This window comes from Miscanthus floridulus, chromosome 3, assembly GCF_019320115.1.
Source record: "Miscanthus floridulus cultivar M001 chromosome 3, ASM1932011v1, whole genome shotgun sequence".
Classification (NCBI taxonomy): Eukaryota; Viridiplantae; Streptophyta; class Magnoliopsida; order Poales; family Poaceae; genus Miscanthus; species Miscanthus floridulus.
Window position 1 is genome coordinate 84,610,793 of NC_089582.1, and position 72,089 is coordinate 84,682,881.

A 72,089-nucleotide genomic window follows, 5' to 3' on the forward strand; every position below is an offset into this window, starting at 1 on the left:
ATGTGCTTCCTTCAACGAAAGGGGGGGACCGACGGACTCAGGACCGATGGACTTGGGACCGACTCTTGATGAACAACACACATCACACACAGTCAAGCTGCTATCAGGCTCTTGACTTCCTTTCGACCCTTCCATCAGAGACTTGAGACCAGTCCCTCTCTCGACCATTTGTACCCCCTACTACGAACCATTTTCGGTGCTAATAACACGAGCAGCAACAGACTGGACGTAGGGACATTCAGCCCAAACCAGTATAAATCTTATATCCATTAGCGCACCATCCGGGCCTAACGCGCATAACTATAAATTTACTTGCCGGTGCTTATTCGAAACACCGACACCTACTGTGTCAATCTGTTGCACATTGGGGTTCATGACCTAGGCAGGGGCCGAGTGGTCTCATTGACGCTGTACCAGCCCTACCTTTTGGAGGGTCTCGATTCCCTTGGCTGAGTGGTCTCATTGATGTTGTACGGACGGGGTGGCTCCGTATCCTTTGTACATTTTGTTTCTCCGAGCAGCACGATCTCTCTTGTACTTGTGGATACTTAAGGTGAGAGTTCCCCTTTCTCGATGATGATGCTTTCCTTATGGAGGCATCGATCCTCTGTGTCATGAGGGATAGACTTGCAGGTTCAGCCTAAGGTCCTTGGTGGGTTCTTCTCATATAGACGACGCGATGAGATGCTTCCTCGATCTCCACACGCATGGTCATGAGTTTTTTTGTGACCGTGAGTTGGCTCGTAGGTCTTGGACCTTTTGCTTCTTCCACATGACTGAGCCGTGATCATGTTTTGGGCTCCGCATTGCGCGTCACCCCATCCATTTGCTTCGCCGATCTCTCCCAGAGAGGTCATGGACCTCTGACGGTTTGTGAGTCTCCAAAGCTAGCCTTAGGTCTAGGACCTAGGGCACAGGGAGGAGTTGGTTGAGGCCTAGACCTGACTTTTTACAGGGTCATGGGGACCCAACTCCACTCTTTCTTGGTGCCCTTGCCAACCTCAAGAGGTCATGTTGCCTTGTTACAGGTGGGTTTGGTTTTGTCCTACGTGGGAAGAGGCATGTCCACCGTAACCACGTGATCGGAGTGGTGTGCCTTGTCGGGGTCAATGGGTAATCTGAGCGGGACCCAATATCCTCCCCAATCGATGTGGAGTTTGGCTGTGCCTCATTAAGAGATGTCCCATAAATCATTGGTCATCAATCCCGTTGGTCTCCAACTACCTCCACAGCGGCCAGATGGCAAGATGCCTCCCCCTAGAGGGGGTCAACGAGGGAGACTTCGAAGCGGATGACTCGAACATAGGGAGAGACGGTCATGTGGCTCTACACCACTGATTAGAGACACGAGGGCCCATCTCCTCCCTGCCTCTATCCCTTTTGTGGCCTCAAGCACTTCTAAGGGCTGGCCCAAGAGAAGTTTTTCCAAGCACGACATGGGGTCATGGTTACAGTGGGTCACTCTACGCACGATCCTAAGGGGTTGTTTGCCTCCCTAGTCCTATCATGGCATAGTGGCACCCACTCGCGAGCGGTGGCATGCTACGAAGCATGGGCGCGCAAATTGACGTAATATTGAAAAAAGTGGGGACATGCAAAGCTTACTTGTTTTGCGCCGCTACATGGGTAACCGCCACTCCGCCTTTCCTCTGATCACTTCACCTGCTCTGTGTGGTTTCTAAGATGGTCAGTAAATGAAGGTGAATATGCACACATTTGAGGTATCCACTGTGGCTGGTTACTACATCTATAAATCGGGAGAACTGGTGCGGTAGAGGGAATCATCTTATCTTCAGTGTTTGCCCTGTTGTTTCTTCCTTCTCGCTTTTGGGTGCTTACAGCCTCCCTTCCCCTCTGAGTCGATGGATCACGATAAGCATCCGTGGGAGGGGGCATGCGGAGGCTGGTGGTCTGCCACCGCATCTCCAAGGTTTGCTGCGCGAACAGGGGTAAGTGTTTAAGCAATGTTTTGAGTTTGATGCTGACCTAAGTTGACCATGAGCACTCTTTAGGATTGTCTCCCACACCACCTTAGGTGGCGCTATTGGCGTTGCTTCGGCTAGGGCCCCGTTGGGGGTAGGGTCGAGCTCGTCTTCATCGTCTCTGGGCGGCCATCGAGAGTTTCGTCACCTTATCCATGAGGCAAATGAAGCTCACCGGTGGTCTTTCATGGCTGTCCACGAGGCGAGGTGGCTAGAGCTCGACCTTGATGCCACTAAGGTCGCTCTCGCCACCTCGGAGGGTGAGTTTGCTGTCGCACAAGCGGCGACCTCCGTCGCCCAGGCCGCATCGTAGGTAAGGGTTTCCTTCGTCTGAACGTTCGAATGGATGTCTATAGCCTCTGATCTTCATGTTGTCTTGTTGCTAGCATTGGAGGAACAACTGGTGGTTTCTCGCCATGAGGAGGAGGCGGCTCGCCTCTGGGGGTTCATCGTAGCGAAGGATCATGAATGGGTGGTGGTGGCTGGGATACGGCAAGAGGCCGATGTCACCCTTGCTGCCATGTAGCTACAGACCGAGGTGAACCTCCGTTAGGTGGTGCTTGGGTTCCCGGAGCGCGTCCGGTCAGAAGAGCGGGCTGAGTTGGTCAATGATTTCGCCGCTGGTGCGGACGCCATTTTTACTGCCGTGGATGTGGATGAAATCCTTAACGGCGGTGGCTAAGAGCCCTGAGGTGTTCTCGAGGTCTTTACCGATATTAAGTACAAGCAAGTTCCTTTTGGCCCGTGTTCCATGATTTTCCCGTGTGTCGCCGTCTTGCTATGACCACCGTTGGTCTGGTCGTTCAAATGTCGTAGCTGTGTGGCCTTGCTCGAGGATCATCCCATGGGGATTGGCCCAGCACAACCCCATTTTTGTGACCTACATTTATGTAGAATAGGTGTGGTGGCATCGAGCCTTTCTTCACTTTTTCTTTGAGTTGAGTGGGCACGTTCCTTTCCTTACTTTCGTGCGGGGCATGAGGCCATGCTTGGATTGGGTTATGAGGATTCAACCTCGCATAGTCCTTTGTTATGTATGAGCTCATGGCATGTTGCGGTGTCATGGGCTGTGCTGCCACTCACTGAGCGGGAGTTCTTATGGGCGAGGTGTCAGTCGCCCGCGTACGCCATCGGTTCTAGGCTTCCAATGAGTGATGGTCCTTGATGTGGATGTGATGATGTTTTGTGTGTGTGGTACGTGGTTGGCGCATTCGCTTACTACCTTGCTGCCTTTTCACTTTTTTTTCATTCGAGTTGGAATGTGCTTCGTTCCTCATAGCCTTGTGCTCATGGGTGCGCGTTTTAACCTAGAAGTTGGCCCACGAGGCTAAAAGGTGCACGCTCATTGGAGCGATGAGGCATTGAGGGTAGATCGCAGATCTGGTATGATGTAAGAAGAAAGTGATCGAGCGGCAAAAGGTTCCTTTCTTTTCACTTCTTTCGCCATGTTCGAGCGGATTCCCTATTCCTTTCAGACTCGTACGAGTGGGAAATCAAGGTGCGGGTCATCGGTTCATCACGACGAGAGGCATGATTGGAAGGAGTTAGAAATGGACTAGTCGCTGGGATGATGACAAGCAGTGCTACGTTGCAGGTTGCGCATATATACCCATGTGTGTAGCCCCCGTGAGTGAGTCGTGTCCAACTACGAGCGCGAGTCGAATCGAGTCACTCGGGAGTTAAGCGCTACTATGATACAGTGCGTGGGCTTCATGCTATCTGGTTTGCTCTACGAGTCGGCCCTAAGTTTCCACAGCAGTTGGTGGGCTTATATGTGGCCTTATCGTCCGTCCTGACTTGCTTAGCTTAGCTGGCCCTCGATCGTTTGGGCTTTCACTAGCAATTCGACGTCAAAAAAGAAAAGAAAAGAATAGAACCATTCCATCTCTACAACTAGGGATGGAACGATTCCGTTCTCCCACGCTCTCCAATCAAACACACTCTAGATGGCCAAGCGAGAGTGGATTTTTTTTTCCACATTCATGTTTCCCATCTATTATGTTGTGGATTTAAGTTTGAAATTGAGATATTCATCTCAACCTATGTATTTATAAGCTACTTTTGTTATCTGTCAGTATTAGAGCAGGTGCGGGTGATATCTTGATTTGGTACAGACGGTATGTATTCTTTGGCCTTGTTTAGATTGTCTCAAAATTCCAAATTTTTTCACTCTCTCCATCACATCAATTTTTGGACGTATACATGGAGCATTAAATGTAGGTAAAAAAATAACTAATTGCAAAGTTTGGTTGTAAATCACGAGACGAATCTTTTGAGCCTAGTTAGTCCATGATCGGACAAAGTTTGTCAAATACAAACGAAACGTGCTACAGTGTCCAGATTACAAAAATTTGCAATCTAAGGCCTTTGATAGTTGACGAGCTCCGCCACTGAGAGGACGGACGGTGCACAGACGCCACGTGCGTCAGTGAGGGCACCGCGTGGGGTCGGGTGAGGTGCAGTGGCCACGTCGGTCTGGCGCGAGGGCAAAGAGTAAGCACGGGAACAGGGTGCAGACGTAGGTGTGCGCGTGTTCGTGCGGACGTTCAGGCTCTAGGTCCTACATCTGCCGCAGCCTGCAGCCTGCAGCCTGCAGCCTGCAGCATCGCGTCGCGTGCGTGACTCTCACGAACTGCGGGTCCCACCCACCCCGGCCTCGAACCGACCGGATCGGACCGGGCGCAGCAGAGGATTGAAGCGGTCGGTTCCTGGATGAACGGTTCCGATCGCCCCGTCCATCTAGGCGTGGAACGGCACGTCCGCTGCGTCGCGTGCCTCGTGGCGCGTGCCTGGTTTCTTGGACTCCAAGTAGCCTGGGACCACTTCGCCAGGCGCCAGTGAAGGCCCCACTGGCCCACTCTGCTGCTGTAGCCTGTAGCACGGTAGTAGTAGGAGTCGTCTGTCGGCTGCCCAGGCCAGGCCAGCAGAGTGGAGGATGGAGGCGTGGCCCGCAAGGAACGTGGGCTGTGCTCGGCTGCGTTTTTTTGGTAGTAGCGGTTTCGGCTGGCTGGACTTGCTGCAACCACAGCTGCCAACAGTAATCTCCACTCCATGTTGGATTTTCTTTCTCCCTAAATAGATCTCCACAGTAATATCTGAGATTAAATCAATTTCTAGAGCCTTAACCGTCTATCATCCTATTTCTTTCCCTCCAAACTCACAAGCGGGCCCCGTTCGTTTCGCTGAAAAAGCCGAAACACTGTTCCAGCTAATTTATTGTGAGAGAAAAACATTGTTCCAGATAAAAAAATAAGCTAAAAAAGACAGATTACAAGAGAAGCGAACATAACCAAAATGTGCCCCCAGAGATGCTCAGCACCTCATTCGCCCACGTCAACAGAAAAATCTCGACCGTACGTACCCAAATCAGGTCGTCGATACATTACGTTGAGCTCTACCATTCTCTAGAGGTTAAGCGAGGACACTCAGATAGTTCAAAATCCCCTCAATCATCGTTCCCTGCTTGTTTCACTTGTGTTAGAGCCGCCGCTGCGGAGAAAGAGAATCAACCAGGTTGCCGTGCCCGCGTGCTCCCGTATCGCTTGGGCTACGCGCCAGCCACACGTGCTCCCATGTCACCGAGCTCGCCCGTCGTCGCGCGCCGGACTGTTTGGTCAGACCCGAGCGTTGTCACGTAGAGATCTCTTTTCCTAACAACACACAGCTGTTGTTCGGCTGGACTTATACGATCGTGGATTATAAGTTGAAATAACCAGCAGTAAATAATTCAATGATCGTTTACGACGAAACGAACGGCTGACAGATACTTGGGAGACAAGGGATCAGGGTGTGACTGTTCATTCACACACATGCTAAGTGACGGAAAGCTACTTAAGTCCATGTTCGGTTCTCTTTCCCTAGAGACAAAACCATACTATATCAGTTTGTTCAAAAAGCGGTGAATGAGGCGACAGACTCTGTTTGTTGAGGGCTTTCACTTAAATCCCATTCAAAGGAAAGTTCACTCAGTTTAGAAAAAAATATATATAATCATCTATGAAATTAATACTCCCAAAATAAATTATCAGTCTCTTACTGATAAAACATGTGTGAACTGATTCACTTTGTATAAGGAAGAAATACATCTAAACAATCTCTGCTCTTATTATAATCCAATTCGATCAGCCCACTTAACAAATTGGTGTGACTATAAAGTTAGCCAAGAAAATAGAATACTCTTTAGAACAGTAAAGCCCCCTTGGTAAGGATTAAGGCTGGATAATGAGCTGACTCCGCTCGTTCTGGCTTGTTAAGATAACGAGCTAGCTCGGCTCGGCTCGTTATCCTAACGAGCCAGAAAGCCCGCTCGGCTCGGCTCGTTAAAAGCTCGAACTGGCTCGTTAAGCTCGCGAACCAGGTATAAAAAATACACAAAATAAAATATTTACATTTATCTAAAGTTTGAGAATAATAATAATATAAAAAAATATATCTAGATCAGTTACCAGTCAATTTATAGGGTCTAGACCAGTTACCAGTTAATTGTAAAGTGCAAGACATGAAGTAATACAAAAACTAATATAAATTTTGATATTTTTTTTTCTAGAAGCTTGGCTCGTTTAGCTCGCGAGCTGGCTCGCGTTGGCTCGTTATAGCTAACGAGCTAAAATCTTAGCTCAACTCAGCTCGTTATCGTAACGAGCCGAACCAGCTAAGGAGCTTCGAGTTTTTCGTCAGTCTCAGTAAGGATTCACCGGCTCCGGATTCATCCGTACAGTTCAAGCACCATCGAAACACTGTTTATTATTGTTCCCGATCCGCCGTCCCCATGTTGTCTCCCCTCTCCCATCATGGGCTGGTCCAACCATGCGGGAGCGCTGACGTGGGCACCCTTCCCTCTCTTACTCACCACTACAGTGTACAGTCCCTGGAGCTGCTCGTGCGCGAGACAAGCATCAAGCAGTGAGGGTTCTTACACATGGTTACAGAACCTCTCATACTACTCGCGGACTTGCTAACCACCCGGACATCCTATCTGGACACTGGCATTCAGACGCTGCCTAGCGCGTCAGGCTCGTAAAAGAGCACACCAGTAGCGGCCCCGCGTCGCTTCGAACGTCGTCCACGCCGCCTCAGATGTCGTCCGTGTCACGGGTCGTTTTCTACGCGCATCTCATATATAACATCTGATCTACTTTTTAAACATTTAGATGTAATAGTTGTAACATTAAAAAGAAGACAGGTGAAACACTTAAAACAAGCGTCCGAAACACTTGCAGAAACGCATAAGAAACATTCAAAAACCATTACAAACATATGCAACATCCAGATCACCGAAAAATACTTAAAACATATGCTTGCAACATGCATGTATATGCAACATCTAGATCTACTTTTACAATATCCAGACAAAACACTTGCAACATTAGCCTTGAACAGATGAAACATTTGAAACATACATGCATAGCTGTTACAACATGTGCAACATCCTGATCTACTTTTTTTCAACATCGATATACAACACTTGCAATATACCTCTAAAACATCTGAAATACTTGAAACATACTATTGCAACATGCACTTTCAACGTAACATCTGCTTACTGCTTAGACGAATAGAGGCTCATCGACACAGAGCTCGACGCCAGCACGAAGCTCGAAGCCACATAGGTCGCCGATGTGGAGCTTGTCGGTAGCACAAACCTCCACAGAGGCAGATGGATGGAGCACGGCCACGGCAGGAGGCGCGAGTACGGCATGGACGAGTATAGGTTCTGTCCGTCCGGACGGGAGCGTTTCCATAATACGTGTTCGCTTGCGAGAGAGCAGCGCCGCCTTGAAGACACGAACAATCCCAGGTTCAATTTCACCAAAAGTCATCGACCAAACAAAAAGGCGCAGGCAAGGCAAAGGTTCACAGACGTCTTGAACCGAACAAGTAAGATCCATGACCTCAGTTATCCAGAAGCAACCTTCTGAAGCCATTAAGATGCTACATGGTAATTAAGACAGGTACTGACCTAGATTACACAATAAATTAGAAAAACTTACAAGCTAAATTAGAAAATTCTGTACCACAACATCAAGTCATTCGAACACAAAATGTGCTGGAAAAAAAAAACTAGCCCTCTTTCATCTTGTCAACCACCTGCACTTCATCGTCATCTTCAACCACCGAGGAAGCCTCCGCATCCTTCATCACCGCATCTGAACTTGAATTGCGGGTTTCTACGGTTGATGACGGTAAGGGGGCTACAGTCTTGACTTGCGTCTCGTCTTGTTCCAAGGCGGAGACCATGGTCACCTCATCAGTGTTCACGTCCATCATCTTGTGCTGCTTCTGGGGTTTCTGCTCAGCTGGGCTATTATCATTGGATGTCGACTCCACTTTAATTTCTTTGGGTGGAGTGTGAACATCTGCATTCGTGGCTGCTGCTCTAGCAGCATGCAGAATCTGAAGCCTGTAGTCGGTTTCTGGTCGGCGGCACACCTTCCTCAGTGGAACAATTTCCTGCAAGTTTGAAGGACTTTTGAGTGCGACGCAATAAGGGCAGCACAAAAGCTAATTGCAACAGTCTCATTTCAAGTTTAATCAACTATAAGTGAGGTAATTATCCTAAGATCAACAAATGTACTATTTGCATTCATAATGTGGTAGTTAAGTACAAAAAAACAAAACAAATTGTGATAATAGGATGCAGCTTGACATTAGCATATATGGAGTAATACAATAAATTCCATGGTAGGACAGTAGGTTATGACCGAATTTAAGACTTAGTCTTTAAATTTCTGTAAGCAATCAACAGTTATTGCACAAGGTAGCTAATGCACTGGTTGAGCACGTATTGACTTGCTCTTGCACGTTCAGGAACCTAAATTTGTTGTGCCTAATTGAAATAAGGTCCAGTTTAGTTTGCAAAAAATTTTGCAAAATTTTTCACATTCCCCGTCACATCGAATCTTTGGACGCATGCATAAAGCATTAAATATAGATAAAAAATAAAACTAATTACACAGTTTAGACGAAATCCACGAGACGAATCTTTTAAGCCTAATTAGACTATGATTGGACACTATTTGTCAAATAACAACGAAAACGCTACAGTAGCTATTTTGCAAAAAATTTTGCATCTAAACAAGGCCTAACTGTACAGCTTCATGAACCTATACTGCAATTTAATCCAAAAACAATTTGTCATTCGTTAAGGGAATAATAATTTCAGGGCATCAATGCCTAAAAAGAGGGTGGGGAGCAACCATACATGCAGAGTTTATAAGAAGAAAGGAAATTTAACTTCCAGCTCAGCAACATGCTTTACTACAACACTTAACAGACAATGCATGGAAAACACCAAAATATGTGGAAATTTACCTCAGAAGAATCATGATCGTAGCGAACAAGAAATCTACAACGGCAGCCTCTAACATCATGCCTTCTCCTTTGAGCATCAAGGACACGAGCATCAAAATAGAGAGCCTGCTCTTTACCTTCCTGAAAAATATAGCACATGACCGGAGGAAATCACCAAAGAACAATGTCAGATGAAAAACAGCTGAGTCCTATGCTAAGATTTACTTACAACGTGACTCCCAAATGATTACAAATACAAAATAGTAACTCTTGTTGAAACCTTTCCGAATAGTCAAGAAGTTTCATTGGTAGGTTTCTTTTTCATTTAGCAGTGGTCTTCATGCGCATTTAACCTCTGCTTATTGTTTGTCTACAAGCAACCGGACATTTGGCGACAGTTTGTCACATGTTTTTTATGATCTTTTGTCAAGTTGATGACTTATTTCATGAAAGAACTGATAGTTTAATCAGGAAACATAAAGTAAGAAATTTCATGGTTGTGCCTATCGGCTCTATACCAAATGTTGTGGCCATTAACCATGCAATGACAGCAGCGATGCAACATGAAGAAAAGTAGGTGCAGGTGGAGGTTGCCAGAGCCTTGTTATTGACAAGTTCAAAGGTGGCCTGGCATCTACACAAAGTGGCTAGAATATTCACCTCATGCACAGAGATAGTAGACTACTAGTATATTGTAATGACAATGTGACCACCAATCAGTGAAAGGAGCGAATGGCAGATTTTCAAGGAACTAATTTTTCATAATCAATTTAACGTGCACAGTTACAAGCAAAAAAACTAGGAAGATACAACAGTTTAGGGAGATAAATCTGACCCAAAATGTTACAAGTTCAAAAAATAAGAATCCAACAAAGGAACTATTTTGAAAAAAATGGGATGTCAAATGATTATTGCTTCTACAGGTAGAAAGAAAAGCCATCCTTTGGATAGTTTATAAGAACTCAACAATTATAAATTTATAATACAAAATCTCAGTTACACAGAAATTTCAAAGTCGCAGATGCTAAGGAGAAAGAAATTTTAAGATGAGGACACCTGAAAACAAAGAATGAGGTCCCCAGGAAGCACAGCAACACATTCTGTGGCCTCGCATGGAAGAGAACGTTGTCGCACACATTTGCTAACGTTGATCCATTCATCCTCCTCTGCCCCAAATCCAGAAAAACGAACCCGCACTTCCTGAAAAATAAAAAATGATGCATAAATTAAGCAAAGTTTGTATTTTTCATGTGCAATAACACCAATGTAATGTAACAGTAAAACTTTACACAAACATATGGCATTTCAGAAAAATTGCTGACATATCACAGTTTGCATGTCAAAAACACAAAGGTTCAGAAATGCACACTTTTATATATAAGGAAGCATCAATTTTTTCACATCTCCAGTCAAATAGACAAGGTGCCACACTCAAATTTCAGAATGATCAGTACTAAGGCAGAATATTTTTTGTGAAAAGTTAAAAGAGTATGCACATGTCTCCAGCATACAGATTAATGATAGCTGGAGTTCAGCTATTGTGCCATATGGTTTTGGTTGCTACGTGATAGAGATGGTTCACTGGAGGACAAAATAGTTTCCATCAAGTGTGGAGTCATGCTTACAACAACAACAACAACAACAACAACAAAGTCTTTAAGTCCCAAACAAGTTGGGGTAGGCTAGAGTTGAAACCCAGCAGAAGCAATCAAGGTTCATGCACGTGAATAGCTGTTTTCCATGCACTCCTATCTAAGGCTAAGTCTTTGGATATATTCCATCCTTTCAAGTCTTCTTTTATTGCCTCTACCCAAGTCAACTTCGGTTTTCCTCTGCCTCTCTTCACGTTACTATCTTGGCTTAGGATTCCACTACGCACCGGTGCTTCTGGAGATCTCCATTAGACATGTCCGAACCACCTCAACCGGTGTTGGACAAGTTTTTCTTCAATTGGTGCTACCCCTAATCTATCACGTATATCATCGTTCCGAACTCGATCCCTTCTTGTATGACCGCAAATCCAACGCAACATACGCATTTCCGCGACACTTATCTGTTGAACATGTCGTCTTTTCGTAGGCCAACATTTTGCACCATACAACATAGCAGGTCTAATCGCCGTCCTATAAAACTTGCATTTTAGCTTCTGTGGTACCCTTTTGTCACATAGAACACCAGATGCTTGGCGCCACTTCATCCACCCTGCTTTGATTCTATGGCTAACATCTTCATCAATATCCCCGTCTCTCTGTAGCATTACAACAACAACAACAACAAAGCCTTTAAGTCCCAAACAAGTTGGGGTAGGCTAGAGTTGAAACCCAACAGAAGCAATCAAGGTTCAGGCACGTGAATAGCTGTCTTCCAAGCACTCCTATCTAAGGCTAAGTCTTTGGGTATATTCCATCCTTTCAAGTCTCCTTTTATTGCCTCTACCCAAGTCAACTTCGGTCTTCCTCTGCCTCTCTTCACGTTACTATCCTGACTTAGGATTCCGTGCATCTGGAGGTCTCCGTTGCACATGTCCAAACCATCTCAACCGGTATTGGACAAGCTTTTCTTCAATTGGCGCTACCCCTAATCTCTCACGTATATCATCGTTCCGAACTCGATCCCTTCTTGTATGACCGCAAATCCAACGCAACATACGCATTTCTGCGACACTTAGCTGTTGAATATGTCGTCTTTTCGTAGGCCAACATTCTGCACCACACAACATAGCAGGTCTAATCGCCGTCCTATAAAACTTGCCTTTTAGCTTCTGTGGTACCCTTTTGTCACATAGGACACCAGACGCTTGCCGCCACTTCATCCACCCTGCTTTGATTCTATGGCTAACATCTTCATCAATATCCCCGTCTCTCTGTAGCATTGATCCTAAATATCGAAAGATATCCTTCCTAAGCACTACTTGACCTTCCAAACTAATATCTTCCTCCTCCCGAGTAGTAGTGCCAAAGTCACATCTCATATACTCAGTTTTAGTTCTACTGAGTCTAAAACCTTTAGACTCCAAAGTCTCCCGCCATAACTCCAGTTTCTGATTCACTCATGTCCGGCTTTCATCAACTAGCACTACATCGTGTGGAGTCATGCTTAAAAAGGTTTAATTAATGAGGGAGGGGGGGTTTAGAAAAGGGATTTGCAATTGGAAAACATAAAAAAAAAGGTACTATCAACTCCATTTTGTAGTGATAATTGGGCTTATCCCAAAGGGAAGACTCCTATAAACTCCCAATAATCTTGTACCCAAGATTAAGCCTATGGATTGACTCCATCCTAATGCTGCCTTGCCTCAGGTTACTGGCCTGTGGCCTCCTGGTCCTACCACATCATGGAGCATCTATCCTTAACAACATCCAGACACTATCCCAAACATGAAACATTCCTAGTAAAGCTTTGGATTTCAGTTGTGCATCAATTAGGAGACCATAACATTGGCATGTTTGAACACAATACAGTAGAAGTATTGAAGCAGACCATCACTATTTCACTAGAATAACTTACTGCAGATATCCTTTAAAATCCAATCCTAATGTAAGAAGAGAGCCAACAACAGAATCATATATAACTATACTATAAGAATACTGCTTTCTAAAGTACTACTTGAAATGTCTTTATCATATAGCGACTTCAATAATATTCAATGAAATTCCGAGGTCATTACCGGTTCACCGGTTTCAAACAACCTTTGTGACAGAAAGGCAGCAACATCATACCTGCAACATATAAGGTTGCCATGCATGTAAGAATATAAATGATTTAAAAGAAAAGGAAAATAGAAACAGGAGATACAGGTGCTTAAGCCTTAGAAAACAGGGAAGGTGTGGAGGGGTGTGTGTGTGTGTTTGGGTCTATGTATGACTCCTTTTTTCTTCTACTAATACAATGATACGCAGCTCTCCTGCGTGTTTGAGAAAAAAAAATAGAAACAGGAGAGAGAATTTCAAGGGCATAGAGCAGGAAGCCAGAAAACACTTCTGTTGCCAATGAAAGTGCCTATAAACTTACAGTGAACAAATTCAAAGATACATTTATGGTTCTCTAAGTGTGCCACTAATGAGTCACATACCACATGTAACAAATAACTTTAGACAAGCATTCCTTAAAATTGTCATCCCTTCCCCTTCTTTTCTTTCAAACATTTTGCTATGGAATGACCGATTAGTATGGATATAATGTAACTTCCTCCAATGCTTTCAGAAAAAGTTTCTGCACGAGGGCCCCCTAGTTACTTTCAGATTTTCTTTAACTTGGGACATTGGGCAGACTCTTCAAGTTACAGCATGGATGATAAAGATAGTGTAGTAACTTGGGCAATAACTCAGCAAGAGTGAATACATCTTTATGAAAAGTTAAAATACGATAACACATCACTAAAGAGGGAACAATAATAGAAGTATGAGATATGATAATATTTTGGTACCATGCACCATCACGAGCTGACTTAGCCTCAAACTCAACCGAGACACCTTCCACAGGGTTCTTCCCTGATTGTCAACAAAGGTAATAACAATCAGAGGAAAAATGGACATTATAACCAATGATGATTTAATGGCAATGTTTATATCGAATGCACAAAACTAAAATCACTTGGTACAACTAAATCCCTGTTTGGCAGGCCCCAGTCCCACGATCACGTGTTCTTGGAGCTAGGGAATGCCCAGCTCAAAAAAAAAAAAGTTATTTGATATGGAGCTCTACCAAACAGGCCCTTAATAATCTAATGTCCAGAAGCAGTGAAGCAGCACATGATAAGTATGCCCTCACAATCAACATTTTAACAAGAATTGACAGTTGAGATTAGGTCGCTAGTAGCCTTGTAGGTAGGGCAGGTTGCAGCCAGCAGAAACCCCCAAGCTCATCATGAATAAATTTTTGTGACTGTCCACCAATATGGTGGATAACAAACATTTCGTGGGCTTTGCAGACGAAAAAAAAAATCCCTCATATGCTGCATGGCACGTGCACAACAGTTGGCTTGCTTGCCCAGTATCATACAATACTGATTGACTAATATAACAGGTGCAACAAATAAAAGTATGTGTGTGTGTGTGTGTTTTGGTTCTTTTTTTTTTGGGGTGGGGGGTGGGGGGGGGGGGGGGGGGGGGGGGGGGGGGGGTAACAAAAAAAAAGGCCATAACAGAACAAATGTGATTCTATCGTCAATCAAGTAAAAGGGGATCGATTAATCAAAGATAAATAAGAAGTGTTAGCTTCTTCCAAGTAGTCAACTCAACACCTCACAGGTCCTTATGAATCATGTAAAATCCCCGATAATCAATAAGGCGATATGATAACCTCGATTGTTTCAAATCATAAATCCTTTCGACACTAACAATAGTAAGTTCTCAAGAAAAACGCTACAAAGTATTTCCTCCCTCTGAACAAGTTCAAAACTAGAAGTTCTGATCAGAACAGCATGTCTGCAGTGTGAAGGAATTCAAAGCTATATGGGTCCAAGCCATTTCTAGAAGGCTTGATTGCAGAACTCATATTGCATATTCCATATCCAAAATCTATTTAGATATCCAAGGGAGAACTTTACCATATTAGAAGTGCACAATTAGCATAATTCAGATTCGAAACTATGATTGCAGAACAGGTAGATTCAGAACAACAAAGAATAGAATGAACCTGCGAGCAATTTTGTTGGATCAAAACAAGACAACAACAATTTGCTTAAATGCCTGATATATCACATCAAAATAAGACTTATACAAACACTTGGCTGAGATATCTGATTAAGATAAAAAATATCAAGAAATTCCAACCAGCTCAGTTTCCCTTTACTGTAATTTTAAAGATGAAAAAGTTCCTTCAGCAAGCATAAGCCAAATATTCGCACTCTACAGGACTCAGCAGTTCAGGAAACCATTCAGGGTTTATGGACCAACAGATTGTATGGCCAGAATAAAAAAGCCTATTACCCTCCTGGCCAATTCCAGCATCTAGAACAGAATGAGCATGTACATGGCATCGCTTTCGTCGTTTGCTATACTACGACCGCTGCAGACGCAAAAACCAGGCCCCACATTGCAGCCACGTCTCTTGCCATTTCACCAAACGGATCTAAGCATGCGAACATGAAGGAATTGCTATGCTCGAATTGGTTCCCATCGACTTCAAGAAGACAAGAATGCAGTTCCCCTAGGTCTTCCCTGATGCCTAGCGCTATGCATCCTAATGATTTTCACCGCCGCTGCCGCCGCCATATCTATATCGCTGTGGCAACATACACCAACCCCTTCACTGATGCCTCACTATCCATCCTATAGATCTCAGCCGCAGCCACTATATCTATGACTGCTGCGGCCACATACACTGGCGCCCGCATTCCACCTGCATCTCATATCATTTTTGCAGCCAATGGGCCTCTAGTCCAACTGGTTAGAGTCTCAGCGGCACTCCTCAGGTCCTGAGTTCAACTCCCCGTAGGAGCGAATTTCAGGCTGTGGTTAAAAATATCCCCTCGTCTGTCCCAGGAGCACAGGTCAAGAGCCAGCCCACTCACAGGTTACGGTTCCCTGTGTATGGATGGAGCAGGGGTTCGGGGATTTTCTCGATCTGTGTGAGAAGATCTTCTTCTTAAGTACAATACCCGGGGGGCGGTCTTGCCCCTCGCAGGCCGAGTTTTTTTTCATATCATTTTAGCACATAGATCTGAGCATGCAAAGATGAAAGAATTGCTCAGCTCAAACTGGTGCCCAGCGACTTTGAGAAGAGAAGAACATGATGCCCCCAGGTCTTCCCTGACACCTTGCGCTATCCATCCAACAAATCTTTGCTGCCGCCGCTAATATCTATGACCGCTGAGGCCGCATATACTGGACCCCACGTTGCACCCACGTTTCTTGACATTTCAGCACACCAACATTTCTTGCAATTTCAGCACATAGATTCCGAGCATGCAAAGATGAAGGAATTGTCACATGTCACCTCGAACTGGTGCCCAACGACGTCGAGAAGACGAGAACACAGTGCCCCTAGGTCTTCCCCGATGCCTCACGCGATCTCTGCAGCCATCACCAGTGGGGACCAAATGAAGAGGACGCGGAAGGCAATGCCACTAGGGCTAGAGTGTGACTTCGTATAGGTTGTTGAAGGCCTGCGTTCTCGTTGGTGGGCCTTGCAGACTGTCCAGGGCTTGCAACTGGGCCCCATCGGTCACAACACACAGTTGATTTTGCAGGGCAGGGCATGTTCATGAGGAGAAAAAAACAGAAAAGAGAAAACCTAGGCTGTGGCAATCTTTAATGCCCGACAAGGAACTACAAAGTACAGTGTGCCCTAAAGGCCGCCTAAACTAATTTGAATTGTCATCTTTGCATGAAACAGGAGGAACCCTTTCACTAGGAACATAACCTTACATGTAGCTGCGTTCTCGTAGGATTCCGTGCATTTGCAGCAACAAGTTGATCACACAGTTCGGGTTATCCCATCCCAGTAGAGCATTTCAATGCATCACGACATTTGACAGTAAGTGAATAACCTGCGGAGGAGGAGGAGGAGACGAAGAATTAATCACCTGTTGGGGAGGAGCCATGGTGAGCAGCAGCGACAGAAGAGGGCTGAGCGGCCCTGAAGGCGGAGGCGTTGGCGGCGTGCTGGTGGAGATCGGCCCCCGAGGGCGTCATCTTAGCCGGCGGCGACGGCGCGGCCCTGGTGGACTTGGCCCGGTGCGAGTAACGCCTGTTCTGAAACCAGTTCCACACCTGGGCCCAGCCGCAGCCAAATCCAAGTTTCACAGATCAGAGTCAGAAGCAACCCTAAATCAAAATCAAAATCACCCCCATAAAGGGAAGGAAAGGGCCGGTGGCCGGTGGGGGGAATTCGACTTGATTTGCATGGGAAAAAAAATGAAGGAAGCACGAAGCAGGAGGAGTAGGAGGAGGCGACGGACGGACCTGCTTGGGCTGGATGGTCACCTTGCCGGCGCGCTCGGGCGAGGTGGAGAACTTATCGGCGAGGGTCTGGAGCACGCCGCGGGTGGGGATGCCGTTGTTGAGCTGCTGCAGGCGCGCCTCCATCTCCGCCACCTCGGACGGGAGGAAGCGGAACGCCGGAGCACCGGTGGTGCTCGGCGGACGACCCATCGGACCGGCGGCGCTCTGGGACGGCGAGGCGAGGCAAGGAGGATGCTGTGAGATTAGATTGGTGGTGGATCGGCGGTCGGGGTGGCCGGGTGGGGAAAGTTTGGGGAAGAGGGCAAGTGTGAGGCAGCGTTACCAGTCGTCAGTGGACGGAGGCGTTCAGGCAGGCGGCTCCGGCTCCCTCTCGCGCGCGGCGCGCTTGCGGCGTGCCACTGCCGTGTCCGTCCGTGCGTGCGATGCCAACGCTGGTGCTGCTGAACGGTGAAGGACTCTTCGCTCCTTGGTGGGATTTGGATTGTGGATCGGTTCGATTCTCTCTCCTAGTCCCTCACGAGATGAGCCGGACAATGGCCTCACAAGATGGGCCGGACAATGGCCCACGGGAATGGGAGAAGCGAGCGCGCTGGTTTTCAGCGGAGGCTTTTTAACCAAGACACAAAGTTGTATATATCTAAACAGCGTGATGGAAGTTATTCCTACCATTTGCTAAAAAAAAAGAGTTTTCCTAAATTACACGTTCTCTTTTAGTATATAAAGCATAGCTGGATACTACACGATCTTCTAAATTACACTTTGATTATTTATTTATTTTATTTTATATTGTTTATATACCTATAATTTTTATGATAACCTGGTAGTACATTTAATTACAATTCTAACCATATCAAGTTATTACACACAAGCAATAGATAAAAATGTAATTGCACAAGTGTAAGTAGCCAACCACTGGGGCAAGAGTGAAGATAAAAGATTTATCCCTGAGATTCGGTTACTTGCCTACAACCTACGTTCTCGTTGAGGCGAGTCTTCAAGTGGTCGATTTGTGCACTAACAAGCCTCATGCTTGACCCTTGACCTGGGTGTCGGAAGAATCCAACTAACAAGAAGCACTCCAACTAGCCTCGAGCAATCGACTAGAGTAGCCCTTTGCAATCTTCATGAGGTGGGCTCAAAACCTCTCACAAGTCAACCAATTCGAGCCACCAAACAATCACCAACATGGTGCTCAAAATCCTTGCTGCTCCAAGCCGTCTAGATGATGGCAACCACCAAAAATAACAATCGATGAACTAGTGCCACTAGATACAAACTATCTAAGCAAATGCACTAGATCTTTCCCTAATATCACTGGGTGTCACAGTGGATTTATAGCTACTTCATGCTTTGTTGTTGTCACTGAGTGCCAAAATTCCACTATGCAATCAGAATCAAGCTCCTGCAGGTGGCCGTGGGAAGACAGCGACCCGGGGAGGCAGGCGACAGCGACACTGGTAGCCAAGGATGAAAACGGTACGGAAATATCCCGTACTGAACCGCGTCGTTTTCTATATTTAATCCGATCGAATTCGTATTTTCGGACAAATTCGAATTCGGTTCGAAATTCGGAACACCAAATTCGAAATCGGAACGAAAACGGTTTAGACATTTTTTCGACCGTTTTCTACATTTCTACTTTTAATTCGGAATATCCCGAATTCGAAATTCGGTTTCGAAATTCGGTTTGAACCAAATTTGGCCCACTACAAGTCCAACCTTAGAAAAATCATATCTTTTTCATACAATCTCGGATGAAGATGATTTTTATATAAAAATTGTAGCTCTCGACGAGATATACAACTTTTTAGTTCTTAGTTTTTTCATTTGATGTCTTGAAGATGTTCAAAAAAATTAAACAAAGTCAGCGATATATTAATCGCGTACAAGCGCTTGTTGCCTTAAAAAAATCATATCTTCCTTACATTGTGTCGAATGGAGATACTTTTTAAGAAAGTTGTAGGACTTGTTAATTATTATGTACTTGTTAATTGTTATGTACTTGGTCCTACAGGTCAATATTCCGTATTAATTTTTCGTATACCGACTGTGTTCGACATAATTCCGCTCGAATTAGTTCGTTTTCGAAATTTTTGATATTCCGTAAGTTCGTGTTCGTTTTCGTGTCCGGCTTTACCGCTTTCGTTTTCGTTTTCGTATTCAAATGTAGAAGTAGAAAACAGTTGAATGGTTTTCCGACCGTTTTCATCCCTGCTCGTAGCAAACTCCTATCGGTGGATTGTCTACTCGAGGATTCTATTCGTGAGTTGATTGGATAAGCCTATTAAGAGAAGTACAAAAGTTCCCTTAAGTACATGTCATTACTTTTTAAAATGGTCAACGCCTGATTTATTTGCTTGGGAAAGCACAATAATAAACCTCAATGTTTTTATAATGGTTGAAAAAGACATGAACAATCTATCGGTCGAGATCTTACAGTAGAAAAACATAAGGTACCAATGAGAAAATACTTGAAATGACAAGTGGGTATAGAAAAGATGGGAAAAGTACCAGTTTTATTTTTTTATTCTTATATAAAGACAGATTTGTATATTCAGTTTGTTAGCTATTTTTTTAAAAAAAAAATGGGATACAATACAATTGCTTTCCTCTTGGTTTCTATCATCCATAGATCCCTAGACGTCCGACCTGATTGCCTGCCGGTGTTGTGCGATTAGTGTTTTCACTGTCTCCGCAATAGGGTGCACACTACGATCCTGTTTGTTTAAGCTTTTGACCACTTTTAGACTACTATCTTTTGAACTTTTCAAAATCCAAACAGCTTTCATAAGCAAAACGTTCATCTGGCTTTTGACTTTTAGGAGTTTTTTTTTTGCCTTTTGAAAGATCCAATTGCTGAGGCCCAAAAGCTCATAAGAAATCGAACAAACAGGCCCTAAGCACGCTAGCTCACATTTTTTTGATCGGCACGCTAGCTCACATTTGATCAAAGTCGTGAGGAGGTGACCAATCCATCCAATTCACCGTTGCTCCTGTGGCAAATATCAAACGAGATAAGCATGAAAGGAATTAAAACAAAAAAAGTAAATTTGGTGTCGTCGATGCTGGCAGCAGCAGGACATTGTTAGCACAATAGCACAGCCGGATGACCGGGTATCCTTTCGTCGTGTTAGAGCATCAGCAGTGTATAGGATCGATCCTGGTTCTATCCCATGATTTGATGGCACCTGTTAAAAACGTAGCAATGTATAGAACCGACGTCAAACTTATAAATGGAGCCCACGACATTAAAAAAAGGCAGCCCAACTTGCGATGCTCGGTGACCAACAGGCCAACATCGCCGGGTGCCGGTGCCCAGTGGCCCCCACCCCTCCTTCCTTTACGAGATGATTCTGCGGCAGGAGAGAGAATGGTGGATGGGAGCGGGTTCTATCCATCGCACCTAGTTCTTCAACGAACCAGCGACGCAATGTATCGACCCAGGTCGATAAAAGATAGGACCGGCATAGAACCGCACACTGTGGACGCTCTTAGTGTTTACCATAGTCGTCACTAGATGCGGGGGTCGTCTCGTCAATACTGTTTGGGATCTGATCTTGTCTTGCCGCTCTCCCTTCCTTTCTAAGGGCTAATTCAGGTATCTAGGAATTATTTCCTCGAATGATTCCCAAGCTAGGATAATTAATCAGTAATACTGGGAAACAGGCATCTGTCCACCCGGACGCTCCATTGGTGGGCCACGCGACGCTAGCTCAAGACCCCTCCTCCTCCGTTTCTAAATATAAAAAAGCCGCTCGTCCACGTACTCGTTCCTATCCGTTCACTTGCTCCTATCCACTCGCCTGCCGCCTCCGGTGCTTGGCTGTTGGCCCAGCTAGGTGCGGCGCGCGACCGCCTCCAAGGTGCAGCGCTTGGGAGCCGATCCTGCCAGGCCACTCTAGCGCCGCCACCGCCATCCCCCGCCATGCCTCCGTCCCCCGCCACGACATGCTCGTCCTCCGCCGTGCCCAGGGTGCGCTGGCCCAGGCCGCCGAGCAGGTGCTCGCCCAGGGTGCTCACGCGCTCGCGCCGGTGCTCACCCAGACCGCCAAGCATGTGCTCGCCCAGGCCGCCGAGCAGGTCCTCGCCTAGGGTGCACTGGCGAGCTTCATGCGCTACGGCGCCGTCGAGTTCTGCGATTCGTCCAAGTAGCAAGGTGACATTGCATGCTGAAAAATCATGTTGCAAGAGTATGTTTCAAGTGTTTCAGATGTTTCATGAGGAAGTTGCAAGTGTTTCATGTGGATGTTGCAAAAGTAGATCGGGATGTTGCAATAGTTGTACACATATGTTGCAAGTGTCTATCCCCAATGTTAATCTGTTTTTTTGTATACGTATGTTGCAAGTGTTTCAGACGCATATCTCAAGTGTTTCATCTTTTTTTTATGTTGCAAGTGTTGCATCTTGATGTTTCAAAAGTAGATCGGGATGTTGTACATGTTGCAATGGTATTTCAACTGTATGTCCCAAATGTTTCATCTGTTTTAGACGTATGTTGCAAATGTTTCATCTGGATGTTGCAAAAGTAGATCCAATGTTCGAATGTTATAGTGGGACCCACCTGCCATAGCCACACCTACCTGCAGCTACTGGGCCCCGTGCATGCATGTGGGAGCGGAGGGGCGCGAGCGGCAGGCGCAGGAAACGAGACCGGGCACAGATTGAGGCATGCGTGGGAAACAGAGCACCGTGGGCCCTGACGTGAAGCACGCAGGCGTGCGAGCGAGCGCGCGGGCAGACGTAGCTAGCGTGAGTGTCCGGACGCTAGCGCTCGGATCGAACGTCTGGGCGCTAGCAGTCCGATAATTAATTGGCTAATTTGTATAACAGTTGATCAACCGGAGTACTTGTTCCTAACCTCATTGGCTCCATTCGCTGGTCTAAAACTTGGCTGAAACTGGCTGAAAAATACTGTTCCGGCTGAATTATTGTGAGAGAAAAATACTCTTCTGGCCGAAAAAAAAATCGAACAAGCTGAATATGGGGTAAGCCGAACAGGGCCCATTAACCGAAGAAGCCCTAGATTGTATTGGGGGCAGAGCCGCAGGGGTGACCAGGTGAGATGGAACGTGCGCGTCACCGAGCCATCGCCCAAGACTCACAGTGCATGGCCGGCGCTGCCTCGAGGTCAACAGGATGGGATATGAATAATGTCCAAAAGGTTAAAACAGGGGGAATTACTATAATGCCCTTAATTCGTTAAGTTGGGTTTTACTACTGATTACCTTCTTGATCAATGGCCAGCAAAATTCGCAAGCAAAAATACTCAAAAGTACCAGCTTCCTCCCGGCAACCACTATAACCAATGGTACATCACGAAACTATGTGTCAGATGAACGTAATGCCTCTTATTTAGTAATAAAAATATTTGCTATTCTTTTAGATAAACTTGATCAAATTTAAAATAGTTTAACTTAGAAAACTGTTCCTAAATAATGGAGTACTGTAGGATTATTTATGTATATATACTAGAAACATAGGCGCGGCAAGCTAGCATCGTCGGGGGGGGGGGGGGGGGCACCGCCCACGTTGGCCTACGTGTAGCTCCGCCTGTGCTCGTCAGAGAGCCCATGCTCATCGTGAATCAGGCAACACATGTTTTGTGAGTATGGATGTAAGAGATGATGTTAGATTCTTGTTTTTTTTTTCATTGCAATCCTTTGAATTCCATAGGGTTGAACTTTGAACAGGATTTAAGTGACTTTTAAAGGAGTGCATAATAATTCTATTATAAAGGAAGAAGCCTACTTTGTACAACTCACTGTGTGTTTTATAATTGTATCCAAAGTCACTGAACAAATAGAGTCAGCCATCGCATTCACACTCACTGTGCTCTGAAAAGATGATAATATGGTGTTGTCGTCGGGGAAGGAGAACTGAGCATATGGACTCTTAAGTAGCTAAATGGCATCTGTCTAAGAATGAGAAACCTGTGTGTACAAAAATTTTCATGTCCATCAGATTGCAAACTCTCTCTGATCATGGAAGACTAAAATGCCTTCCAAAATAGTGGCATTTGATGGCCTAGCAAAATGAAATGAGGTTAGGCGCTTAGTTAGGAAAAGGACTGTGAAGTTTATTAGCTTACAATACACGACTTCTTACTTTTAAACATGGCAATAAGAATCCAAATTTTGTGTGAAGTTTATTAGCTTACAGTACATGACTTCTTACTTTTAAACGTGACAATAAGAATCCAAATTTTGTAGTTATATTGATATTGAATTATTGATTGAAATAAACTAAAAACCTACAAAGTACATTGACATCTGACAACTGAATATGTGCCAGCTAACCTGTTTTTACCTTATGTTCAGAATTCTACATTGCTACATTCTAGAGCTTGAAGAACACTGTAATACTTGTTGAAATCATGTATAGGAACATTTACAGCTTGATCACGTTTTTGCTGTCCCATGCATTCCAGAAATTTTTCTGTATCAATTGCATCTGCAATCATAGAATACAGTCCATCTCACATGTCAATGAACAAACAATTCAGCTCTGATAACTGCCACAGGTACTCTAAACAGCAAATGCATTGAACAAACGGTAATTTGGGAGGGATGTTCTTCTCTAAACTAAAACTAATCAGTTGCCTGAAAAGTCTATATGAATCCTGCAAAATCGCAAGTCCAAAATCAGTTTCTATTTGTTTTTAGAATTCGCCATTAAATTAATTTGCACGATTTGTCAAACGTAATCCGTGCTTATTGAAAAATGAAATTCTGATATGCTAAGGCTAATATTGGTTTTGACTGACGAATGATAAGAAAACGGTATACTGATACTATTAATCCTTGTGGTGGTTTAACAAAGTTATAATATAGGCTAGTGCTGACTGCTTGCAGCTAGTAGATTAATAAAGAAAATTTGGTAATTTTGGGATCAAGAAGAGGAGGGGGGCAAGTAATCCTCAGCTCATTGTTCTACGTTTCTCCTTACTTATCAAGCTCGAGGATGTACCATTGAGCATGCTGATGAAATGATCATGATCGGGGGAGCTTCGCCTGGCTGAAGACGCGCCTGTGCTGGTGGCGGAGCACATCATGCGTACCAGCAGTGAGAGCACGTTGTTGAAACAAGCGGAGAGGGAACGTTCCAAGTCACAGAGCTCTGAAGGGGTATTTCATCGAACAACCTAGAGGCGTACCTCAAGCGGTTGCAGGCTTGCAGCAGGCAAGGTGCAATGCAGTTGGCGGCGTCTTTACCGACGATAGGGCAGAGCGCGACGCCGCACGCCGAGGTAGATCTGAGCTGGGCATCGCCCTGCGCATTACCTCCGCTCTCGTTGCCCCAAGCTGCACCGGGTGTCCATCAGCGCCACGCCGCTGCCGTGGCTCGGCAATAGTGGTGGTGTCGGAGATTACTACGGCCTAAGGTGGTAGCGCATCCAGGTTGAGGCGGGTTGGTTGCGAGGCTAGAACGAGATGGCAGAAGGCTATATGGTCCCAGTGGCGGCACCCGCCGAAGTGGAGGCCGCGCACTGTATTGCTGTGGCCTGTTGAAGGAGTCGCGGACTCGCGGCTCGAACCAGGGCCATGGCAGAGGGAGTCGCGGATGAAGGTAGCGGAGGGGATCGAGACCTCTAGAAACGCTAGCTGCACGGTTCGTGTAGACACAGTCAGAGATCCAACGGCTGGGAATTTGGGATGAGGATGGTCTAGATTCTCTGGTGCAGGCACGTGGCAAGATTAGAAGTTAGATTTCATGGTGCGACTTTCTGTCTTGTAAAAGATGCCTTCCACCATGTTCGCTTATGCTGAAATTTAATTTATGTTGATGCTTATGCTGCAATACTGCATGAGGGAAATAGTGTTCCATGGCTGAAAAGTAGCTCAAGCCAACCGTGTGGATCTTCACCGGACCTTAGTGTTTATATACTGCTGCTAATGTATTTTTTTTTTCCCTGAGGGGAACTGCTAATGTAACTTAGGTGCTGTTTGGCTGCTTTGTAATCTTTTACACCTGCAACTAGCTTCCACTTGTAAACTACTGTGCACAAGAATACCATTGACTTTTTTTTTCACCTGGAAACTGATGTTTGGATGGAAAGCATGCATGCAGCTACTAGCGGTGCACTGCTCTGTTTGAAGAGGCGAACACAGTTGTTGCGACAAACTGTAAAGGTCGCCGCTGCCACCAAGCACAGCTCACCGTCGATTAGCGACTGCCACTAGACTGATATCCCTGATTGACTTTCAGTACTACTAATTTTATTGCACAGATTCTCTAAATTTTGGGCTATATGAACTCGAGAACAGAGTGCACGGATCCACTGTGGAGGGCGATGGCTACGCACCTGGTGTTCTGGGAGAGGATGGCAAGCTCACAGAAGTGGAAGAATATGAGGAGCATGAAGGACCTCCATCAGCGACGGCGAGATGCTGTCCGGGCGCTGGAGTACATCAATACGGCACCACGCAGGGTCTGTCGGTGGATACAGCCGCGTGGGTAGCCCGCAGGGCGGGGACACCGCGGCGGCCGCGAACGGTGACGACGGCGGCGTGCTCGGGGACGGGGTTGTGGAAGCGTGAGGCGTGCCCGATAGATGTGGTTTTCTTTTCCAGACCTGAGGAGTTTATTATTTTACACCGGTTTTGACTAAATCCAAATGTAAAATTAATGTGCTCACTAGCCATCCAAACAACCAATTTAGATTTGGGTTGGAAAAATTACCAGACCTGTAATTTACAAGTGTTTTTGGACTAAATACCGGCCTTCCAAACAAGCCCTTAGGAAAAATGTTCCTAAGGAGTACTATAAATTTCTTTTGCTACGGAAAGTTGTGAGCGAACACGATAAACTGCTTTTTAATTTTTCCTGTCTTCAATTGTTGTTATCTGCGATCTATTGATATCTCAGTTCCAATAAGTAAGGTGACCAGAAAAACCCCAGTCACAATATTTTTTTTCCTTTGCAAAAGGACAGAGTTATATTAATTATTTAAGAAACATGTTATATTGTTTGGCAATCTGACCATTTTCACGCACTAGTATTATGCTCATGCTAACGCTACGGTAAAATACAAAACAAGATAAAATTTGTAAAAAATAAAACAAACAATCAGATTCATTAAGATTCACGTATGATATATTTAATTGGAACATGCTCATTCAGCCTTGATTTGTATGCAATGGCAAACTTTTTTTTTGATTTGTAGCAATTTACATCTAGAACACGCTCATTCAGCCTCTCTTCTGATTCCATCATTTTTTTTATTTGCACCCTGCAGCCAGCAAAGGAGACATTGCTTTGCAGAGGGAGGGCATCACTCAGACTTTCTTTAAATGGGTTCTAAGGCCAACGACACCTGAAATCAAACCATTCTACAAGGAAGAAACACTTTATGCGACATTAAGCACAGGAAAGGGCGTGAAAAAAGTACAAGATTAGTTTCGACTGAAAGACAGAACTGCAAGTTTCGACATGTAAAATTCACAACTTAGAACATGCTATGAATGTGCATTATACGTGGATGGAAAGCTTGAATGAATCTCTACAGCCTTGTCCTTCTCATCAAAATTTTCAGGACACCCATTTCTTTGAAGCTAATGCCATAATAGCACTGCACCAACTATAATTTATGCACATTAACATAGTGATGCACACATCACATATCAAGTTGACAGAAAGGCCAATTAATTAACTAACCATTGCCCTGTTTAATCAGTTCCAGCACATGTAATGCATGGCTGCATAAATCGTTGAAATAAATGGAAAAGGAAATTAAATTACATCGCGAGAGATATATATACATGATTCCTATCAAGTGTAACATTCTGCCCTCCAGTTTCTTTTAAGATAGCAAATTAACTTCTGAATTTGTCAGTGTGTGACTGTACTTAGCCAATGACTGAGACTGTTTAGCAGAAGCATATATATTTGTTTTGGAATTCTGCTATCTAAAACTCTTATCGTGCAATACTTTTTGACTTTTTTCTTAGCACATACTGAAAATGCATTCGAGAAAGACATACAAGGAGTCTAGTAGAGGATGGGCATCAACAAAACCTTTGCAGTAGGCATGCCAGACCTGCAATATCAGTTTGACTAATTAGCCTAAATGTTATATTTATATCACATGGAAATAAATGAAGTGCAAAGGATCTATCCCTTCGTCGAATTATATACTAACTTAAAATATGTTATTTAAGTGCATGGCATGGATCTAATTGGACACATACAGATGCCTCTCCTGAACATGCCTCGATTACTGGATTTATCATCTCATCAAGAGCATCTGCATCATCTGCAAACCGAACCAACATGAGCTCAGGCTAAATGAGTACATGGTACTGGGGCTATAACTACAAGTAGTTGGGCAGAGGGCATAACTGATTAAGTTTCTGATAGAAGAAAATATAAAGAATGTTAGATGAAAGGAGAAAGACAACACCCAAGATTGGTTCAATTGTCTCACCAAGTTAAAGTACTATGAACTTAAAACATAATAATATACTATTCAACTGGTCCATTTTACTCCAAAATAGAAAACAGACCTGTGGCTGGCTAACAACAAATTTTCAGTGTGACCAAGTAAATTTTCTTCTTCAGGTGTGTTGACTTGCTACAACAATTAGACATCACCACAATCTTAGAACAAGAAATCATTTTCAGCCCATCTATGGAAAGGAACACGAGCAGCACTCTATGGCATTTCAATTCTAAAGAATCAACTACAGGAAAGCAAGAGACCCAATTCTACATTTCAAACCTCCAAGATGCAGAAAGTACTGAACCTAGGACACTTCTCTATGGAATACCATCGAACACCAAAGCTGCATCCAAAAGCAAAATATAATTAATTAATTTAAATAACATGACCGGCTGCAATTGCTACCCTGCTCGCATTGGGTGAAATGTTTGGATCCAGAGAGTGAGGGAGAGAATGGATCTCACAGACGCCATGGATCAAGAAAGATGCAGATCCATCCAAAGAGTAAGGTAGAGAGTGGATTTCACAACTGGAGAGAGCGTGGAGGCCAGGGACGTTGGGAAAGGGCGCCGTGGAACCGGCCTCCGCCACCACACCCATGAATCCGGCTGCGGTGGGAGGCACGGCCGCTTTGTTGGAGGTAGCAACAACCTTTAGCACTGGATACGTCCACCCGGCGAGCCTGCGTTGTCGTCGTCGGGGCCTGCTGCGTTCTCCACCCGGAGAGCCTGAGGGTGCTGCAGGGCCCGTCGCATCTCCACCGGCAGCGGCGCCTGCTTTGACATAGATACGACGTGGACCTGATTGTGCTGGAAACAATTTTGAAAGCAAAAAAGCAAATTTAGGGATGAACCTGGAGGTCGACGAGGCCACTGCCGATCCACCGGAGGCGCTATCGCGGAGGGAGCCGGAACGCTCTCTACTCCGAAAAAAATTTAACTGAGGCGTTCATTTTGGGCTCCTATGCGCGCGGGCTGGTTGCTCGGCTCCATTGTTAGGTAACCATCTCGATTAATCATTAACGGAGATAACAACCTAACGTGCCCAACTTGGTTAATATAGATTAACCAAGACAGTCTTTCTAACGCAACTGGCTCGATAAATCATTAACTGAGGTGGACATTCTAACACAACCGCCTTGATAAATCAGGCCCAACCCACTAGCCCACACCAGTCCACTGTCATCTCCAATATATAAACGAAATCTTTAGAAACCCTAAAATCACTCTCTCGCTCGCCCCTCCTCTCAGTCGCACTCTCCCTCACCCCTTTCCTCAGCCGCAGCCCACTCTCTCTCCCGCGCTCCCTCAGCCGCAACCCACTCTCTTCGTCGTGCTCCTCCTTCCCCCATTCGATCGCTCCCCTCCCCTCTCCCCCACGCGACCGTGCTCCTCCCCTCATTCTCTCTACAACGCAACCGGCGGCGCGGACGGGGTGCTTCCCGGTGGAACGCGCAGGGGCGGCGAGCGCGGAGCCTCCCTACAGCGGCGCGGGGCGGGGCGCCTCCCGGTGGCTGGCCTGGGGGCGGCGAGCACGGGGCCGCCCGGCGACGGCGTAGGTCCCCCACTGCGGCGGGGCAGGGGCATGGCGGCTGGAGCTCGTGGATCTAGGGTCCCCTCGCCCCACTCGCCCTCCACCTCCAGATGCGGCGGTTGAGGTGGCGAGGGCGTCCGGATCAACGCAGTGGGCCGCTTCCCCTCGCCCTCCACCTATAGATCCGGCAGTGGGTGGCCCGATCCGGCGGCGGTAAAAGCTCTAATTTAGTTTTGGTGAATTGATGAAACCCTAAGTGTTAACCTAGTTTATCAAAGTGATTATGAGATAGGTAGCACTACTCCAAGCGATGAAGCAAATGAAGATCATAACATGATGATGGTGATGGCATGGTGATGATCAAATGCTTGGACTTGGAAAAGAAGAAAGAAAAACAAAAAGCTCAAGGCAAATGTGAAATTGATAGGAGCTTTTCGGTTTAGTGATCGAGACACTTAGAGAGTATGATCACATTTAGGATCGATAGCCATACTGTTAAGAGAGGTGAAACTCGTATCGAAATATGGTTATCAAAGTGCCACTAGATGCTCTAACTCATTGCATATGCATTTAGGATATAGTGGAAAGCTAACACCCTTGAAAATATTTGTGAAAATATGCTAACACACGTGCACAAGGTGATACACTTGGTGGTTGACACATTTGATCAAGGGTGGTGAAGTTTGGGGTCAAAAGGAGGAGTTTCGTATTGACCAGACTCTGCCTTGGGCAGTGACCGGACTCTGACCCCGTGTCTGGTCAGTAGCGCGCAGTGAAGGCCGCCCTCGGTCCCTTGACCGGACGCTGAAGAGAAAGAGGGACTGGACGCGCAGGGGGTGCGTCCGGTCACCTAGTGACGTACGCTAACGCAAGCAACAGAGAGAGGCTGAGTTGACCGAACGTAGGCCTGGGTCCGATCATGAGCCACCAGACACGTCCGGTCGCGAAAAATCATCTCTTTGAGCAGTTCGGTCACTTTGAGCAGCGATGGACACGTAGGCCTGGAAACGATCGGACTCCAGTGATGGAGCGTTCGGTCACTTTGAGCAGCGCGTCCGGTCACCACTTAATCACGAAAGATGCTGAGAATCGACCATTGAGATCGCGTGGTGGAGAATCAAAAGAGGAGACACGTGGCGAGCATCGGGTGACCGGACGTTGGGGTCCTGCGTCCGGTCAACCTGACTGGCGCGTCCGGTCAGCCCGTGTTTCACCGGACAGAGGAGCCAACGGCTCTATTCGTGGGGGCTCTCTATTTAAGTCCCATGGCTAGCTCAAGCTCACTCTCTTGGCCATTTATATTGACATAGCAACCTTGTGAGCTTAGCCAAAGCCCTCCCACTCATCTCCATCATTGATTCATCATCTTTGTGAGATTAGGAGAGAATCCAAGTGCATTGCTTGAATGTTTGCATCTAGAGGCACTTGGTGTTCGTGTTTCGCTGCGGGATTCGCTTGTTACTCTTGGTGGTTGCCGCCACCTAGACGGCTTGAAGCAGCGAAGATCGTCGAGCGGAGGTTGGTGATTGTCTCCGGCTTAGATCGCGGTGATTGTGAGGGGTTCTTGACCTTTTCCCCGGTGGAAAGCCAAAAGATACTCTAGTAAATTACTCATGGCTTGTGTGATCCTTATCTTGTGTTGGTTGTGAGGCACCCTATTGAGGGTTTGGCGTGTGATGCCAATTAGCGCGTGAACCTCCAAGTGAGTGAATCACCACAACGAGGACTAGCTTGTCGGCAAGCAAGTTAACCTCGGTAAAAAATTATTGTGTCATCATTTGATTCTGAGGTAATTGGTCTTCATTGGTATTCATTCTTGTAATTGATTGGTTCATTCCTCGACTCGGTGGTATAACAATCTTGCTCTCTCTCTTTACATTACCGTAAATTAGTTGTCAAGCTCTTTAGTATAGCTAGTTGTGAGAGCTTGTTAGTTTGATTACTGTGGTTCTTTAGTTAGCCTTTGAGAGCACACTAACTTAGTATAGTGACATAGCCATTGTGTGGATATAGACTATAGAAACTAGAATTGTGGTAGGTGGCTTACATTTTTAGTAGGCTAGCGCAACACTCGCTTCGCCTCATATTTGTCTAACCGGTTTGCTAAGTGTTGTTCTAGAAATTTTAATAGGCTATTCACCCCTTCTAGCCATTAGGACCTTTCAAGTGGTATCGGAGCCATGGTCACCGTGATTTGAGGCTTAACAACCTTCGGTGTAAAAATGGCTCAAATCAACAACACCAAGAAGCCACCCCAATTTGATGGCTTAAGCTATCCCTATTGGAAAGCTACGATGATAACTTATATCAAGTCAATCAATAGGAATGTTTGGAAGGTGGTGGAGACCAAGATTGAGATTGATGATGAAGAGGCTTCCACCACCGCCGAAGAAGTGCTTCTCCAAAACAATGACATTGCTATAAGTGACATTCATGATGCAATTGATGAGAGAACATTTGAGCAAATCAAGAACATTGAGATGACTCATGAAGCTTGGAAGAAGTTGGAAGAATTATTCGAGGGCATCAAGGCAATAAAAGATGCAAAGGCATACATTCTCAAGGAGAAATTTGCTAGCTTCAAGATGAAGGAAGATAAGAATGTGCTGGACATATTTCATTGGATGGAAGTGCTTGTCAATGATCTCAAAGCACTTGGTGAGAAGGTGGAGGACAAGGACTTTTCTCATAAGTTCTTGAAATGCTTACCTGCAAGATTTGGCATGTTGGTCATCTTGCTAGTGAGGACCGATTTGGACACAATGACACCAAACCAAATCTTGAGAGATATCATGACCGATGATGCTTATAGAGATGATGATGAAAAGAAAGAAAAGAGGGAGAAGAAAGATGACAAGAAGAAGAGTGTGGCATTCAAGGCCACATCATCCAAGGGCAAGGCAAAGCAAGAATCATCAAGTGAAGATAAAGACTTGAGCTTTGATGAGATGGATGATGAGAACATGGCTCTCTTTGTCAAAAAATTTGGGAAGTTCATGATGAAGAAGGGCTACCGTGCTAGAAGAAAGAAGTCTTCATCCAAGAACAAGGAAGAGTCAAGAAGATGCTTCAATTGTGGAAGCAAGGATCATCTTGTTGCTCAATGCCCATACAATAGCAATAATGATGATGACAACAAGAAGAGTAAGAAGAAGGACAAGAAGGAAAACAAAGAGAAGAAGGACAAGATGTCCTTCAAGAAGAAGAATAAGGGTGGTTCATATGTGATCACTTGGGATAGTGATGCTTCCTCAAGCGATGATGACAAGACCACCAAAAAGAAGGCACTTGTAAGCATTGCTATCAATGAGAAGCCTTCTCTCTTCGACACTCCGTCATGCTTCATGGCTAAGGCCACTAAGGTACAAACTTGTGATGATGGAAGTGATGAGGAACATGATAATGAAAATGAAAGTGATAGTGATGATGATAAACCAACTAAGGATGAACTACTTGACATGCTAGATGATGCTAAAGAACACTTCGACATTAAGAGAAGGGAATGCAAAAGCTTGCGTAAGGAACTAAAAGTCCTTAAGCAAGCCTTTGATGAGCTCAATACATCTTATGAGAGGCTAGAGGAAGCCCATGAGAAGCTTGGCAAGGCTCACAAGAAGCTTGAAAAAGCTCATTCCTCTTTGCTTGATGAGCAAAATAAGAAGAAGCATGTTGAGACATGTAATGTAGGCTTAACTTGTGACTTAATTGATGAATCATTCTATAAGTCTATCATTGTTGCTCCCACTAACCCTTCTTGTAGCACTTCCACTTCCACCTCACCTACTAGTGATGGTTTCACATATGATGCCTCACTAGTGGTTAAAAATGAGACCCTCAAGAAGGAGGTCAATGAGCTCACTCACACCTTGGCTAAGGCCTATGGTGGTGAGGACCGCTTGCTTATGTGCTTAGGTAGCCAAAGAGCTTCTCTTTACAAAGAGGGATTGGGCTATATCCCCAAGAAATGCAAGGCGGCCTTTGCTCCTCACAAGATTAGTTTTGTGAAGAACAATGATCAGTTTTGCACTAGTTGCAAGCAAGTTGGTCATAAAGAGCATGAGTGCAAGAACAAGAGCAAAAATGCTAATGTATCCTCAATTAAGATTGATTCTTTCTATGTGCTTACTAAAGGTACAAATGGTGTAAAGGCTAAGTTCATTGGTGCACCATGTATGGAAGAAAGCCATTTGGGTACCAAATAGCTTAGTGACTAACCTTCAAGGACCCAAGCAAATTTGGGTACCTAAAAGGAATTGATCTTCTTTTGTAGATCAATTACAAAGCTAGAGGAAGGAATTGGGTTCTTGATAGTGGGTGCACTCAACACATGACCAGTGATGCAAGAATGTTCAATTCAATCAATACCAATAGCAATGATGGTTATGATAGTATCACATTTGGTGACAATGGCAAAGGCAAGGTCAAAGGGCTTGGTAAGATTGCAATATCCAATGACATGAGCATTTCCAATATGTTGCCTGTTGAGAGATTGAACTTCAATTTGCTATCCGTAGCTCAATTGTGTGATCTTAGATTCAAATACATATTTGGGGTAGATGATGTAGAGATCATAAGTATAGATGGCTCTAACTTGATCTTTAAAGGTTTTAGATATGAGAATCTATACTTGGTTGATTTCAATGCTAGTGAAGCTCAACTATCTACATGTTTGTTCACTAAGTCTAGCATGGGTTGGTTATGGCATAGAAGGCTTGGTCATGTTAGAATAAAACAATTAAATAGATTGGTTAATCATGACTTGGTTAGAGGCTTGAAAGATATTGTGTTTGAGAAGGATAAGCTTTGTAGCTCTTGTCAAGCCGGCAAACAAGTTGGAAACACCCATCCTAGGAAAAATATGATGAGCACAAGTAAAGCATTTGAGTTATTGCACATGGATTTGTTTGGGCCAACACAATACACTAGCATCGGTGGAAACAAATATGGCTTTGTGATAGTGGATGATTATACTAGATACACTTAGGTATTCTTCCTAATGGACAAAAGTGATGTGTTTGCAACATTCAAATCATTTGTTAAGGGCATTCACAATGAGTTTGAAACAACCATCAAAAGAGTTAGAAGTGACAATGGTAGTGAGTTCAAGAATAATAGAATTGATGAGTTGTGTGATGAATTTGAAATTAGACATCAATTCTTGACCAAGTACACTCCACAATCAAATGACCTTGTTGAGAGAAAGAATAGAACACTCATTGATATGGTAAGGTCTATGCTTAGTGAGTATAATGTGAGTCAATCTTTTTAGGCCAAAGCTATCAACACGGCTTGCTATTGTAGCAACCGCCTCTATTGTCACCCATTGAAAGAGAAGACACCATATGAGCTCTTGAATGGTAGAAAGCCCAACATTGCATATTTTTGGGTCTTTGGTTGCAAATGTTATATCTTGAAGAAAGGCACTAGATTGGGCAAATTTGATAAGAAATGTAATGAAGGATTCCTACTTAGATACTCAACTACTAGCAAAGCATATAGAGTTTGGAATTTAGATAGTGGTACTCTTGAGGAAGTTCATGATGTTGAATTTGATGAAACCAAGGGTTCCCAAAATGAGAATGAGAACTTGGAAGATGTTAGAGGCATTCAACTTTTAAATATCATGAAGAACATGGATGTTGGTGAATTGAAGCCTAGGCAAGTGAATGATAATGAAGATGATCAAGTACTAGTGCTCTCTAACTCAAATGTGCAAGATGATACAAATCAAGCAAGTACAAGTGGCTCTCATGACAATGAACAAAATCAAGTGGCTAGTACATTATCTCAACCCAATGATCAAGCAAGTGCAAGCAATCAAGTTTCAATACTCTAACCAACCAATATTGCAAGGGATCATCCATTGGACACTATCATTGGTGATATTTGAAGAGGTGTGCAAACTAGATCAAAATTGACTTCATTTTGTGAGCATTTCTCATTTATGTCATTAATTGAACCAAAGAAGATAGATGAAGTATTGAAGGATGTTGATTGGGTGAATGCTATGCATGAAGAATTGAATAACTTAACAAGAAATCAAGTATGGGAATTGGTAGAGAGACCAAAGGGACACAATGTGATTGGAACCAAATGGGTCTTCAGAAACAAGCAAGATCAAGATGGGATAGTAGTAAGGAACAAAGCAAGATTGGTAGCACAAGGATATACACAAGTTGAAGGTCTTGACTTTGGAGAAACATATGCCCCGATTGTTAGATTGGAAGCAATTAGAATCTTACTAGCCTATACTTATGCCCACAACATCATGCTCTATCAAATGGATGTTAAGAGTGCATTTCTCAATGGTTATATCAATGAAGAAGTATATATTGAGCAACCTCCTGGTTTTAAAGATGACAAGAAGACCGACCATGTGTACAAGTTAAAGAAGGCATTGTATGGCTTAAAGCAAGCACCTAGAGCATAGTATGAGAAATGGAGGGACTTCCTACTCTCTAAAGGGCTCATCATGGGCAAAGTTGACACCACTTTTTTCACCAAGAAGATTGACAAAGACTTATTTGTGTTGCAAATCTATGTTGATGACATCATATTTGGATCAACCAATCAAGACTTTTGTGAAGAGTTTGGAAAGATGATGGCTAATGAGTTTAAAATATCTATGATTGGGGAGCTAAGTTACTTCCTTGGTCTTCAAATCAAGTATTTGAAGAATGATACATTTATGAGTCAAGGCAAGTACATCAAAGACATGATCAAGAAGTTTGGCATGAGTGATAGCAAAGCCATTAGCACACCTATGGGGACAAATGACAACTTGGATAGTGATGCAAGTGGCAATATGGTGGATTAAAAATTGTATCGGTCTATGATTAGAAGCCTAGTCTGTGTAACCGCATCAAGGCCAGATGTCATGTTTAGTGTATGCATGTGTGCAAGATTTTAAGCCTCACCAAGAGAAAGTCATTTGAATGGTACAAAGAGAATATTGAGGTACTTGAAGCATACACAAAATGTTGGTTTGTGGTATCCCAAAAGAGCAAAATTTGAGCTAGTTGGTTACTTCGACTCGGATTATGCGGGATGTAAGGTTGAAAGGAAGAGCACCTCGGGCACATATCAATTGTTGGGAAGATCACTCGTTTTATGGTCATCAAAGAAGCAAAATAGTGTTGCATTATCACCCGTCGAAGCTGAATACATATCCACCGGTAGTTGTTGTGCACAAATACTTTGGATGAAGGCCACTTTGAGTGACTTTGAAATCAAGTTTAAGAAAGTGCCATTGCTATGTGACAATGAGAGCACAATCAAGTTAACCAACAACCCAGTTCAACATGCAAGAACAAAGCATATTGATGTCCGCCACCATTTCATAAGAGATTACCAATAAAAAGGGGACATTTGCATTGAGAGTGTAGGCACCAAAGATCAACTTGCTGATATATTCACTAAGCCATTGGATGAGAAAAGGTTTTGCAAGCTAAGGAATGAGTTGAACATATTGGATTTCTCAAATTGAGTTGATGCACACCCCACTTATATGACATGCCTCTCCTTCGAGCAATCCAAGGTAAAAGTTGATTGGCATGGTATACATCCTTGCTAAGGACATGTTTAGTGCATCTAGACATCTTTCATATTTAAGAGGCTCATTCATGAAAATCAAATGATTTTAATGTTTGTATGATACCACTATTGCTTCTATGCTTAATTTGGTCTAGTGATAGCATATGACATGTTTGTGGGCTTGTATACCTAGTATTTGATCTAGAAAATAAGCTCTAAGTGTTTAACTCAACATGGTACAAGATAACCCTTATTTAGAGGTGTGAAGAAGCTTGTCCTTAGATCAAATAGAGTTAAATATCTTTGGCAAATGATCTAGATTGGACCAAATTTGGAAAAATGATCCTCATCCCATTGATTGACTTTGATAATCTCAACCTATCTATATTTTGAATCTTTGTGGTCATTGATGATAAAGGGGGAGAAATAGTGTACAAAGATAGTGAAAAACAACAACAAGGGGGAGAGAAATAAAGATGTAAGTGATAGGGGGAGGATTTGACATAGGGGGAGAGATATGGATCAATTAAAATTTTAAGCACACAAGTAGGGGGAGCAAGCTCATAAACTTGGTGGATGCATTTGAATGTGCATTTCATATGTTTGCTTGCATGTCACAAGTTTTAAATTTCAATATCCATGCCTGTGTGGTTTATGCTAGTTGTAGGTTTGAATGATGACTTGAAAAACTAGCATGCATAGGTTAAGTAACTAGACTCATGCTCACATTATGAAAACTAGACCCTCACTTCTAATATTGATCTCATGGGGTATTCTAGTTTTTGTGTATGTCTAGTCACTAATGGTGCTAAGGATGGTATATTGATGCACTCCGATTTGTATCACGCTTCAAAGGTCCATCTTTTACATCTTAGCATCATTTGGTAGACATTGTCTCCTATATTTCCTATCCAATCATATGTGCAAGCTACAATCCAAACTCTTAGCACATATGTAGGGGGAGCAATTGCTACCATTTGGGATTCATGAAACTTGTCCATATCCTCTAACATATGGTAAATATGCTTAGGCAAGCAACATGGATTCAATTAAATTTCAATTCATATCTTTGTGTAAGGGTTGTCATCAATTACTAAAAAGGGGGAGATTGAAAGCTCTAGTTTGGCTTTGGTGAATTGATGAAACCCTAGTGCTAACCTAGTTTATCAAAGTGATTATGAGATAGATCGCGTGGTGGAGAATCAAAAGAGGAGACACGTGGCGAGCATTGGGCGACCAGACGTTGGGTCCTATGTTCGGTCAGCCCGTGTTTCACCAGACAGAGGAGCCAATAGCTCTATTCATGGGGGCTCTCTATTTAAGCCCCATGGCTAGCTCAAGCCCACTCTCTTGGCCATTTACATTGACATAGCAACCTTGTGAGCTTAGCCAAAGCCCTCCCACTCATCTCCATCATTGATTCATCATCTTTATGAGATTGGGAGAGAATCCAAGTGCATTGCTTGAGTGTTTGCATCTAGAGGCACTTGGTGTTCATGTTTCGCTGTGGGATTTGCTTGTTACTCTTGGTGGTTGCCACCACCTAGATGGCTTGGAGCAGTGAAGATCATCGAGCGGGGGTTGGTGATTGTCTTTGGCTCCGATTGTAGTGATTGTGAGGGGTTCTTGACCTTTCCCCGGTGGAGAGCCAAAAGGTACTCTAGTAAATTGCTCGTGGCTTGTGTGATCCTCATCTTGTGTTGGTTGTGCAGCACCCTATTGAGGGTTTGGCGTGTGATGCCAATTAGCACGTGAACCTCCAAGTGAGTGAATCGCCACAACGAGGACTAGCTTGCCGGCAAGCAAGTTAACCTCGATAAAAAATCATTGTGTCATCATTTGATTCTGAGGTGATTGGTCTTTATTGGTATTCATTCTTGTAGTTGATTGGTTCATTCCTCGACTCAGCGGTATAACCATCTTGCTCTCTCTCTTTACATTACCGCAAACTAGTTGTCAAGCTCTTTAGTGTAGCTAGTCGTGAGAGCTTGTTAGTTTGGTTAGTGTGGTTCTTTAGTTAGCCTTTGAGAGCACACTAACTTAGTGTAGTGACATAGCCATTGTGTGGATATAGACTATAGACACTAGAATTGTGGTAGGTGGCTTGCATTTTTAGTAGGCTAGCACAACACTTGCTTCGCCTCATATTTATCTAACCGGTTTGCTAAGCGTTGTTGTAGAAATTTTAATAGGCTATTCACCTCCTCTAGCCATTAGGACCTTTCAGGTGGGCGGCTAAATCCTACAGAGTGTGGCCGGATCTCGGCGGTGCGGCTGCGGCGGCGACAACCCATGGATGGGCTCGGCGGGCCTATCCATGGATTTTTTTATTTTTTTGTTTTTTATTTGATTAACCAAGGCAGGCATTTCAACCGCCTCAGCAAAGATCGATTAACCATGACCTTTTGACCGAGGCAGTTGCGATGCCCGCCTCGATTAATCTATTTTGCCCTCCTCGGTTTAGATTCCTATAGTAGTACTATCGCGCGATCTCATCCACCTTTGCTGGATCGATTTTCTTTCTGGATAGACCAGGGGTGATTGATGGGCATGATCTCATCTGCTAGTGTATTTTTCAAGAAAATTGATTGGAGGGTGTGGGTTCAAACCCAGCATCGCTCGCCTAGGTGCAACGCATTGCGCGGTGCGGGGTGGAGGCGTGAAGGAGCATTGAAGCCTAGGCCAAATAAGCTAGACCCTTAGATTGAGTTGGAGCCTTTTAAGGAGAATTATGAGCCATTAATTTTAATGATGTTGAAAATCTGGGTACAAAATATTTGGTATACAATGGTAGGACTCTCTCAGGTGGGGACACAAATGTTGAGTGTACCAAATGTTGTTTATAGTAGAGATAGTAGAGATGAAGATTGGGGAACCTACGATATCACACCGCCTGAGTGTGATGTAGCCTGCTGGTCACAATAGCTAACAGGCGATGGAAAGAGGATACAATGTTGAAGAAACTATGGTCAGTTTGGTTGAGTTTTACTTTTTACTTTTTAAGTTTTACTCCTTGATTCTTTGATGGAGTGATTGTGGTAGAGAGTAGGGTGTAGAGCAGGTGAGAAGTGATTCTGGTGACATTGAATGAGTAGTGGTGGAGAGCAGATTTTTTAGCTCCCAACTTGTAGCGTAAATGTAGAATTATAATTCTTGTCAACACCCCACTAGAATCAAGTACATTTAACCAATTGATAGAGCTCTACAAAATTCTCTCCAAGAAGCTTGTAACGAAGCTCTATAAAACACTTATATCTCTATGATAAATCTCTAACTCCAGCTCTTGCACTGTACCCAGCAGTAAGAGAAGTCAGAGCTATTTTATAGGAGTCAAGATTTATAGTATTTTTAGAGCTAGAATCCTGCCAATTAGTCTCTGTTTACCCCAAAATTTGAAATAAGAATGCGGGAAAACTCGAAGCTTCCAAGATTGCGTCATCAAGGAATCGATCATGTAAGGGTCGATATCAGCTGATTTAGATGCGGTACTGGGATCAGCTCTCTTCGGATGATGTCAGCAGATAACGACAACAAGCTACGGTTGGCATCGAGAAAGACATGTCGGACTCTACAAAAAGGAAAAAATTAGGGTCCAAGTTATCTTAAATTAGGAATGTTTTCTCTTATACCAAAGATTGTAATGAGTCATACTTGAGTAGGATTCATGCTTAGGCTCCGGGTATAAATATTGGACCCCGGCTATTGTAAAAAGAACATCCAATCAATCAATACCAATTACTTTTTTGGCTTTACGCCAACCCTTAGGAGTAGGAGTAGTGTAGATCTCGGTGAGTTCTTTAACAAGCAGGGCTGCATCAGTCCAGCCGACCTCCGGCTTATCTATAAGTACCATCATGGTTTATACTTCTGTTTGTAAGGCTGCATCGGTTAAGTTCAACCTCCACTGCAAGCTCTAGTATAAGCTAGTTATCAACTCTTATCTAGTTCAAGTATGGCTGCATCGGTTAAGTTCGACCTCAACTGCTCGAATTAGATTAAGGTCAAGTTATCGGCTCTACCTAAGGGTGGCATCCTTCGGGTAGATTTATTAAGTTACCGATCTTGCTGATGTTCTTATTGTCATTAGTTTCAGCAATATCAATCTGCCCGATCGAGATCAATCTAGATCGGCCTCACATCCTTTTTAGTCCATCATTTATTTTGCTACATTGCGACAGTTCTTACTTTAAACAACGAATTATGTTTCACCGGCCGTTCTACTTCGATCTTGATCATGCATAGTACGTGGTTAAGGCATGTCTGATCTTGAGAAGGTTTACTAGCTAGTTGAATCTAGTTTATAGCTCGCTATTATGGATGTATTGATCCGATCGACCCTCCCTATTAGTACTTTAGATCAGAGGATACTAGCTGGTAGATTTTCTTTCGACCAGGAATGACCTTGACTGTTTGCTATGCCTGCATCGGCTAAATAGCTGATCGCCTGCGCTTTAATGCTTACAGTGTGTCTTCATGATTGTGTTAAGTGTGAATAGGTCTATTTATTTTAAAGGCTTGATTTGTTGTCTTTATCATGGCTGCCATCGATCCAGTTGAACCCCACTGTTAAGGATAACAGGTTAGGTCTGATGAGTTTATAGATCTGTCCATGTTAAACAGTCAATTGTTCACATACTGTAATCCCTATTCTACCTGAATCGGCTATTTTAGCCTATTCGCTTGTGCTTTCACACATATAGCATGTCTTTCAGAAAACCTATCAATGTATTGATGTTTGTATGGATTCTTCGGTTTTAATTTGTTATTATCATCATAGCTGCCATCGATCCTGTCGAACCTCACTGTTGATGGTAACAGATTAAACTCAGAGCATTTGTAGATCCATTTATACTAGACAGTCGATTTGTTCACATGTTATATCCTTTTTCGTTAGATTCATTGGCTCAATGTTTTACATTGGTAATACCCACCTAGCTAATGATTTTACTTATATCTACGTGCATTATACTTGTCAACATAAAATCAATCGTGACCCACAAGCTTTATAGTCCGTAACAACCGATTTCTTCGCGTATCGGCTATTTAGTCGATTTTCCACGTCTGGCTGCTCCCGAAGCGGCACACTTGGAACTGTCTGGGCAAGACCGGCATGTTCCACCTTAAATTACTGATAAACTTTCTCTCCTTGTCAATTGTAGGTCAAATTGACTGGCACGCCTTGGGAGGAATTCGTAGGATCGACTAGTCCTGCATTGAAGCCAATCGGATCTCCAGCCTTGCTACATCAAGCAGATCCTTCTGGCTTGCTGTGTGCCAGGCGCATTGACACATTTTTCACACCGACACACATTCTAGCATGCCCGATGGGACACCACAATCATCGTGGCAGCTTACAACAACAGTGACATCCTTATGGTGCCTTATGAAGACTTACCGATGAGGATAAAGATGTCATTAGTAAGGCTATAGAAGAATTTCAGAACATGTGTTGTATAACACCAAGACATGTGACAATAAAGTTGTTCAGAAATATCAACTATCAAGAGTTTTGATGCATGGGCAGACAGATGCAGACGAAGCTGAGGATAGGCGTTTCTTCATAAAGGATGTAAACAAATCTGTTCATGATGCTATATTGAACCATAATATAGTTTTCTTGAACACATTCCACAACACCATGAAAGAGATGTTTCATGGATATCTAATTGATCAGGTTGGACCGGTTTACTACAATATTCCACATCCGTCGACTCAGGGGACTAATCAAGCCGGTACTAGCCATCAAGAAGCAGCACTAGTTGGTAATGATGATGTCCAGGCAGTTCAGAGCTCATCTAAGCAAGTTTAAGGTGCTACTACTAATCAGATGCAGTATAATCTTAGATTGTCAGTGCATCATGTGCAATAGCTGAAGGGGCAAGTTCAGAATTAAATGGTCAATTTTGGCACATCAGGCCAAATACTATTGTCGGTTCAAAAAATAGCGTCATTAGTCCAAAGGATTCATAGAGATACATATCCCATCATCTACAACCAGAGACTTCAAGCAGCAAACCAATAAAGGACCCAGTAGATAGAGATTCTATAAGGATATCATTATGACACATATTACAATACCCTTCACATGATTCCAAATCTGAGGTATCAAGGAACCCAAAATTTTAATCCACAGATGGGTCAGCAATTGCAGAGAAATCCAAATTCAAATACTGATGAGATGTTGCTTAGAGTGACCGAGATGATGAAGAATCAGTTCAGTTTGAAGCCAAAAGGGTAGACCTACACGTACAAACGCCCATATCCAGAGTGGTATGATTTGGCCGCTCTTCCTATAAATTACAGGCTCCCAGAGTTTGCTAAGTTCACTGGCCAAGATAGCACAAGTACAATAGAACATGTCAGTTGGTATCTTACATAGTTGGGTGAAGCATCCAATGAAGAGGCCCATCAAGTTTGTTTCTTCTCCTTGTCCCTATCAGGACCAGCCTTCACTTGGTTTTCATCACTGCCAGTTAACTCCATTGCCAATTGGGCTGACCTAGAGAAGAAGTTTCATACATATTTTTACACTAGGACAGGAGAAAAGAAAATTACCGATTTGATGACTATAAGGCAGAGAACTAATGAATCGGACACCGAGTTTCTTCAGAGGTTCTGAGAGACCAGAAATTTGTGCTTCTCATTGAACTTGACTGATGATCAGCTAGTTGCTTTGGCCATTCAAGGAATGTTGCCAATGTTGAGAGAGAACCTGCTGGGGCAAGAGTTTGACAATTTAGGTTAGTTGGCTCAACGAGTGGCGGCGCTCAATAGCCAATTCTAGAAGAAAGCCGCAATTGCCAAAACCTATAATCCATATTCAGTTGATGACGACTATGAAGATGAAGAAGAAGAAGAGGTTGCCATGGCTGAATGGAATTGGGGTAAGAACACAATAATGGTGCCAAATCCTTGGGGAAAAGGAATTGAAGAGAGCTATGATTTCGACATCACAAAATCAGACAAACTCTTTGATTTCTTGCTTGAGAGGGGATAGATCAAGTTGCCCGACAATCATGTTATGTTGCCTCCTGATCAGTTGAAGAATAAGAAGTTATGCAAATTTCACAACGCAACTTCTCATTCTACTAATGAGTGTAGAGTTTTCTAGCAACATATACAGAGGGCTATTCAGTAAGGGAGGCTCAAATTTGATACACCTCAAAAGATAAAAGTTGATGATAATCCTTTCCCAAGAGATCAGAACATGGTTGATGCTAGGTTGCTCAAAGGAAAGACTAAAGTCCTAACATCGACTAGGGCTAAGGAAGCCGGAACCATCGACCCGAAGATGCAGATATCGGCTGATGAGTATAGAGAGATTAAAAGACGTTGTGATCAACAAAAGAGCCAATACGAATAGGGAGAGACATCAAGGGACAGGGCAATAAGGCCGTGTGTCACATCTCAAATTTTGTTGAACAAATGGCAATGACAGAAGGAGAAGGATTATCAGCGCTGGCTAGAAGAGAAAGAATACCAACGTCAACGGGAGAAAGAGAGGTATGAAAGAAAACAAGCCAAATCACATTGGAATTGTCCTTTCTTTAGACATTGCTGGAACGAAGGTTTGAAATTGCCTACCAGAAATAACTGCCCGGAGTGCAGTGAGCAATATTGGGAGTTTAGGTAATCTCAAACTAACCACCGGTCTATCTATGCTCGAGATGAGTATCATCATAATAATATGGATCGGCACTAAAAATAGAAGTGTTCATGATCGGCTTGGAAAGCAAGTTGTTGATCAAAACAGGGCTGATTATGAAGAAGAGGGTAACGAGGAAGAATATGTTTGGCAGGAAGGGCAATGGTGTCCAGGAGGTTTGACAAGAAGCCAGAAAAGAAGGGTGCAATGCCTAAGGAACAGAGAGCTAGAACAGGCTGAGGCATCTAGTAGACCTCAAGTATGGCATGCTAAACAAACAGCCGATAGGGGTCAACCATCGGCTAATATTCAAATGGTTTTTCTGTTGTCATTAGAATTTAGGGCTCCAGTAGATCAAGAAGTCTATTCAGATTTTTGATGAATTGGAGTATGAGGAGATAGTTGACAGTAGTACAATCAAGAAGTCTATTCAGATTTTTGATGAATTGGAGTATGAGGAGATAGTTGACAGTAGTACAACAAGCTATATTTGATAAGCTAGTCAAGCATCGGCACTTAAAAGCTTTATATGTAAAAGGTTTTGTTGATGGGAAGCCGATGAGCAAGATGTTGGTGGATGGAGGTACTTCTGTCAATCTTATGCCTTACACCACTTTTTGTAAACTTGGTAAGGGACTAGGAGATTTGATTGAGACTGACATGATGCTTAAGGATTTTGGGGCAATGCATTTAAGACCAGGGGGGCAATGAACGTCGAATTGACAATCGGAAGTAAAACTTTGCTCACTACATTATTCATCATTGATGGAAAAGGGTCATACAGTTTACTCCTTGGTCATGATTGGATTCATGCAAATTGTTGTGTACCATCGACTATGCATCAATGCTTGATTCAGTGGCATGGAGACGATGTTGAGCTGGTTCATGCTGATGATTCTGTAAGTACCACAACAGTCGATCTAGTGTATTGGGAATTGGAAGACTTTGAGTGTTTTTCTGGCAAGCTATGGGAAGGAGGCTTCATTAAGGTCAATGACAAAAGCCAATAGTCGATCCAAGCAGCCGGCTTTGAGAATTTGTTTTAATGGATAATCCAATAGATGACATAGATGGTAAACTACAACATGGCTTTACGTCGGCCGATAAATTAGAAGAGATAGATATTGGTTCTGGAGATAGGCCTAGGCCGACATATGTAAGTGCTAAGTTGGATCCTGAGTATAAGCAAGAGTTGGTGGATTTATTAAAGGAATTTAAAGATTGTTTTGCTTGGGAATACTATGAGATGCCTAGTCTAGACCGATCGATTGTTGAACATCGGTTGCTAATCAAACCTGGATATCGGTTGTTTAAACAAGCTCCGAGGAGATTCAACCCAAACATTCTTGATGATATAAAAAAGGAGACTGAAAGATTACTAGAAGCAAAATTTATCCGACCGTGCCGATATGCAGAGTGGATATCGAATGTTGTTCTTGTGTATAAGAAGAATGGGAAATTGAGAGTTTGCATCGATTTCAGAGATATGAATAAAGCTACACCCATGGATGGTTATCCGATGCCGATAGCCGATATGTTGGTAGATGCAGCAGCTGGGCACATGGTTATTAGTTTCATGGACAACAATGCAGGATATAATCAAATTTTTATGGCTAAGGAAGACATAGCAAAAACAGCTTTTAGGTGCCCTGGTGCAATCGGTTTATTTGAATGGGTTGTGATGACCTTTGGTTTGAAGAATGCTAGTGCAACTTATCAGAGGGCAATACATTATATTTTTCATAAGTTGATCGGCAGGATTGTTGAAATCTACATTGACGATGTGATGGTAAAATCTAAGGGGTTTGAGGAACATCTTGCTGATTTACGGGAGACTTTGGAGTGCACAAGAAAACATGGTCTAAAGATGAATCCCAATAAGTGTGCCTTTGGAGTATCAGCTGGACAATTTTTGGGTTTTATGGTCCACGAGAGAGGAATCGAAATTGGTCAAAAAAGTTTGAAAGCAATTGATGAAGCAGTGCCCCCGACTACTAAAACAGAGTTACAATCTTTGCTTAGTAAGATTAATTTTATCAGGAGGTTTATTTAAAATTTGTCGCAAAGGTTCTGTCGTTTTCTCCTTTGTTGAAGTTGAAAAATGATCAAGAATTTAAGTGGGGTGACGTACAACAAAAGACGTTTGAGGAGATAAAAGAATACATGAAATGTCCACTCGTGCTAGTCCCTTCTCAGCGAGGTAAGCCTTTTAAGTTGTACGTATCGGCCGATGACCAAATGATTGGATCGGCCTTAATGCAAGGGTTCGAAGGAAAAGAACGAGTCGTTTTCGATCTAAGAAGAAGGCTTTTGGATCCAGAAACAATATATTCTCCTATTGAAAAGTTATGCTTGTGCTTATATTTCTCTTGTACTAAATTGCGACATTACTTGCTATCAGCTGAGTGTACAGTTGTTTCCAAGGCTGATGTGATCAAGCACATGCTATCGATGCCAATATTAAATGAGAGAATGGAAAAGTGGATTCTTGCGTTGTTAGAATTTGACTTGAGGTACGAATCAGCTAAAGCAGTCAAAGGGCAAGTAATGGCCGATTTTGTCACCCAACATCATAAGCCGAGTATTGGCTATGTAGAGCCGATACCTTGGACATTATTCTTTGATGGATCATTATGCAAGCAAGGTGGTGGCATTGGTATTGTTATTATTTCACCTCAGGGGTCAAGTTTTGAGTTTGCTTTTTCGACTGAACCAATGAATATCAACAATCAAGCAAAATATGAAGCTATTCTTGAGGGGCTTCAACTTCTTCATGAAGTAAGGGCTGAGACAATTGAAGTATTTGGAGATTCATAGTTAATTATCAATCAGTTGATCAGCCTATATGAATGTAAAGACGATATAATGAGGGGATAATATGATGAATGCTAGAGGTTGATCAAGGAGTTTTCTCATATTTCTCTTCAGCATATTTCGAGAGCACAGAATCAAGAGGCTAATCGTTTAACTCAAAGAGCGTTAGGTTATCGAGTGTTTCAAGAGATCTTAAGTAGTGAAACCTTAACTAATGATTGGAGAGTTGAGATAGCCGATTATCTTAAGGATCCATCACAGAAGGTTACCAGAAAGCTAAGGTATAAATTGACTAAATTTGTTTTGCTAGATGATCAGCTATATTACAAGACAGTCGATAGAGTTTTGCTTAAATGCTTAAATCAAGAAGAAGCTAAGGTGTTGATGGGTGAAGTACATGAAGGGATATGTGGAGCTCATCAATCAGCTTATAAGATGAAATAGATTATTCGCAGGACTAGATATTTTTGGACAACAATGCAAGAGGATTATTTTAAATATTATAAGGGGTGTCAGAATTATCAACGTTTTGGTAATATTCAGAAATTGCCCTGCATCGGCTATGAATCCAATACTCAAACCATGGCCGTTTTGAGGTTGGGGAATTGATTTAATTGGCCAGATTTTTCTGCCTTCAAGTAAAGGATATAAGTTCATATTGGTAGCAACAGATTACTTGACTAAGTGGGTTCAGGCAATTCCTTTGAAGACGGTAACCTCAAAGAACATGATTGATTTTGTCAAGGAACATATTGTGTATCATTTTGGGATTCCTCAAACTATTACTACTGATCAGGGGACAATGTTCACATCAGAAGAGTTCAGAGATTTTGCTGCCAGAATGGGAATTAAGTTATTAAATTCTTCTCCTTACTATGCATAGGCTAATGGCCAGGCAGAGGCGTCCAATCAAATTATGATTAAGCTAATCAAGAAAAAGATCGAAGAGCAGCCGAGGAAGTGGTATTCAACGCTTAATGAGGCATTATGGGCCTATAGGATGGCCTGTCCTAGATCGATTAAAGCATCACCTTATGAACTTGTGTATGGTCATAATGTAATCCTTCCTTGGGAGATTCAAACTGGATCAAGGCATGTCACATTGCAAAATAATTTATCAGTCGAAGTCTACAAGAATCTTATGATAGACGACTTAGAGGATTTGAGTTGCCATCAGCTGCATGCTCTTAAGAATATCGAAGCCAATAAGCTAAGGATTGTGAAGTATTACAATAAAAAGGTCAAGAGCAAACAATTTTCTAAAGGAGACTTAGTCTGGAAGGTGAAATTGTCGATCAGGTCAAAAGACAGCAAGTTCGGCAAATGGTCACCTAATTGGGAAGGACCTTATCGGATTAAACGTTGTGCGCCTAGCAATGCTTATATTTTGGAAACACTAGGAGGAGAAGAGGAGTTTGACAGAGCAATCAATGGAAAATATCTAAAGAAATATTATCCCAGCGTTTGGTTAATACTTGATAGCCGATTTGTTTGGTCATCGGCTCTAATAGCCGGTACCAGAAGGGTGTCGCCTCTAGTTCAAAAATAAACTCGAAGAGGTAAAAGCCGATATAATATGTATCGCCTATAGAGCAAAAACAAACACAGACAAATTGGTACATGGAACATGAGTATAGGGCAAAAGAGAAGTCACTTAAAACTAAGAGATTGTTTGCTAGCTTCTCCTATTACAAACTAAAGGCCAGGGAACACTTTGTACACTATATCTTCATCCTAGGAAGCAAGGGCTATGGAGTTGGTGGTGTTGAAAAAGTCCTTGACCAGGCGCTCATGATCCTCAAGGTGTTCGGTGGCTAGAAAACCATGGGGAAGAAGTCGAAGCTCATGGCCAGAGCGAGCTTGCGCAACAGCCAATGCCGCGGCAGCACCATGACGAACACCATGAAGGGCAACCTCTCTGACGTGGTTTGGGACATCGTACAAGTGAACCACCGACACAACACTCCTGGCATTGACGAATCCTGCCACGTACTCTGCAGCTGATCGAAGGCTTTCCAACTAGACCGATAGATCTATAAAGATTTAAGGGAGGGATAATCAAGATCTTGAAGACAAAACTAAGAAACATAGAAAATTGTGGTGGGCATCTCACCCATGATTCTAGCCTCAGCCATGACCAGCCTCTCCCCCACGTGGTCAGTGAATTTGCCCCTTAGGGCATCTTGATGGATGGTGGCCGCAACCCCTAGAGTTTCCTGATCGGCCTCCGATAGATCAGAATCGGAGGGTGGTCGGCGCTGAACCAAAGTGGTCAGAGCTAATTCCACGATGGAGAGGCAGTCGGCAAGCTTCTGGCCAACCTAATTGATGGATGCGATCAGATTGTCGTTGTTGATCTGCTTCCTCGGGTAGCGGGGGAGTGGACGGCGAATTATTGATGAAGACGACCTCAGAGGTTGAGTGGAGTTGGCCCAATGTTCCAAGACGATGGGAGCGTCCTGCAGCGCATTCAGATGAAGGTCCATCCACCCAAGATCACAGGTTGCATCCTCCTGATGACGAAGACGCTGGCGTGGTGACACAGACCCATCAAAGGCCTCTTCGACAGACCTCTTGCCGTTCTCCATGCCTTCGAGCCTATTGAAAAGCAAATCGTGCCAAAGACACAGAAGGTTTTGGACGAAGCAGGTTGTTTTTCGATCCACAGCCATGGCCCATATATATAGCCCGGGAGGTGAGAAGATAGGCTTCATCGGGGTTATGGAATTAAAGTTAGTTATGGAAACGGATTGACACTCTAGAAATTTAGGGGACGGATCATGAAGAAACAACAGATTTAGACTTATTGCTTCCCATAATTATAAGATACCGTGGGATTGATACAAAAGGTTTATATTAATTAACAACCAACCCACTAAGACTTCTTTGGATTGAAGGGAGTCTGGATCCCCACAAGGCCAAAGGTTATCATGAACCGAGTCACATCGGCCCATAGATAGAAGTGGTATCAGGTGAGAGAAAAGGCCGCCTGCTAAAAAGATGCCCATATATCCAACCGATTTCTCGGTGGCTGGAAAACCATGGAAAAGAAGTATGTGGTTTCCCCGATGAGCATTTGATAGAGTGAACAAGGGAAAGGTGTCCACATATTTTAACCCTTGCAAACACTAGAATAGCTTGGCAATCATGGTAAGAAAACTTAGGTGATGTCACAAGAATTCTTCTAACCACAGCAACTGATTCTCTTGCTCAACAAGGCGCTGAAATGAGCGACATAATCACCCTATGCACAAGAATTCTTCTAACCTCTCAAGATCCTCATAGCAAAGAATTAGACCATGGAGAGTCTGGCAGAGCCAAGGGCACTCGAGGAGGCAAGCAGAAGAGAAACATAACTGAATTGTTGGGTTGCTCTCGCTAGAGTCGGACAGACATTTATAGTCGATCTGGAAGAATGAATCCAAGCGCCCGTAAAGCAATAATGCTCTCATTAAACTTTTGAGGTACGGGCTCATGAGCAGGCAAGGACATTGGTGGAGGTGAAGGATAATAGGCTCCAGATCAAGATTCTCTACCCGTAACTGTGGACCCATCGGAGGTACAGATGCGGTAATTTTGGAATAAAATTATTTTTATCGCAAAATTGGGGGACATGTGTTTACACCAAAATTTAGAAGAAGAACGCAGGAAAACTCGAAGCTTCCAAGATTGAGTCATCAAGGAATCGATCATGTAAGGGTCGATATCAGCTGATTTAGATGCGGTACTAGGATCAGCTCTCTTCGGATGACATCAGCAGATAACGACAACAAGCTATGGTTGGCATCAGGAAAGACATGTCAGACTCTATAAAAAAGGAAAGATTATGGTCCAAGTTATCTTAAATTCGGAATGTTTTCTCTTATACCAAAGATTGTAATGAGTCGTACTTGAGTAGAATTCATGCTTAGGCTCCAGGTATAAATATTGGACCCCGGCTATTGTAAAAAGGACATCCAATCAGTCAATACTAATTACTTTTTTGGCTTTACGCCAATCCTTAGGAGTAGGAGTAGTGTAGATCTCGACGAGTTCTTCAACAAGCAGGGCTGCATTGGTCCGGCCGACCTCTGGCTTGTCTGTAAGTACCATCATGGCTTATACTTCTGTTTGTAAGGCTGCATCGGTTAAGTTCAACCTCCACTGCAAGCTCTAGTATAAGCTAGTTATCAACTCTTATCTAGTTCAAGTATGGCTACATCGGTTAAGTTCGACCTCCACTGCTCGAATTAGATTAAAGTCAAGTTATCGGCTCTACCTAAGGGTGGCGTCCTTCGGGTAGATTTATTAAGTTACCGATCTTGCTGATGTTCTTATTGTCATTAGTTTTAGCAATATCAATCTGCCCGATCGAGATCGATCTAGATCGGCCTCACATCCTTTTTAGTCTATCATTTATTTTGCTACATTGCGATAGTTCTTACTTTAAACGACGGATTATGTTTCACCGGCTATTCTACTTCGATCTTGATCGTGCATAGTACGCGGTTAATGCATGTCTGATCTTAAGAAGGTTTACTAGCTAGTTGAATCTGGTTTATAGCTCGCTATTATGGATGTATCGATCCGGTCGACCCCCCATGTTAGTACTTTAGATCGGAGGATACTAGCTAGTAGATTTGTTTTTGACCAGACATGACCTTGGCTGTTTGCTATGCCTGCATCAGCTAAATAGCCGATTGCTTGCACTTTAATGCTTACAGTGTGTCTTCATGATTCTGTTAAGTGTAAATAGGTCTGTTTATTTTAAAGGCTTGATTTGTTGTCTTTATCACGGCTGCCATCGATCCGGTCGAACCCCACTGTTAAGGATAACAGGTTAGGTCCGATGAGTTTATAGATCTGTCCATGTTAAATAGTCGATTGTTCACATACTGTAATCCCTTTTCTACCTGAATTGGCTATTTTAGCCAATTCGCTTGTGCTTTCACACATATAGCATATCTTTCAGAAAACCTGTCAATGTATAGACGTTTTTATGGATTCTTCGGTTTTAGTTTGTTATTATCATCATAGCTGCCATCGATCCGGTCGAACTTCACTATTGATGGTAACAGATTAAACTCAGAGCGTTTGTAGATCTATTTGTACTAGACAGTCGATTTGTTCGCGTGTTATATCCTTTCTCGTTAGATTCATCGGCTCAATGCTTTACATTGGTAATACCCACCTACCTGATAATTTTACTTATATCTGCGTGCATTGTACTTGTCAACATAAAATCAATCGCGAACCATGAGCTTTATAGTCCGTAACAGTCAATTTCTTCGCGTATCGGCTATTTAGTCAATTTTCCCCGTCTTGCTGCTCCCGAAGCGGCACACTTGAAATTGTTTGGGCAAGACCGGCATGTTCCACCTTAAATTACTGATAAACTTTATCTCCTTGTCAATTGCAGGTCAAATTGACTGGCACGTCTCGGAAGGAATTCATAGGATCAGCTGGTCCTGCGTTGAAGCCAAGCGGATTTCCAGCCTTGCTCCATCAAGACGATCCTTCCGGCTTGCTGTGTGCCAGGCGCATTGACACGTTTTTCATGCCGACAGTCTCTAACGAACTAGAGCAGTGGTTTTCACCATCTCCTATCTACGAAATACTATAGAGAATTATACTCTTCATTCAGGTTTTAATTATTTTTATTTTTTACTTTGCTTATAACTTTTTTAACCTTTCTTCGCTCATAATTACTAATATAAGGAGAAAACACACGCCCTCTGTCTCTTCCCTCCCCATTTAGTCGGCCCAACAATCAGGGTGACCCATCACCTCAGTGCCAACGCCCAGGGGAGGCACAACTTGCCGCACAAAGAGAGGACCTGAGCGTCGAGCGAGCAAGCAATAGAGAGGTAGGGGGAGTGGGGTTTAGAGAAGTGGGTTTCCAAGATGAGCCGGCTGCTGTGGCGGAGAGGGTAGAGAGCAAGCAAGGTCCACCTCCACGTGAGGTGATGGATGAGAAGGATCAAAGGGAGTGTGTGGAGGAGAGGGTTGGGAGTGGCGCACCATCAAGGAGAGGTGATGATGGAGGTAGCGAGCACCGTACCGAAGAAGACCATGGTCAGTCGTCCATGGCTGATGAGGCACTGCAGCTAAGCCTCCAAACTCTGCACAAGAAAGATCAAATCTAGGAGGCTGCAATCCAGGAGGCTGCCCGCATACTGGAAGGAAGGATGCGGCAACAAATGCAGGGCAGTGCCGCGGTACGTAACCTACAGAAAAATGCCACCTTTGAGTGTTTTCAGATTTTGCATAGGTGATCTTGCGTTCTTGAGAATAAAAACTCAAAACTAAGTTCTTTTCGTGTCTAGGTTTTGCCTGCGCATCTTCTGGGTAAGAGGACCATCTGGTTTGTGGGTTGCTAAGATTTGAGCTTTTTTCATCACTAGATCATCCCATAGAGTTTTTGCGCATAAAAAACCAAACCTTTAGCCTTTCAAACATTAGCTCCTGCACCAAAGGGATAGAGAAACACACAATCTGGCCAGATTGATATCCCCCCATAGCAAGATATCCTACCACATTGGGTTACTGTGCACAAATAGCAAACTTTTGTCTTTTTTGAGCAGATTTTATCTATTGGTACATGCTATGAGCAGGGAAAAAGGGATGAAAAATTAAAAAAAACACAGTATTGTCTCTAGAAAAAATGGAACCTTTTAGTGTTTTCTGATTTTGCGTAGCTGATATGTGGATAGAGATGTGTTTATGTATCAAATTGTTCATCTAATAAGGCATTCTTCAGAATAGAACATCTAAATTAAGTTTTTTTCTCATCTCGATTTTGCATGTGCATCTGCTGGACAAGAGGATCATCCAGTTTGTGGCCGAGCATAAATAACTAAGATTTGAATTTTTTGTTTTCATCACTAGATCATCCCATCTAGAGTTTGTGCGCATAAAAAAGATTAACCCTTTAGCCTTTCAAATGTTAGCTCCACTAGCAAAGGGATAGAGAAACACACAACTTCTGATCTGGCTAAATTGATATCCTCCCATAGCAATATATCATAATACCACATTGGGTTACTGTGCACAAATATGCAAGCTTTGGTGTTTTTTTAGAGCCGACTTTACCTGTTGGTACATGTTGTAAGCAGGACAAAAGGGATGAAAAACAGAAACACAGTATTGCTTGTCTCCATAAAAAATGGAACCTTTAATTGTTTTCTGACTTTGCATAGCTGATATGTGGACAGAGATGTGTTTACGTATCAAAATATTCATCTCATCCTGCGCTTCTGGATGTAGTTTATGTTTTTGAATTGATCGGGTCGCTTGTGGTTGTGACTGATCATCCCAATGGCCATTTTGGCCAGGTTTTTTTATTAACTGATCACCACATTTAAAGTTTTGAGCATAAAAAAACAAACCTTGGCCTTTCTTTAGCTGATTTTATTTTGTAAACATTAGGAGCACAAATATCCAATCTGTAGTATTTTTTGGAGCCAATTTTACCTGCTGGGACATGTAGAAAGCAGGGCAAAAGGGATGAACAACAATAATACAGTTTTTTCTCTGCCGCCAATCCAAAATGCCCATGATGTATGCTTCGGCTTTGACAGTAGGGGGAGGAGAATGCCATTGGTATACACTGATATCATACTGTTATTAGTGATGTTTCAGACATATAGAAATGCTCACATATTTGCACCTGCTATGATTGTTTGCTTAGTATTTTACAATTTACTTTATTTAGCTTCAACCTTTGTAATTCTTGACTTAAAGTTGTGTATGATGTTGTTGGTGTTTAAGACCGGCAGCACATCACGGGGCTACCCGGGATGATGATTGAAGGGGTTCGGCATATGCAGAACTTGATGGTAAACGTGAAAGACAATGATTTATACCGGTTTAGTTCGCTGAATAGCGTAATACTCTAGTCCAGTCAGGCGTGGTGCCTTTGCATTGGGGTGTTGTGTATGATTGATTGCACAAGGGGTGCGCACCTGCCTCTCTTTATATAGTCCAGAGGGCAGGGCGTATTGCTCTAGTCCTAGTCAGTTACAATAGAAGAGTCCTAGTTCTATTATAGAAGCTAACTTCTCTATTAATCCAACTAGGCCTGTCCTTGATAGTTTGGAGATCACGCGATCTTGTTCTTTGTCTTTAAGCAGACCGTGAGCTGGCCCAAGCCCATGATGAGTAGTCGGCCCTATGGGGAACCCTTAGGATTCTGGTCCGTCAAATATATCTCATATTCCTTAAAATATTGATCAAAATGTTGCCTTTTATTTACGTAGGACATCAGGATTTTTCGCATCGGGCTTAATGCTGAGAAAACAAGCTTCAAGAGGTTATATTTGAACATATTGTCTTACTAACGTGAGATTGGTGCTACTACCCTTGGTGGTAGGCCAGTCACTCCAGCGGAAGTGGTATACACGATTCTCCTGACTCTCCACCTCGCCCTGCTAAACACTGGTCCACTTTCCATATCATTGAGGTTGTGGATCCAAGAACAGGGAACCGGGGTGCAACTTCTATTCAAGGACACACATATTTATTTTGTTGCATTCAGTTTTATTTTAAAGAACAAGGATGTCAACAACACAAGCCATGGTACAAGTTTTGGGACGAGGCGATTCCATAGTTTTTCTCCTATCATGACATGAGCTATGGATCTGGATGTGATTTAATGTGAGTGCATACCAATTGCTAGTTATCTTATTCATTGAGTGCATATAAATCAATATTATTATCTTGCATGAGCAATTGTGTTGTTTTGAAATTTGACCTAATTTGGTACCACACTATGCGCAAGTTCACTCGTCTTAATGTCATGGAACAATGAAATGACAGGCTTTGAGTAGTCAGAGCTGCAGCACTTGTCTTTTCTAAAGGACTGAGACTTGAACCAGTACAGGAAGAGCTTCTAACAAATGTGAAAGATGGAGTGTCAGGAACTGTGCAGCAGGAGTTCGTCAAACTCACTCATGACTAGGCTATTATCAGCAGTGCTACTGTCAAAAGGATGTCCTAATAAAAAAGATACAAAGGGTGTTTTAGCTTATAATCTGATTCTAGGCGAAAATAATCGAGAATCCCATCCAGACACCATTGATTATTTTCGGATATAAAAGGGCGTGTTACTAAAATGATTGATGGTGCTGAAGAAGGGAGTGATGAGCACTATTATGCTACACAACTACTTATGAAGGTGACATGTTCAGTAATTTAAAGACACCTAATGGGAGGTTAGGATGGCTGCGAAGGGCATGGAAAGACAAGAAGAAGAATTAGTGTTAGACTCTGAGAGTCACATTTCTATTTTTTCCAAGTTCTTGTGTGACACTATGCTATTTTTCAAAGTTTTTGTGTGAGACAATGTTGTTTAATTTGCCAACATCCTTTGTGAGACAATGTTATTTAATGTGCCAAGTTACTTTGTGAGACAATGCTATTTATAATTTGCCAAGTGTTGTATGTGAGAAAATATCTAATTCTTGGATCTTCTTTTGTGTGACAGATATTTATGAGTACATCTAGTGCTTCTAGTGAAATTGGTGATATTGAAACAGATGACGATGACTTTATGGTGCCATACATTGCTTTGGAGTGCATGGGCACTAAAGGTACGAAGAAAGCTGAAGTTCCTATGACAATTCCAACTATGATTGGAATCCAATGGGTTGAGATCACACTCCAAATCCAACTGAATGCTATAATATGTTCAGAATGAGAAGATCAGTTTCCAACACCTTCATGACACCTTGGTAGAAGATTATGACTTGACATCAAGTAGAGGAATGTGTACCAAGGAAACCGCAATGTTTTTGTGGGCATGTAGTGCACCTCAATCATTTAGGCAAGTGAATAACAAGTTCATCCACTCATTAGAAACCGTTAAATGGAAATTTACAGAGGTACTTGAATCTGTCATGCAGTTGGCTTTTGACATTGTGAGGCCAAAAGATCCACATTTTGGTTCTATACATCCTAAGCTACGAGAAGCTAGGTTTTGGCCTTATTTCAAAGATTGCATTTGGTGCAATCAATGGGACACCAATAATTGTTCCATTGAATGAGCAACCTAAATACATTGTCTGCCATGGTTATCCTTCGCAAAATGTAATGGCAGTCTGTGACTTTGATATGCGATTCATATTTGTTGTCGCTGGTTGGCCTAGATATGTGCATGATAGTCATGTCTTATTGGATACTCTACTCACATACGAGGAACAATTCCCACACCCTCCCGAAGGAATGTATCATTTAAATTCCAATGCATTTTTTGTGCAATGTACAAGGATCTAGGGTGTTTTAAGTAACCTGCAAATACAAAATGTACGGAAGTATTATCTCATCGATTCAGGATATCCTAATAAAAAAGGGTATCTTGCACCATACAAGGGACAAAGGTACCATGTTTTCGAATGGCAACACCGTCGTACTCCGATGGGATTGAAGGATGTGTTCAATCATGCTCATTCAAGTTTGAGAAACGTGATTGAGAGGCCATTTGGAGTCCTAAAGATGAAATGGCACATTCACTTGAAGATGCCCAAATATCCGGTTACCAAGCAATAAAAACTTGTAGTTGCATGTATGTCCCTTCACAATTTCATTAGAGACAATTCCATAAATGATGCTAATTTTCAATCACATATCCAAGAAGACGGTACTCATGGACCTGAATCTAGCTCAGGTGAAGGAAGTGGTTCTTGAGATGACATGGATATGAGTGCTTTGTGTGATGCTATAGCCACAACTATGGTTGGGTGATTATTTGTTGTATCCATCTCAATTTGTCTAGACTTTTGTTAATATCATGTTGGTCTACACATTAGTTATTGGAACAAACTTTTTATTATGCAAACAGTTTTTGGCTCATATTCAGTGAACAATGAGGTGTCAACAGCCCCAGGGGCATACATATCATTTTACACTCAGGACAGACAATCTATGGGCAATAATCAGGATTGCCAAACACTTTCAATTGTTGAGACAATAGATTTTTTAGATTGCAGCTTATCAGAAAATCGATCCTTATCAGATTAAAATCAATTCTCAGAGACACCTTATTTGATTCTACAACAATTTCCAGTTGTGGCTCTTGCTGCATTGGCATTGGCATTGGCAGTGGTACTGGCGTGGGAAGCATTGGTGAGTGTAGTGGCAGTGGTGGCTCCGGAGGATGATGAGGACATAGAACCGTAGGGAACATATTGGGTGCCTTAGCTTTACGGAGAAGAACTAAGAACTTCTGTTTTATTGATGAATGATGAAATGAAGCATTTGACTCTTCAATTGCAAGAGTTCCTCCTGTTACTTTATATATTTGCTTTTAGGTTGTTGTTGGTACACTTGGCATGAGTTGAGTGTGGTACTTGCAAGTTATGTACAATGTTAAGTGCTGAAGCTATCGAAGCAGCTCCAGACCACACTTCGATATGAGATGTGCACACTCATGTTGTGGGAGATGAGATGAATATTTGACAACTGATTCTAGCATCTGATCTGGCGAGATGATTAGCCCCCAATCTCCATCACCTGAATTTGCCTGGTGCGTTTGCAGCAGGTACCATGCAAGAACACCTGGTAGGCCACACGGAGGTTGTTTAGATTGTCCTGAGGGTTGTGCAGCCCCATATACATCGTGACCGATGCATCCCTCTGGTGCGGATGTTGTACTTCATTAATGCTGAGTAGCCGATAAATCATAGGACCGGCTGGAGAACAAGTACTAGTAGTTCATAGTCATAAAGCGCACTCTAAGGGCCCATTTGGTAGAGCTCCATCTGATTCTAATTCTCTATGGAAGCTGATTCTCTAAGAGAAGTGATTATGTGGCTGAAAGTGCTTCTCTTTGATTCTTTAGCATAAACACTTGAAATCATGATGGAGAATCACTTCACAGAATCAGGAGAAGCTACTTTTTTCAGCTCTCAGCCTCCTGGTTCATTTCAGATTATCACTTCACGGAATCAGCAGAGAATCACTTCTCTCTGAAAAACTGTTTGGCAGAGCTCCTGCTGGATTTAGCAGAGAATCAACTCTAAGAGCTTTGCCAAACGGGCCATAATAGACATAAGTATATAGCAGAGATCATTAGTTGCTAGCATCGGCATTCAACTTCTCTTGCTTCATGCGTAGGAATTTTTCCAAGAGCTCTGGGTGGATGTTACAACTTCTATGGAATCAGCACACAAAGTAACGAAATCCTATGGAATGGTAGTGGTGCTTCTTGCCAGCCAAACCATAGGATAGAAAACTTTCCTTTATCAACCATATTCCTTCAAATTTTCTTTAAAAATCCTGTAATAAAAATGGGGCCTAGCATTGTCAACGAGTAGTATTGGTCACACTGATTTCAGTTGCTTGCTCTTAACTTTTAGTATTATACAAAAATACGAAAATCCAAACATCCAATCCACTCGATGGTCACTCTTAACTTTTGATATAATAGAAAAAATACGATTTTTTATAAATAATTGAATCTGTGTCTACATGCAAATCAGTCAAACTTAAGCCAAACAATCCTCTCTCTTATTTCAAAAGCCTATTACAAAAAAAATTAATAGAATATCAAAAGTCTATTGGTAAAACCAAAACCTTGAAGGTTTTGAACCAGTACTTATTTTATACTTATAATATTTCCAAATTGTTTTGAAATGAGTTGCTTTGGTGTATTGAAGGAACATGAAACCAAAATTTTGAAAACTTCCAAATGTTTACCTCTTGGAAAGTATTTTGACCCCGTATGTTTAAAACAAGTTTCAACCTATGTGTTACACAACATAAATATTCAAATATTTAAGGTTGAATTTGAGCTCACCCTTAAATATAACATAAGCACTTTCCTATAAAAGTATATGTTAGAAAACTTTTGAACAAAACCCATTTGAAAGGATCTTGATTTAAACCTAGAGCAAGTGTGGCTCAAATCTATTTCTATTTATTTTGATTCCTTTCAACAACCTAAATCAAAATCTTGTAAAAATGCTAAATGTTTTGCCTTGTAAAAATAAAAACCCATTGATTCATCCCCTCCACTTTCCCATATTAAATTTATGATCAATGCATATGCAAATGAAACTCACACTTAGTGGCATTAGATGACCATTAAAACTAAAGATTTTCCTTTTTTTCGGGACCGTGCCTATGGCACGTATTTCATTAAGAGGAAGTAGAGAGACATTACAAGCTACCCTTGCAATGGTAAGCTCCCGGCTTACCAAAAAGGAGGAGGACCAAAGAACACAAAAGAAAGAAGAAAACACAAAAAGAAGCTGCGGTAACAACTAAGAAGAGTGAAAGGATCAAGATCCCAAGAGGGGGGGGGGGTGAATTGGGCTAATTCTAAAATTCTTTGCAATAATTAAATCCTACACTTAGCCCACTTCACCCCTTGTGCCTAGAAAGTGCTTCTAATGTTCTACCGCACAAAAGTTTAGCACCCTAAGTTCCAATCCTACTTTAGCATGACAATTCTAAGTATGTAAAGACAAGAATTGAATTGCTCAAATGTAAATACTTAAAGTAAAGAGAGAAGGAGGAACGCGGCGATGTTTTGCCGAGGTATCGGAGAGTCGCCACTCCCCACTAGTCCTCGTTGGAGCACCCGCGCAAGGGTGTAGCTCCCCCTTGATCCGCGTAAGGATCAAGTGCTCTCTACGGGTTGATTCTTCGACACTCCGTTGCGGTGAATCACCCACAACCGCTCACAACTTGAGTTGGGTCATCCACAAGCTCCGTCGGATGATCACCAAGCTCCCAATCACCACCAAGCCGTCTAGGTGATGGCGATCACCAAGAGTAACAAGCACGAACTCTGACTTGACCATGACAAGCCTAATGAGAAGGGTGGATGCACACTTTGCTACTCTTGCTTTCACTAATGAGGCCTCTCTCTTGGATTCTCAAATCTCAATCACCTCACTAGGACCTTGATCTTATTGGCACTCTTAAGGGTGTTTCTCAACTGTTGGATTAAGCAAAAGTGATCCCTTGAGTGAATAGAGGAAGTATTTATAACCTCTCATTCAAAACGAACCGTTATGTGCCTCTGCGGGGTGACCAGATGCTCCGGTCAGTTCACCCGCCACTCAGCAGTTTAAGTTGTGACCGGACACAGACCAGCGTCCGATCAGCACTGACCGGACGTGTCCGGTCACAAACTGCCCTCTGGAACCTTACTGATGTTGACCGGACTCTGGAACCCTAGTGTCTGGTCACTTTGCTACTCATCGTCTGGTCAGTAGCCGGAACCTGACCAGCGTCCGGTCAGCACTGATCGGACGCATTCGATCAGGATTCTCCCTCTCTCGAACCTTACTGGAGTTGACTGGACTATGGCACCCAGCGTTCGGTCACTCACCTCTCAGCGTCCGGTCGCATCTAGACGACTTCACCTTGATCAAATAAACTGACCGGACTCTATGCTAGCGTCCGATCATAGCGGAACCAGCATCCGGTCAACATTTGACCCTCCATTCACTTCCAACTCGTAATCATGTGTGAATGAAGTTTGCTTCAATTGATCTAAGGGCTTTTTAGGAGCTACATAGTGCTAGATTTGACAAGTGTGCACCACACCTAACCCACTAGACTCACCTAGGTCAAGCTACCCATTCATACCCCTCTTCATAGTACGGCCAAAGGAAAAACAAAGTCCTAAACTATTCTAAGTGTCTCTTCAACACCAAACGACACTTAGAACTAGTCCATCCTTAACCTTGTCGTCCATCCTTTGAAAACTAAAACAATTTCCATCGTAGGGGCATGACAACCAAGATTGCCCAATCAATTGCCATTACCATGACCTAACTTAATTGCATCTGCAAAACACATGTTAGTCACAATAATCTCGTATTGTCATTAATCACCGAAACCCAACTAGGGGCCTAGATGCTTTTAATCTCCCCCTTTTTGGTGATTGATGATAATACCACCTCGAGTATGTAAAAGAGATCAGGTTTTCAACATGTTTAGATCATATAAGCTTTTGTCAATAAGAACAAAAGAGTTAGGCAAGCTTATATGACCCAAGCCAACATGATGTACTCAATAGATATGAAATAAGCATGAGTACAAGTAATAAAGCTCATTTGCATCAGAGTAAAATACGGAAGCAAAGCAAATGAGCATAACACAAGTGATATGACATATAAATAATTCAAAGTAGAGAGCACACATGTCACATATCACATAAATATCATGATCACGTAGATATCACTATCACATAAATATAGTTTGATGCATGAAAGTAAGCACACGAATGCATAATAGTGTATCACACATAAAACTCCAAATATAATAGATAAGCTAATAAATAGACTCCCCCTAAATGTATCGCTCCCCCTAAGACTAACATACTCAAACCCTCTCCCCCTTTGGCATCAAACACTAAAACCTAAGGGTCAGTCGGTGGGGTTGCAGCGGATGAGTCGGGCGTTGAGGTGCGAGGAGCGAGCTGAAACTGTGTGCCATCATCATCTGACCCTGAGCTCTGAGCTGTATGACCCTTTGTAGCTAGAAGCGATGCTGAAGCGGTCTGGGTCGGATCAGGGACTAGTGCGGCCTGTGACGCTACAGGTATGACTGACACAGGTGGCTCTGATGATGCAACTGAAGAAGGGAGCGTCTCTGTAGTCCCTGTAATAGGAGCAACTATGGAAGGACCAGGGACATATAAATATGGCGGAGTAGGCTGCCCTATTAACTCACTGAAGGTAGCACCAAGGCTCCTGGAGACTGAGGTATCTGGCATAAGCAGTGAGGAAGTCTGAGCCAGTGTGAAGCCCATCTAAAGAGGTGTGAACTGCGGGGCTGGTACTAGCGAGGCAAACCACTGGGACACCTGGTCTATAGGTGAATGAAACTATGTTGTTGGCTGTCCCTAACTCTAGAGCCCACTAGGCTGTAAAGTTGGAGTCATAGAAGTGGTGGTAGGCTGACCAATCTGGGGTGAAGGCTATGGAGGGAAGCCCCAATAGCTATCACAACATGCTGCATAAACTCAAGTAGCTGTTGCTGAATAAGAAGCTACTGCTGCTGCATGGCCTGCTGCTGCTATTGAATAGCCTGCTACTGAATAGCCTGCTGCTGACGTTGAAACTCATCCTGTCTAGCCTAAACCTATGCTAGAGCAGTGGCTGTCTCCTAGGCCGGGCGAGCCTGATCCTGCCTCATCCGCTCAAGGATAGCAAGTAGAGCGGGATCTGTCTGTGGTGCAGGTGGAGCTGAACTGGAGCTACCGACCTCATGGTCATGTTGTCATGGAGGCATCTAAGGGACATCCTGATAGTCGTCATCTGAACTATCACTGGGGTCGCTCTCGACCATCCCCTCCTACTGAGCCTCTAACTGCTCCTCCTCTGTAGCTGCAATGCCCCTGATAGTCTCATCCTGCTGGGCTGTAGTCTCTGGCACCTCTAGGCGATGGCGTGGCTGGCTAGGTGCCTGTGGCCTACTATGACGGAGCATCTGGGTCAAGTTATATGCAGGGAACTTGGTAGTAGCACCAGAATACTCTACCACCATCTCTGGAGGACTCACTGTAACTACCCTATGAATGAGAAAGGTAATCCAGTGTGCATAAGGCAGCTGTCTATGTCCTCTGAATCCCTCTGCAAGGGTATCCTCCATCTCAGAAAGTATGACATCCCAAACATCAAAGATAGTCTGCTGCATGAGGGCATTTAGTAGCCACAACTGAATGCGAGTCAAGCTCTCGCGATATCCCATCCTCAAAAGCAGGGTCCTCCTCATGATAGCATCTAGCAATCTGGCTATAGGAGTAAGATCCCTGGGAGTCCTGCTCGACCCCTCGCTGAATTGCTCTATGAAGCACTGGCGGACTAGATCTGTAGGAGGCACAAGACCACCGTGAGGGCATCTAGGAGGCTCTGTGTGTCCATAGCAAACCTCATGTATACGAATGGGTGAATCCTATAGCTTGAGTATCTCCCTGACCCTAAAGCTCATTAGCCTGTAATCCTGGCCTCTGAATGTAAAGTGAATAAATCTATGGCCTGGGTCAATCCAAAGTGTAGCATAGAACTCTCGAACCCAAGATGAAACATATCTACCTATCCGTCCAAGTAGATCTATCAGCCCTAGCAGGTAAGAAAGGTGAGGACATATCTGCTCTCCAGCTGCTGCTACTATGGCCTCAATAGAACAGACCCTCTGAGACCTGAAGGCAACCCCACTATTAAGATATGCATTATAAAAATCTTCCTACAGTGGTGTGTAGAATCCCTCAGAAACGCGCTCATCCCTCCTAGGTGGGAACCACTCCTCAAACTGCACAAACTTGAGCTGCTGAACCTGCTTGGCCGTGGCAACCCTCAAATCCAAGTGAGTCACTGGGGGCGGACCCTGTGGTCTAGGAGGCGGACAAGAACCCCTCCGCTGTGTCTCGGCCCTCGGTGTCACCTAGGTACGGGTATGACTAGAGCGGTGAAGCTATGGTGCCAGCTCTATCTCCTCTGCCTGCTCTCCCTCTTAAGCCTACTCTGTCTGCTGCTGTGGCTCCTCCTGAGGCTGTGTCTCCTCCAAAGAAACACGGTGTCCCTCAAGCATGACAGTCCTAGCTGGACTACCATGACGACACTCAACCTGCTCTATAGCTGCCCTCTGTGCTGGTGACAGCTGATCTGCAATCTGAACTCCACTCCTAGCACCTCCTCTCTCTACAAGCTCTGTGGTGGCTGCAACTGTGGCTGCTCTTGCTGTATCAGCATCTGCATACTTCTGCTTCTTCAACGTGATCTTCTTTGTCGCCTTGCCTTTCACATCAGAAGGCAATCGAGGCGAAGGCCTCGGATCCCCATCACCTGGACCACCTCTGGCATTCTTGACATGAGCCATCTAAAATAAACTGCTGCCTCTGACAAAGATCAACTGCCAACTATCACTTCCGAGGCTTGGCCTCAACCCTTACTCACGAGCTTGGCCTTGAGTTGACTGACAACTACCAATGAGACCTCAACAACACCGACTCGCTGCACGATGGAATAGATCAGATATATAAATAATTTCAATATACATCTAGAGATACGAAACCCTAAGAAGCAAGCATTATATATGAAATTGGAAATGAGGGCTTGCTACCTAACAAACCGGTGAACCAAAGAACAAGGAACAAATCGGGGAACCACCAGGATGACAATTAGGGTTATGGTTGGCACTGTGCGGTGAATCGGCCATGGAGATGCGATGAATGGCAGTGCGGGCGCTAGGGCACGAGCTCAGTGGTGCTGCAGCGGCGCTAGAATAGGGCACGGTGGCACTGCTACGTGGCACGGTGGCGGTGCTGAAGCACGGCGTAGGTGAGCTACGGCGTGAGTGCGGGCAAAGTAGCACGGTGGCGTGTGGGCACGGGGAGACACGGCTGTGCAGCGATGGCTAGGGCACGAGCGTAGCGCGGTGACTAGTGGCGCGGGTGCGGGAGCAAGGCGGTGCGGCGAGCTTGAGGAGGCACGACTAGGGTTGCTCGGCGATGTTGGCATGGGCAAGCGGCGGATAAGGCCTTAGGTCAACCGGCGATTGGATTATATGGTGGCCCCCGACGGATTAGAAAAGGAAACAAGAAAAAGTCCGGATCCTGCACGTTTTCTACTGACCGGACGCTTCGGTGGCAATGACCGGATGCTGCCACCCAGAGTCCGGTCGACTCCAGAGAGGTCCAAACCCCTAGAGTCTTGACCGGACGTGTCCGATCCCAACTGGCCGGATGTAGCCAGAGTCCGGTCGATCCTGTCTTCGTCTTCTTCGCTTGATCGGACACAGGATCACCATCTGACCGGACGTAGAGAGAACACTGTTCCAGCATCTGGTCACTCCTTCGTAGCAATGGTTCACCACCTGTGAACTGACCGGACGCAGGGGAGCAAAGTCCGGTCTAGCGTCCGGTCACTCTTCTTCAACAATACTTCAAAGTCCTTCGTGTTGCCTATTCCCAATCAAGTCCCAACTTCAATAAGACCCAAATAAACACCAATTGGGACTGATATGAGTGACCTCTCTCAAACCCTCAATTTTTTTCAAAGTATTTTGCCTTAGGCTATAATTCTTTTTAAGAAAATAGGCAATAAAAGGGTGATTGAAGAGAAATGACAAAACAACATTCATACGTATGCAATGCAATACTTGAAAGTAAATCTAGTTGCTTGTCAAGTTTGATCCAAGGTTAAGCTTCTTCACTCACTTTTTGGTGGTTACCTTAACCATGTTAGACAAGCTCTATATGCATTACCAAACATTAAACATGTTGTATATTACAATGCGATGCAAGGGACAACACAAGCTCATTTTCTAGTGAAGTTGCTAAAATCAAGAACATTGAGCTCATTCCGCAATCGACAAAAAGTCGCCTCATCTAGCGGTTTAGTGAAGATATCCGCCAATTGATCCTCGGTCCTTACACCTTCTAGTGAAATATCATTCTTAGCAACATGATCTCTAAGAAAGTGATGGCGGATATCTATGTGCTTGGTGCGAGAGTGTTGAACCGGATTATTTGCAAGTTTTACCACACTTTCATTGTCGCACAAAAGAGGTACCTTTTCTAGAACTACATCAAAGTCTAGCAAAGTTTGTTTCTTGTAAAGTATTTGTGCACAACAAGCACCCGCGGCAATGTATTCCGCTTCGGTGGTGGACAAAGCCACACTATTTTGCTTCTTGGAGAACCAAGACACAAGTGATCTACCAAGCAAATGGCACCCTCCGAATGTGCTTTTTCTATCAACTTTGCAACCGGCATAATCCAAATCGGAATAGCCAACTAATTCAAATATAGCTCCTTTAGGATACCAAAGGTCAATGCTTGGTGTGTGCTTAAGATACCTAAGGATTCTTTTAACGGCACTTAAATGAGTTTCCTTATTATTAGCTTGAAATCTAGCACACATACACACACTAAACATGATGTCGGGCCTAGATGCGGTTAAATATAACAAGCTACCAATCATAAAGTGGTAGAGAGTTTGATCAACCGTGTTACCTCCCTCATCTAGGTCGAGATGTCCATTAGTTGGCATTGGTGTCTTGATTGGCTTACATTCATCCATTTTGAACCTCTTGAGAAGATCCTTGGTGTACTTTTCTTGAGAGATGAAAATCCCTTCTCTCATTTGTTTGACTTGAAAACCAAGAAAGAATGTAAGCTCTCTAATCATTGACATCTCAAACTCCTTCGACATCAATTCACCAAACTCTTTACAAGAATCTTCATTTGATGATCCAAAGATGATATCATCAACATACACTTGACAAATGAAGATATATCCATCAAGCTTCTTGGTGAATAGTGTGGTATCGACCTTCCCAATGGTGAAGCCCTTCTTAATGACGAAGTCCCGAAGGCGCTCATACCAAGCTCTTGGGGCTTGCTTAAGCCCATATAACACCTTGGACAACCTATAAACATGATTAGGATATCTAGGGTCTTCAAACCCGGGAGGTTGATCAACATAGACTAGTTCATTAATAAAGCCATTTAAAAATGCACTTTTCACATCCATTTGATAAAGTTTCATTTCATGATGTGATGCATATGCAAGGAGGATACGAATGGCTTCTAGTCTTGCAACTGATGCAAAGGTCTCTCTAAAATCCAACCCTTCAACTTGAGAGAACCCCTTTGTAACGTCTTGCCTTGTTCCTCACAACAACGCCTTGATCATCTTGCTTGTTTCGGAACACCCACTTTGTTCCAATGACCCTTGCACCTTTTGATCGCTCTTCAAGAGTTCAAACTTTATTGCGGATGAAGTTGTTCAACTCTTCATGCATGGCATTTATCCAATCCGTATCTTGAAGTGCTTCTTCTACCTTGGTAGGCTCAAAACAAGAGACAAAAGAGTAATGTGCAATAAATGAAGTAAGTTTTTGTGAGCGAGTCATTACACCCTTTGATGGACTCCCTATGATGAGATCTTGTGGATGATCTTATAGTAGAGGTGTATTTCTTCTATTAACCACTTGAGGGGGAGGTTGTGGAGCATCAACATCTTGTGCTTGTACCACCATTTGCTTATGGGAGACATGAGTGTCTTCATTTTCTACTCTCTCATTTTTATCACCATCTTGTGGCACACTTGATGAAGAAGGTGGATTGATCACTTGTACATCATCTTCATCATCTTGAGTCTTGATGTCTCCAACCGGAATGTTTTTCATAGCCTCCCTCAATGGTTCATCACCTACATCGTCAAGATTCTCATGTGCTCCTTGGGAGCCGTTAGATTCATCAAATTCCACATCATATGTTTCTTCAACCAAGCCGGTGGCATGATTAAATACTCTATATGCTTTGGACTTTGATGAGTAACCAACAAGAAAACCAATATCCAACGCCTTTGAAACTTCCCTAGGTGTTGCCGCTTCTTGTAGATGTAGCATTTGCAACCAAACACCCTAAAGAAGGAGACATCCAACTTCTTCCCATTGAGCAACTCATAAGGTGTCTTGCTAAGAAACTTTTGAAGGAATAGGCGGTTGGATGCATAACATGCGGTGTTGATAGCTTGCGCCCATAGAGCTTTGGGGGTGTTGTACTCATCTAGCATTGTTCTTGTAAGAGTGATCAATGTCCGGTTCTTTCTCTCAACTACACCATTTTGTTGAGGAGTATATGTTGCGGAGACCTCATGCTTGATCCCTACTTCATCACAATAGGCTTCAATGTTTGTGTTGTCAAATTCTTTTCCATTGTCGCTTCTAATCTTCTTGAGCTTCACTTCAAACTCATTTTGTGCTCTTTTGGCAAACTTCTTGAAGCATGATGCAACTTTGGATTTGTCATGAAGGAAGAATACCCATGTGTATCTTGAATAGTCATCAACAATCACAAGACAATAAAGATTTCCTTCCAAACTCTTGTATGTTGTTGGTCCAAATAAGTCCATGTGAAGGAGTTCTAGTACTCTTGTGGTTGACATGAAAGCTTTTGTAGGATGAGTATTTGCAACTTGTTTGCCGGCTTGACATGCACTACAAAGCTTATCCTTCTCAAACTTTCACATCCTTCAACCCTCTCACCAAATCATTCTTTATTAGCTTCTTGAGTAATCTCATCCCAACATGAGCAAGTCTTCTATGCCATAGCCACCTAAGTGTTGTTTTGGTGAAGAGGCAAGTCTTCAAATTATCATCTTTAGAGGTGAAGTCTACTAGATATAGGTTGTTGTATCTAAATCCTTGAATATCACTTGATCATCATCTTTCTTGGATACAACCACTTCCTTCTCGGTAAATAGGCATTGAAAGCCAAGATCATACAATTGTCCAACGGATAGCAAGTTGAAGCTCAATGAAGCAACATATAGCACATTTGAGATTGAATTATCATTTGATATTGCCACTTTGCCCAATCCTTTAACCTTGCCCTTTGAATTATCTCCAAATGTGATTCTTTCTTATTCATCTACTTCTTCATCTAGTGAGGTGAACATACGAGGATCACCGGTCATATGTTGTGTGCAACCACTATCAATTACCCAATGACTTTCACTGGTCTTGTAGTTCACCTACACATAAGAGATCAAGCTTTAGGAACCCAAACTTGTTGAGGGCACTTCACCTTCTCAACAAGTGACTTTGCTACCCAAATTTTCTTAGGCCTATTCTTGTTGGGAGGTTCTAAGAACATAACTTTCATCTTTCCACTAGAATCCTTTCTAAGCATGTAATGAGCATTGAAGGCAAAGGGTCTGGCATGCTTGGGCAAGAGTTGTGGTGGAGTTTGACACTCATGGGCAAAGTGACCTTCTTGTCCACACTCAAAACATCTCTTTGGCTTTGGCTTTGACTTGTGTTGTTGTTGTTGAGCTTGAGCCTTCTTCTCTTGGTTTGCCAAGTACCCAATGCCACTTCTATCCATCTTCATGACGGTGTTCATAAGTAGCTCACTTTGAAGATGCTTGCCTCTTGTGAACTTGCTCAATCCAATTTTGAGATGTTCTTTTTCCAACTTGAGCTTCTTGTTCTCTTCCTTGAGTGCATCATCATTTTTCTCTTCCTTGAGTTTCTTGTTTTCTTCTTTGAGCTTCTCATTCTCAAGAATCAAATCACCATCATGATCAAGAGTTTCTATCACTAGAGTGTTGGTAGTTTTGAGCTCTTCAAGATCTTTTTTGAGCTTTTTATTATCATGTTTGAGCTTGACATACTCATCATAATTGTTGGTTTCAACCACTCGCTTGCCTTTGCCACTAGATCCTTGCTCAATGCTCTCAACAATTAAATCATCACATGATGTAGCTATATCAATCTTAACAACATTGTTAGTAGCATCATGTGGCTCATTGGATAAAAATTCTTGAGCAATAAGAAGATTATCATGATTGATCTTAAGAGTTGTATATTCTTCTTTTAGCATATTGTGGCTAGTGATGAGCTCATTATGTATCCTCTCAAGTTTATCATGTTTATCTTTAAGCTCTGTCTTAGAAGATTTGAGCTCCTTGAGTTTGGATGACATAGTATCATTTTATTCTCTAAGCTCCACACTAGCCTTTTCCGCTATATCACATTTAGCTAAAAGAGAATCATTCTTAGCTTCTAGTTTTTTATTCTTAGCTCTAGCCTTTCTAATGATCTTAGTGTATTGATTTAGCAATTTAACAAGATCATCATAAGAAGGTGATTCATATTCATTATCATCACTATCACTATCACTATCATCATTGTTAGCATGATCATCACCACTACCATCATCATCATTTGATACCTTGCGTTCACCTTTAGCCATAAGGCATAGGTGTGTAGAGGATGATGGAGGTGGTGTCGATGAAGATGATGAAGAGTCAATCACAATGGCGGCCACCTTCTCATTATCACTATCATCATCGGATGAGCAACTTGATGAATCAATGTCCGTGAGCCAATCACCGACGATGTATGCCTTCCCACTTTTCTTCTTCTTGTGGAAGTCCTTCTTCTTGCCATGTTTCTTCTTGTATGGCTTGTTTCTCTTCTTCTCATCTTATTCTTCATTACTTGAGTCATCTTTCTTGCCCTTGTACTTGTTCTTGTACTTGTCTTTCTTGGGCTTTGTGCATTGGTGTGCTAGATGACTAAGTTCTCCACAATTGTAGCAATCCATCTCTGAGATTGGCTTCCTTCTTGTGCTAGTGAAGAACTTCTTTTTCTTGCCATCAAACTTGATGCCACTTTTGTTAAGCTTCTTTAGCATCTTGGCGGTTCTTCTCACCATGAGAGCAAGACTTGCATCATCCACTTCATTATCACTTGAGCTCTCATACTCAATTCTTGCTTTTGCCCTTCTCTTGGCTAGCTTTGAATGCTAAGTCTTTGTCTTTCTTCTTAGTAGAGGATGAGCCATCTTGTGGTGTGATGTGCATGTACATCTCATGAGCATTGATCTTTCTCAAGATTTGTGTTGGTGTAGCGGTGGAAAGATCACCTTGATGAAGTACGGTCACAATATGCCCATATTTATCAATGGGAAGGACACTCAAGATTTTTCTTACAACATCGGATGATTGCATTTGAGTGAGTCCAAGCCCATTGACTTCCTCTACAAGAACATTCAAGCGTGAGTACATTTCATTAGCACTCTCTTTAGGAAGCATCTCAAATAAATTTAGCTTTTTCATGACAAGATGATAGCGTTCCTCACGCTCGCTCTTTGTTCCCTCATGGAGCGCACAAATATCCCCCTTAATGATAGGAGGAGGACCATCCCCGTGAGACATCTTTCTCTAGACGGTTAAGTCTAAATGTGTGAGCACGAGGCTCCGATACCAATTGAAAGGATCAAGATGCCCAAGAAGGGGGGGGGGGGGAATTGGGCTAATTCTAAAATTCTTTGCAATAGTTAAATCCTACACTTAGCCCACTTCACCCCTTGTACCTAGAAAATGTTTCTAATGTTCTACCGCATAAAAGTTTAGCACCCTAAGTTCCAATCCTACTCTAGCATGGCAATTCTAAGTATGTAAAGATAAGAATTGAATTGCTTAAATGTAAATGCTTAA

At 43.2% G+C, this 72,089-nt stretch overlaps 1 protein-coding gene and 1 long non-coding RNA gene across 7 annotated transcripts; both read right to left on the reverse strand.

The window, feature by feature from the left end:
- Positions 1-7,825: 7,825 nt before the first annotated feature.
- On the reverse strand, positions 7,826-17,654 carry LOC136541841 (protein SAWADEE HOMEODOMAIN HOMOLOG 2-like). Of its 2 annotated transcripts, XM_066533975.1 has the most exons (8): positions 17,502-17,654; positions 17,180-17,383; positions 16,801-16,987; positions 13,699-13,762; positions 12,940-12,991; positions 10,329-10,472; positions 9,294-9,413; positions 7,826-8,432 (listed from the first exon to the last, which is right to left on the reverse strand). In XM_066533975.1, exons 2-8 carry the CDS (start codon positions 17,366-17,368, stop codon positions 8,043-8,045), a joined length of 1,146 nt encoding a protein of 381 aa, XP_066390072.1. In that variant the 5' UTR covers positions 17,369-17,383; positions 17,502-17,654; the 3' UTR covers positions 7,826-8,042. The 2 variants fall into 2 exon arrangements, with proteins under 2 accessions (XP_066390072.1, XP_066390071.1); XM_066533974.1 differs by lacking the exon at positions 17,502-17,654 and having other exon boundaries at positions 17,180-17,495.
- Positions 17,655-22,887: 5,233 nt separating this feature from the next.
- Positions 22,888-28,622, reverse strand: LOC136541842 (uncharacterized). 5 transcript variants are annotated; one of them, XR_010780509.1, is made up of 5 exons: positions 27,367-28,622; positions 27,160-27,215; positions 25,482-25,751; positions 23,486-23,629; positions 22,888-23,203 (listed from the first exon to the last, which is right to left on the reverse strand). It is a non-coding gene; the product is annotated as an uncharacterized lncRNA (long non-coding RNA). The 5 variants fall into 5 exon arrangements; XR_010780511.1 differs by lacking the exon at positions 22,888-23,203 and having other exon boundaries at positions 23,227-23,629; positions 27,367-28,390; positions 28,471-28,622; XR_010780512.1 differs by lacking the exon at positions 22,888-23,203 and having other exon boundaries at positions 23,227-23,629; positions 27,367-27,431; positions 27,897-28,622.
- Positions 28,623-72,089: the final 43,467 nt, after the last annotated feature.

Coding starts and splice junctions, on each gene's coding strand:
- LOC136541841 (XM_066533975.1), bottom strand. CDS start 17,368: ATGGGTCGTCCGCCGAGCACCACCGGTGCTCCGGCGTTCCGCTTCCTC. Junction 16,988..17,179: donor TGACCATCCAGCCCAAGCAG/GTCCGTCCGTCG, acceptor GGCTGGGCCCAG/GTGTGGAACTGGTTTCAGAA. Junction 10,473..12,939: donor TGTTTGAAACCGGTGAACCG/GTAATGACCTCG, acceptor TTTATTTTTCAG/GAAGTGCGGGTTCGTTTTTC.